This window comes from Pezoporus wallicus, unplaced genomic scaffold (genome assembly GCF_028554395.1).
Source record: "Pezoporus wallicus isolate ANWC-B61680 ecotype Strahan unplaced genomic scaffold, APGP_CSIRO_Pwel_v1 contig_5087, whole genome shotgun sequence".
Lineage (NCBI taxonomy): Eukaryota > Metazoa > Chordata > Aves > Psittaciformes > Psittacidae > Pezoporus > Pezoporus wallicus.
The window spans coordinates 680,187-752,275 of record NW_026642916.1 but is presented as its reverse complement, the minus strand read 5'-3'; positions in this window follow the sequence as shown (position 1 = coordinate 752,275).

The window sequence follows — 72,089 nt, the reverse complement described above, 5'->3', positions numbered from 1 at the left end:
CTGATAATGCTTTCAAGGGAACCAATTGCATATTGTCTGTAATAAGTATTGTGGTGTTACAGGCTCTTTCTGAGACCTTCTGTAGCTTACTTGTAAATATTGATTTAGGAGTTGCTCTTTGGGAGACAGCATTTATAGTTGAGCTGTAGTTATGACAATTACTTCTGCTGATAGAGTCTGTCAGAAGAAATAATTTAAATAAAGCTTCAAGGAAATGTACTCCAAGTAAGATTAGTGCCTGAGAAATTCATCTGGCAGAGTAACCATGATGTGAGACACATCTCTGTAATTATGATCCTTCTGACAAATTAACTGTAGGACAGTTTCTGTAAGAGATCAAATATGTTAAATACGAATTTTACTAAATCATCTGTTGATGACTTTGTGGCACTGGAAGGGTCAAGCTGTATGTGAGTCCGATAACATCCATGGGTGGGTATGTTTGCAGGTGTTTTAGGGGTTACTAAAAAAAGAAAATCTGCTGGTTTGTGGTGAATTTTTATTCTATATCCTTCATCTTGGTATCTGAGCACCTTTCCTCAGTAGTACAAATGACAACAATCTTGTATGCAGGTTTCCTTCCATCCATCCTTCCTTCATCCCTTACCTGCTCTTTTTCCCTCCAGGGACTAAGAATTCCACACTGGTTTGGCTCTGCATTTCAGTTATGTACAATGCATGACTGTGTAGTTCCACAAAAGAAGTGTCAAAAAGTGTTTCTTGATTTTGGAACAGAAAGTGATGAAGCTTGTGGTAGTTCTTAGGTGTTGTATGAGTTTTTCTAGACCAGCCCCAGGGTCACTTTGGAGCTTTACTCTTGTCATGAACAGTTGCATTTTTCTGATATATAGAGTTCTTGATACTAATCCTCAGCTTACTGCTTCACCATTTAAATTATTCTCAGTCTAAATCCTGAAGTCTTTTGAAGATACACTCAGAAATTATACTAAAGAATGTGTGGTTATTTTTCCTGCCTCCATCACAAATTGAAAATGAGGCTTTTCTCCATTCCTTCTGAACAGGGGGAAAAAAAAAAGTGTATGAATAAATAATCCTAGTTTCACTAAACACGTATTCTTAAACTAATAAAATATTCTATAATTGTTTTCCTTTTTTTTTTTCCTTGGGGGGGGGGAGCGGTGTTGGGGTTTTGGGGTTTTTTTTGGTTTGTTTTCCTATTTTCTTGTGTTTTTCCTCTTTTAAGAGGTTGCATGAATTCAGGTTGCAAAAAGAATATCTATAACCTTTCTAAGATGCAGAAATGATAATTGCTATCTTATGGCTTTTAAAAATTCAGTAGAATAGAGATAAGGGTAATACTTCTATTTCTGTGAAACACCTTCACTCATAAGTAGCTGGATTATTTTTCTTGGTTGACTTCAAATGTAGCTGTCTATATAAAGAAACAAATATTGTTTTTTTTTTGCATAGTTTTTTCCCAGCTAATTTTGCTAATGAGATCTGAGGTCATAAATGTCTTCCTTTTTTTTAATATTTAAGCTATTTTTCATTATTTTTCTATTTATTTTGTGCATTATTTTTCAATACCATTTTGTTTTCACAAGTTCCAGATTGTGTAGAAATTCAACTAAAGATGGAATTCTCTAGAGTTTTCTAGGGTAGCAGAGAACTTTGTCATTGTCTTTGAATTGCAAAAGAAATTTATCAGTAGTAAAATGGATAATTGAAAGAATAATGTGCTGCTACTTTCATTTAAAATTATTTATTAACTGTTTTTCATCTAAAAAAGCTGCCCACCAAACAAAACAAACATTGCTACTCTTCTGCTATATAGTATTATGCTGGCAAAGAGCAGAGTAAATGATAACATTTTTTTTACTTAATCTGATATGATGAAAGACATGCTTTAGTTTGAGAATAAGAAAGGTAAATTAGTAACAACAAAACCGAAAGGATCCCTTGGAAATCCTTCCTGTTACTGACAAGAACAAAGTGCTGTAGTTCCAGAGTCAGGTCAGCCTTTCATGTAGGGAGCCAGTGCAACCTGTGAACTGTTGCTTTTTATGCCAGATTTGTATTTCCCCAGCACAGGTAAAATACAAAATGACCAGGCAATAACTAGTTATTATAGTATGTAATAGCATACTTTAGCTGTGTTTTGTCAGGTGCAGATAGCAGCATGGAAAAGTTTATGGTGTTGTTTTAAATTGTATTTCAGTAGAACGTATCTGCCATGTAGAACCCAAAGTCCTTTAGTTTGACTAGGTGAGGATTTCCACCATAACCTATTGTAATGACCCAGTCCAAATGCACTCTGCACAGTCAGAGAAAACATGAGAGGGAAAAAAATCAGAGCACTTTGAAGAATGACTTATGAACTTAAATCAAGCAGACAACTCCTTCTTTGCTGATACCATTCAAACATTGTCCTGGGTTCAGCAGTAGCAGTCATGTTTTTTTCCTTTGTGTTAACTGGTGCAGTGCTGTGTTTTGACTTCTAGTTTGAGAACAGTGTTGGTGAAGCCGATGTTTTCGGTTGTTGCTAAGTGATGTTTACCCTGACCAAGGACTCTGTGAGGCTCATGCTCTGCCAGGGAGGAGGGGAAGCTGTGAGGAAGCAGAGACGGGGCGCCTGACCCGGGCTAGCCGGGGAGGTATTCCATACCACAGCACGTCATGCCCGGGGTGGGGGTAACTGGGAGTTACCCGGAAGGACAGGGGCTTCCGGGTGGAACTCGTTTTCTTGGCCAGTGGTATCGTATTCTCTTCCCTTGTTATTTTCCCTTATCATTGTTTTAGCTGATAGTAGCGGTGGTGATTTGTTGCTGGACTGTTCTTGTCTCAACCCGTAGGAGTTGCACTCTCTCGATCCTCCTCCCCGTTCCTCCGGGAGCGGGGAAGGGGAGAGCCCCGGTGCGGGGGGGGGGGGAGACGGACACGGACCTCGATTGTTGTCAGCTCGGCACCACTCACTGGAAGTGAGCGAACGAGTTACCTGACTGGGTTTAAACCACGACAGTTCTTTTTGGCGCCCAACGTGGGGCACAAGGGGTTGAGATAAGAACAGATCTGACTGGATTGATAGTCACTCGTCACAATGCTGATTTATTGGCTCTCAAGGTTTTTCCTCTTGATCTCACAGTTTCAGTATATCATATCTTACGTAGAGCCGGTATTCGCTGTGTTAGTGTTTATTAAGTGTGGGGCTTGGGCTAAGGTTTTTATCCCATTGTACTTTATGGTAATGACTTGTAATACAATAGAATCATTGATCATGAAACTGATCTGGCTTATGTTCCCAGTGTGGTCACCACCTTTATACTTTGGGAGGTATATGATGGAGGTGCTTAGCAATTACACATCTTTTTTCTCCTTCTCAGGTGCTCAACCTGTGAAGGAGACATCCTTTTACCCTCCTAGTCGTCCCCCCAGACCATTTACATTTGAGAGTTTTGAATTTTTTGAATGGCCTTTTAATGCTGTTGAGACTTGTTTGCTGATGGTGATGGGAATCACCATGCTAACACGCATACAGAGTGTGTTTTGCCCACTACTGATTTCAAGAGTTAAGCAGATTCAGGTTTGGGTCTTGTCTGGGGTCAAACGACGATGTAGGAGGACCGAGAGATTTTCCCAGAGGCTGGACAGCCATGAGTGGCAGGGTGTGTGGGATAGTATGGGCAAGTATCTAGGTCAGTGGGCCCCTCCAGTATTTTGGAATTTCACTACCGAACAACTGCAAAATCCAGAAGAATTAGTAAAACACTTAAATGAGGTGTGTGGTCATTCTGGCCATACCAGAGATGGACAAATCACGGCAACGTGCTGGGGCTTGGCCTATGCTTACAGGGCCTTGTTCAACACTATCCAGCACCTTCAAAAGGAAAAGAATGTCGGCGGATTTGAGGGCAAAGTGACAGTCGCTACTCAAACTTTGGCTGCAATGAACTGCGCAGCTACCCCAGTGGCAAGTACAGCAGCTGCTCAAACTTCAACTGCAACAGACAGCGCGGTTACCCCAGCTCCAAGCACGGTAGCTACACCACCCCCAGCAACAAGTACAGTCGCTACTCAAACCACAGTGATAATCACTGCAGCCAAACCAGAGGACCAATTCGTACCAATATCAGTTGCCCCTGTACGCAAGAGAACAAGCAAAAAGGAGGCAAAAAGGGTGAAGCGAGATGAAGAACCAATGAATTCACCACCCGGTCCAGAATCTGATCAGGAGTCATCATCACATGACGAAGAAGAAGAAGAAGAGGTAACTTCTCGACCTCGGACCTCAACCGAGCTGCGGAATATGCGAAAAGATTTTACCCGTCAACCAGGGGAGCACATCATCACCTGGTTACTCCGATGCTGGGACAATGGGGCCGATGGTCACGAACTAGAAGATACAGAAGCCAAGCAGCTGGGATCACTTGCTAGAGAAGGGGGAATTGACAAAGCAATTGCAAGAGAGAAAAAGTCCCTCAGCCTTTGGAGGAGGCTCTTGGCAGCTGTGAAAGAAAGGTTTCCGTACAAGGACGATGTTACGAGTCGTTCGGCCAAGTGGACTACTATAGACAAAGGCATCCAGTCTCTGAGGGAATCGGCCATTGTAGAGATGATCTATCACATCAAGCCGAATAACGGGGATACACCTATAGATCCAGATGAAGTTGAATGTACACGACCCATGTGGTGAAAACTTACATGGAATGCACCGTCATCATATGCCCATTCATTGGCAACAGTGACCTGGAATGACATAGTACCACTAACAGTGGATGAAATGGTTCATAAACTCCGAGAGTTCAAAGACAATCTCACTCCTTCCATCATCTCAGCTGTGAATCTCACTCCTTCCATCATCTCAGCTGTGAAAAAACTGTCCCAGGACCTTGACAAATTGAGGGACGATGTATCTGATTTATCCAGCTCCTCACGTGTACCAACACACGTCTCAGCTATTAACAAAAGACGTCCTATTGTTCGAGAGAGGAGATACAGCGACCACAACAGTGCACCGGCGGCAATATCGCACCAACCGAGACTCCCTGATTCCCATCCATCAGCTGATCCGTAGACTGGAGAGTCAGGGAGTGATCAGCAGGACCCGCTCACCCTTCAATAGCCCCATATGGCCAGTGCGAAAGTCTAATGGAGAATGGAGACTAACAGTAGACTATCGTGGCCTGAATGAAGTCACACCACCATTGAGTGCTGCCGTACCGGACATGCTAGAACTTCAGTATGAACTAGAGTCAAAGGCAGCCAAGTGGTATGCCACGATTGATATTGCCAATGCATTTTTCTCCATTCCTTTGGCAGCAGAGTGCAGGCCACAGTTTGCTTTTACTTGGAGGGGTGTCCAGTTCACTTGGAACCGACTGCCCCAGGGGTGGAAACACAGCCCTACCATTTGCCATGGACTGATCCAGACTGCACTGGAACAGGGGCAAGCTCCAGAACACCTGCAATACATTGATGACATTATTGTGTGGGGCGATACAGCGGAAGAAGTCTTTGAGAAAGGGAGGAAAATAATCCAAATCCTGCTGCTGAAAGCCGGTTTTGCCATAAAACGGAGTAAGGTCAAGGGACCTGCACAGGAGATTCAATTTTTGGGAATAAAATGGCAAGATGGATGTAGACAGATCCCCACAGATGTGATCAACAAGATAACAGCAATGTCTCCACCAACTAATAAGAAAGAAACGCAAGCTTTCTTGGGTGCAGTGGGGTTCTGGAGAATGCACATCCCAAATTACAGTTCGATTGTAAGCCCTCTCTAGCATGTGACCCGGAAGAAGAATGATTTTAAATGGGGCCCTGAGCAGCAACAAGCCTTTGAGCAAATTAAACGCGAGATAGTTCATGCAGTAGCCCTTGGACCAGTCCGGACCAGGCCAGATGTAAAAAATGTGCTGTACACTGCAGCTGGGGAGAACGGTCCTACCTGGAGCCTCTGGCAGAAAGCTCCAGGGGAGACTCGAGGTCGACCCCTCGGCTTTTGGAGTCAGGGATACAAAGGATCTGAGGCCAGCTATACCCCAACTGAGAAAGAGATACTGGCAGCGTATGAAGGGGTTCGAGCTGCTTCGGAAGTGATTGGCACTGAAGCACAGCTCCTCCTAGCACCCCAGCTGCCCGTGCTGGGCTGGATGTTCAAAGGCAGGGTCTCCTCTACACATCATGCAACTGATGCTACATGGAGTAAATGGGCTGCACTAATTACACAACGAACTCGAATAGGAAATCCCAGTCATCCAGGCATTCTAGAAGTCATCATGGACTGGCCAGAGGGCAAAGATTTCGGAATGTCACCAGAGGAGGAGGTGGTGCGTGCTGAAGAGGCCCCACCATATAATAAACTGTCAGAAAGTGAAAAGCAGTATGCCTTGTTTACTGATGGCTTTTGCCGTATTGTGGGAAAGCATCGGAGATGGAAGGCAGCTGTATGGAGTCCTGGACGACAAGTTGCAGAAACTGCTGAAGGAGAGGGGGTGAATCGAGTCAGTTTGCCGAGGTGAAAGCCATCCAGCTGGCCCTGGACATTGCTGAACGAGAAAAGTGGCCAGTACTTTATCTTTATACTGACTCATGGATGGTGGCAAATGCCCTGTGGGGGTGGTTGAAGCAATGGAAGCAGAGCAACTGGCAACGCAGAGGTAAACCCATCTGGGCTGCTGCACTGTGGAAAGATATTGCTGCCAGGGTGCAGAACCTGGTGGTGAAGGTACGTCATGTAGATGCCCATGTACCCAAGAGTCGGGCCACTGAGGAACACCAGAACAACCAACAAGTGGATAAAGCGGCTAAGATTGAAGTGGCTCAGATGGACTTAGATTGGCAACATAAAGGTGAATTATTTTTGGCCCTGTGGGCCCATGACACTTCAGGCCATCAGGGCAGAGATGCAACATATAGATGGGCCCGTGACCGAGGGGTGGACTTAACAATGGACACTATTGCCCAGGTTATTCATGAGTGTGAAACATGTGCTGCAATTAAACAAGCCAAGCGGTTAAAGCCTCTTTGGTATGGAGGACGATGGTTGAAGTATAAATATGGGGAGGCCTGGCAGATTGACTATATCACACTGCCACCAACCCGCCAAGGCAAGCGCCATGTGCTTACCATGGTGGAAGCAACCACCGGGTGGCTGGAAACATACGCTGTGCCCCATGCCACTGCCCGGAACACCATCCTGGGCCTTGAGAAACAGATTTTGTGGCGACACGGCACCCCAGAGAGAATTGAGTCAGACAATGGGACTCATTTCCGAAATAACCTTATAGATATTTGGGCCAAAGAGCATGGCATTGAGTGGGTATATCACATCCCCTACCATGCACCAGCCTCTGGGAAAATCGAACGGTACAATGGGCTGTTAAAAACTACACTGAGAGCGATGGGTGGGGGAACTTTCAAGCATTGGGATACACATTTACCAAAGGCCACCTGGTTGGTCAACACCAGAGGATCTGCCAACAGGGCTGGCCCAGCCCAGTCAGAACTTTTACATATTGTAGAGGGGGACAAAGTTCCCGTGGTGCATATGAAGAATTTGCTGGGGAAGACAGTCTGGGTTATTCCTGCTTCAGGTAAAGGCAAACCCACTCGTGGGATTGCTTTTGCTCAGGGACCTGGATGTACTTGGTGGGTAATGCGGGAAGATGGGGAAGTCCGATGTATACCTCAAGGGGATTTGATTTTAGGGGAAAACAGCCAGTGAACTCAATTGTATGCCGTTGCCTGCTGTGTAATGCTTTTATAGCCCATCAACTAGATGTCTCCAGGTCACCAGCGACTGGCCCTGACTTCCCTCCAGCCATCATCCCAACAGAGAATGAACTTGGAACATCATGGACCGAATGGACTCGGCAGCATTATAGGGATTGGTCCATGCACTAAGAAAATGATTTTTTCCTCTTGGTCTGTATGTATATGGATGTATATATGTGGGAGAGCGATGGTGTATTGAAAATGTGGGATCTGAGCACGACGTGAATGGTATGGAATAAGGGGTGGATAATGTCCTGGGTTCAGCAGTAGCAGTCATGTTTTTTCCTTTGTGTTAACTGGTGCAGTGCTGTGTTTTGACTTCTAGTTTGAGAACAGTGTTGGTGAAGCCGATGTTTTCGGTTGTTGCTAAGTGATGTTTACCCTGACCAAGAACTCTGTGAGGCTCATGCTCTGCCAGGGAGGAGGGGAAGCTGTGAGGAAGCAGAGACGGGGCGCCTGACCCGGGCTAGCCGGGGAGGTATTCCATACCACAGCACGTCATGCCCGGGGTGGGGGGTGACTGGGAGTTACCCGGAAGGACAGGGGCTTCCGGGTGGAACTCGCTTTCTTGGCCGGTGGTATTGTATTCTCTTCCCTTGTTATTTTCCCTTATCATTGTTTTAGCTGATAGTAGCGGTGGTGATTTGTTGCTGGACTGTTCTTGTCTCAACCCGTAGGAGTTGCACTCTCTCGATCCTCCTCCCCGTTCCTCCGGGAGCGGGGAAGGGGAGAGCCCCGGTGCGGGGGGGGGGAGACAGACACGGACCTCGATTGTTGTCAGCTCGGCACCACTCACTGGAAGTGAGCGAACGAGTTACCTGACTGGGTTTAAACCACGACAAACATGAAGGGAGGTACATTTGCTATTTGAGTGGAAGAGCTCCTGCAGCACAAGGTATGACTGATAAAGTTTAGCACATTCATCATGGAGTTAAGGTCAGTGAATTAGTTGCCGCATGCTTTATGAATGAGTTTGAGAGAATATTTAAAGCGTATGAATTTGGTGAACTGGTTATAAGTTCATTTTTAAATATTAAAAGATGCACATTTCACTAAAACTTGGGAAAGGGAGAAGACTGGCTTTTCTTTTTTTCTTTTTTTTTAATTTATTTTTTTCTTCTCAGGAGAGATTCTGTGAAGTATCATTTCCAGAAAGTCAGTGTCATATAGCATTCAGAGAACAGGACAGAAAGAAAAATTGGTACTTACCTAGCTTTGCTGATAACTTGCCCTTTTATCCAAGTTTTGCACTTCATTTTTCTGTACTTAAATGTACCTGTCTATTAAACTGCCATAATCTCCTTTTTGCAGAAAAGTTGTGAAAAGCAGATTTATAAAAGTGCTTTTACACCTTCTCATGAACTCAATATTTGAGCAAATAATCCTGCTTCTTGCCCATTCATAAAAAATTTACCAGTTAGTTGCAATTCTTTGATAAAGCATTTGAGTAAACAGATATTTCACATGCAGGTCCTTGCAGAAAGGTCGCAATCCATAGCTTTTTCTTCAGTGGATGCATAGGAGTACTTTGTTCCCTATTCAGATAACATGGTCATGCTGTGATGATTTTTTCTTGCTGTTTACAAATTATCTACAAACAACTGGCAATCCTTGAGAAATGTTAGCCTTTCTGGGCAAGAATTCATTTTAGTGAATGTAGATGTCAGTATAAACATCAGCGTCTGGGATGATAATGCTATGTTTTCCTTAGAGTGAAAGGAGAGATACAGGCACTTTAAGGGCACGGCTTATCTGAGACATCTGCTAGAAAAAGATTAATTGGTGGAAGTGTCTTTCTGTTTCTATTGCCTACCAAAGAACCTGGGGTTCAGATCTAGGCATCTGTACTACACATGCCCAAGATTAACTGAAACTAGCCTATCTTGAGCATGTGGTAAGCCAACATAACTGTCATGAGAAAACTTTTAATGTGATTTTTATTGAAAGCATTTATTTGATCCAGTGTTCTGGGAAACCTGTGAGATACCTGGAAATAGAAGTCCTTGCAGGCTTGCAAGTAGTCATACTGTGGATATTAGAGAGCACCATATTTTAATGGCAAAGATACACGTGTTTAAAATGTTCAGTTTTGGTTTTGTGCTATTTATGCAATTTCTTATTACCTAGAAAGTTGGAATACTTATTACAATAGCACCTGAGGGTCTGTGGTCAGGCATTAGGAGCCTGCTGTGTCTGTAACTTTGGAAGTGATAAAATATGAAAACTACCTGTCCCAACAGTCGTTGGCTCTTATTTGTGGATAAAAAGTTGCAGTAAGTGAAAGCAGTCAAGAGAAGAGGTGATTTAAGAGACAAATGACTGACCAAGCACATACTTGGAATAATATTCTTGACTTCTGTACAGTTTATTTATAGTCTTAAGTGCTTGGACTTCAGGAGGTTCTTTCTGGTTTTGTCTTTCATATTTAGCTAATGCTTCCACTTCTTATTTTCAGCCTTAAATTTCTTTTTCTGGGAGATGTGACAGTTTCTTTCCTCCTTTTTAAAATTCCTTTAAGTGTAATATAGTTTGCTGTTCTTATTAAGCCCTTTGGGGGGGCATGTTTTTTGCTATTTACTATCACTCTCTAGTCTTCATGTTACAGGGACAGTAACAGAAAGAAAAATAACAAGCCACATGCACAAAAGAATTAGATAGGAAAGTAAAAAGTGAGCTTTAGTTTAAATCCATTTGGAACTATTAGCACATATAATTTCTTTGTTGCAGAAGTGGGTAGGCAAAATAAAATTGAGTAGAAACATGAGCTGTAAAAGTTACGGTGTTCGGGTGTCCTTTCCTGCACCCCATTCCCCACCCCAGAAAAGAGAAGACACCAAAGATAAGGAAGAAAACCAATTCCACTCAATTAAGGGTAGCAGTATTGCACGAAGGCTTAATCTTGAAAATGTCTTCTCCGTTAATTAATGAACTAGTGCTATTTGTGTGTGTATATATATATATATATTTATATATATATATCTGTCTCAAAGGCATAGACAAACCCAGTTTTAACCTGTAGACAGGAGAAAATCTTAGGATCCATGCTTGAAATCAAAGCTTGCTAATGAAAAGAAAAATTATTTTCAGTGGACTTAAAATTCATTATGATCAGGTGTCCCCACTTCCACTGAAAAACACTGAGAATTTCATAGAAGATTGAAAATTTTGCTTCTAGAAGAATTTATCTGGAGCAAAGCCCAAGTCAGCCACTAAGTGAGCTGTCATGACCCTTACACTGAGGCAACGTGTGACAGTTGGTTTGCTTGACAGAACCAGGATGAGTACTTGCAGAAAAGAAATGTAGACCCTATTTAAGAACAGGAACTGTCCTATAATATGTTTTGAGACCTCAAGTACTGTGGTGATCAAACGTCTTTATCTTTTATTTAGAAAAATAACCACCTGAGGATTTTTTTTGTTGTTTTAATGATCTCATAAAAAACATTTTAAATGAATGAAGTGATTACCTTGCTGTCACTGCTGAAAACATCATTAGCTTTCTTTTCAATAGCAACTCTGCATTAACAAATCAAAAGTATTCTACAGTGTAGCCATCAAAACTCCCTTGCAGTAGCTCCTAGACAGATGTAGTTGAGAGTAAATTTGAAACCTCTCCTTCAATAAAGTATGTAATTTATCCCTTTAAATCACAGGTGGAATAATTTAGAGGACAAGCAGAGGATTTTTTTTTTTTTTTTTTTTTTTGTAAATGATATGTGTAAACCTCTTTTGACTTTGTAATTTTTCTGCACAAAATGTGATGAGATTAAAAGACCACAAACAGGTTTCTGGTCATCCACTTCTGATTCCAAAATACTGTTTGGTATTGGCAGTAAGCAGTGTGAGCTTGCTGTGAATGAAAGCATGTTCCCATCGTAGTACTTTACTGCCATTTCCTGTATGCTGAACAGTGGAGAGGGTACTTTGAATACACCAGACTTGGACCTTAGTGGTCTGTATGTCTGAATTTTCATTGTCTGTTGACTGAAAGAAGACCACCTTCACACTAATATTATTTATCCATTAAGGTTCCATTTGCTTTTCTAATTATTTTATATTGTCTCAGTCAGGAAATGATCCCTCCTTATAGTTACTCCTTTTCAAACTGTTGAGATCTTTCTTTCCTAATTGTGTTATATGATAGACTGTATACAGTAGCTTATACTGAAGCAGAAGGCTGATCAGTTGATGCAGGTTTATAAAGAGCTCTGTATTATTTTATCTTCCACAAAAAGAGGTTGCTTACTGTCACTCCATAAATAGTCGTTAACGATAACATAACCACGGGGTATCTACAGTGTGCATTCTTTAGATAAAGTCCTCATTAGGTTAATGTAAGATCGTTGGCTTTAGCCTGCATTTTATTTTATATAATGAGTTCTTTTTTGTACAATAAAGAAGAAATTGTCGGCTCATAGGGAAGAGATGGATGAATATAATAAAGCTTCTGTTGGAGGGATTTATGATGTATATTTAGCATTGCAGACAACATAGTAAATCACTGCCACAGCCAACGTGAAAGATACATTAGTTGCCATTTGTTTTTTACCAGCCTAAGTCCTTTTCAGATGTCATTCTAGAGATTTATAAATCTGTCTCATTTCATATTATTAAAAAGTTTATTATGCATTATAATGCAGCTCTAAAACATGGCAAATTATTTCACTTTCATTGTTGTTGTTACCATTAATATCTCCTACGTATACTATGATATTTAACCTAGATAGAGGTACTGGTGCCAATATTATGAAAACAAAACAGTAAATAGAAAGGCAGATAAAATGTTTGTGAGAAATGTAGTAGTCAGAAGTTTTCTGCAATTTCCTGGGTTGTCCGTGTAAGGTGATGGTCAGTAAGATGTAAGGTTCTTTGGTCAGATGCTTAAAACATCTTAAAACACTGAAAAGAAAGAGTTCATTTGGAAATAGCTTAAAAGAGCAGATTCAGTATTGTGTTGCGTGAACTGTTGTCCATAATGTTAACTAAGGCAATATCCATACCAGAGGAATGCACACAGTTGGATTTTTCCATTGAAACTTCATAGGAGCATCTGTGGGCCACACACTGAAATCAGTGTTTGCTCACAGGTAGACATGTCACAGAACCCTGAATACTGTTTTTTACACTGTCCAGCACAATGAGATTCAATGAAATCATTCAGGTGTTTAAACGGTGAAAACTAATGGAAGAAAGTTAAAAACTCAAAAGAAGGGAAAAGATGATATTTAAGTAAGTATTCATTACTTACGTTTTTCAGCTTCTATGGCTTCTAGTAAATAAACATGGTACTTCAAAATGGTCCTTTGATCAAGAGTAAATGTAAATGTACCCATTGGAGGCAGATTTTGTATCTTGTAAAAAAAGATTTGAAAATTAATTAGAATTGGTTTTTGTTTTTTGTTTTTGTTTTTTTTTTTATGTAACGTATAGCAATATCTTCCATATACCTCAGAGGGCTGTGACATTAGCAGTGGTCTCTGTCAAGAGGGTAGACAGGTTGTATGGGAAGAGGGTGTGCACTGATCTTGAATTGTGAAAAAACATTAAATGAAAGTTTCTTTTGTAGCTCTCAGAGGAAAAAGTGGAGAGCACCATCACTACCAGGTTTGTGTTTTCCTCAGTAATAATTTGCTTGATCTCTACCAGTTCAAGTGGGATCCAGTTTACTCAGGCACATGGATATAAAGATGGCTGGTTAATAATGGAAGGTTTCTATTATTTGTGCGTACCACCTTAAATTCTTTTCCAGCATGATTGAACAAGTTATACCTTATTTTCTTTATAATATTACTCTTTGGAATTACTTTTTTCTACATTTACCCCATCTCTATATCAGAACGTTCAACTTGATTATTTTACCCTCTGACTGGTTTATTGTCTGTTTTTCAAGATTATTCCTTTGGATCATTTTAATCCCACCTTGTCTAACTACCTTGTGTGATGTCTATATATATATATATACACACAGATATATATATGGGTTTTTCTGTGATAACTTTTTGTAGTCCTGAAATATTTTGAAGTATTACAGTTTAGGGGGGAAAGTGTTCTGTTTACTTGCTGTTTATTTTACACATTATCTTAGTTTTTAACCTAAGGGTATTTAAAAAATGAAAATACATGGCTGTATTATTGTGTAGATAACCCCAGTGAGCCTGAATGTGAAGCAATTTGTATATTTTGTTGCATTATATGAATATGTTTATAAATAATTAACTAAATAGAAGGTGTTCATTCTTTTATCTTCCTTTTGAAAAAATCTCTGTTTTATAAAACTGGAGGAACTAAAGTATAGACCATGTATTTACACTTTTATACTCAATATGATCTATCAATGATCAATATGATCTGTCACACATATATGTGAATATGTGTATGTACATTCACCAAGCTGTGGCTTCCTTATGAAACTCTTAAATTCTGCACAGCAACTGTGAGTACAAAGCATGCTCAAACATTCCTTGATTTGCTTTTTAATACCACTCTTATTTCTATAGTGTACCTTTGTGGGAAAAAAAGTAATCTTTATGAAATTTCAGTAGCTGCCATTTTAAACTACTATAGCATCCTGTCTTCAGTTTCACAGGCTACGAATTTCAGAGATTTCATATGTGGAAACTTATAATTGAGATCAGGTAATGTGGGTTTAAAAAGTCTTTCTACCTGTGATCTGGAAAAATGGCGTCACTGGGACAGAAGCCATTGGAACCCTGATAATTCTGCTTATTCCTTTGGGAAAGATCGCAAGAGGTAGAAAAGCTGCCTAGTGTGAAACATGCAGTTTGTTGTTTTTATCCCTCCTATTCACTCAAACCTGTGAAACTACTGGAAGAGTTCAAGGAATAATACATTTTTGTTCATGTTAGGGGTAGTTGCTACCAGTGCTTCCTTCACATCTATTGCCTACCTAACCCAGTTTCAGTGCCCCGAAATACAAGTACTACCTCAGATTTCCTAAGTGAGGAGTATGTTGTTCTAGGTCTTTCTGTAGGTGGACATGCTTCTTTAGGAGTTACTGGCACTTCTATTCCAGAGATTGAATTTATTGGTCAGTTTTTATCCACACCCAAGTGGTTGTCAGATCTTTGTTATTCATGGTATTTTTCCCATTTTAAATTTAGCATAGAAAAAATTGAAGCTCTGTTAATTGCCAAGGAGAAATATTTGAAATGGCTGGCAAAGTGCTATATTGCACAATACTTGTCACTGTGGTGAAAAAATTTGAGGGCAACAGCAATTGTAAGAACAGATTTATTTGTCTGTTTTACTGTCACCTAGCCAAAAAAAATTGCACTTCTTAAATGTGAATTGTTCCACAGTTGCTGTTGCTATTCTCTGGCAGTCACAATCTGTACAACAGCATCTCTGTGGGCTTAAACATGTAGATTAGTGTGAAGCTTAGCGTAAATGCATAACAGAGTTACTACTCTTCTGACTGCTAGCAGGAGAAAATGGCAAGCATCTTTTTATCTGAGCTCTTCTTTGAATACTGAGTTTGTTCAGCGCTCAGAATGCAACAGGTCTGTTTGCCATCTGTAGTGAAAGTCTCCCCAGGAAGGGTTTGATAAGTGTGTTTCTGTTTGTAGTCCATTGGGCTCTTTGTGCTGATATGGAATACTGACAATATACCCAAGCACAATGAAAAAAGTGAAGGAGAAAAACTAGTAGTCAGTCTTCAAATCTTGAAAACATGGGGTTTCTTGCATTTACTTTTAAGTTTCAAAAAATAGGCACAGACATTATGGTGATAGGCACTTTGTGCATGCTTTTGCAATAGCATCATCACCATTGGTAGCTTCCTTTTTACAGGAACAGTGCCATCTGAGTACCAAAATACCTCTTTATCTTGATTGCCTGAGGACAGAAACCTCCAGGATAAGCAAGATAATAGCAACTAAAATAGCTGCAAGTCCCATTAACGCTAGCCGTCATAAAGCACAAGTAATGCACACTCAAACCAATCATTATTTATAATGAATTCTGAAAATATGACATAAAGACTGAAGCCAAACTCAGATTAAAATCAATATGATGCCACATCAGTACTGCTGTATCTTTTGGAGTCGGCATGTGAAACAGAAAATTATTGTAAAAGAATATATTATTCATAATATATGAATTTTTATTTTTTAAAAAATACTGATTAGCAATTGTGTTACTCAAAGAACATCTATGTTTATGATCTGGTGATAAACCCTTTGAGCTTTTCTATGATTTACAATGTGTCCAGGACACGTTGGAAAAATAAAAATAAAAATCCTTGCATCTCATTACTCCTTTTAAATCTGCATTAGTATTTTTTTAATAACTTTTTGACTATATTAATATAAGTTCATTGTTCATAACATTGGTTGAGGTAAATACTTATTTTGCTTAGGAAGGTGACAAACACTGCCATGTCATTGTTGAGGGACAAAGCAATGGTGCTGATAGGATGTTCAGCTTAATCAGCACTGAAAGAGGAAGAATCATCTTCCCTTCAGTCCCTTCTCCTTGTGTCACAAGGCTTCCTTTCTAGGAGTGTACAAATGCTGTCATTGTCCTCTGTTTGAATGGAAAGTAGTCAGATGAAATAATTCCTGGTCACAAACATGTTGTATGTCAAAATACAATCTAAATATCAGAATCCAGATCAGTATCTCCAAATTTTTTTTCTTCACATCTACTTCTCTATGGCTATTACTTCAATTGATTTGTTTATTTCTATTAAGCACCATTTATTTTTAGTCCCTGTAGTAATTTGAAGGACTACTTATCTATATTTTGTATTTAAATTTATTAGAGCATGTAGATTCCCCAAGGAAGCGGTCACAGCACCAACCCTGTCAGAGTCCAGAGCGTCTCTGGATGACGTTCTTAGTCATATGGTTTAGTTTTAGGCAGTCCTGTGAGGAGAACGGAGTTGGATTCGATGATCCTTATGGGTTCCTTACAACTTGAGATATTTTATGATTCTGTGTTGATAACCTATATTAGGTTTTCTTTCTTCTAATGAAATAAGAAATCTTGCCCATCCATGGTTCCTGCAGTAGCAAAAGAAAAACAAAAGAAAATTTGTGTGTCTTTTTCAGTGACAGTGCTCAGAAAGCCCAGAGAAGTGACAGTTTTCTGTCCAAATCCTAGAATTATCTAATCTTCCCCACTTACCATGCACATCGTCTTCAAGGGGATAAAATAAGACTCGGAGATGAAGTGTAGCTGTTTAGGTTGGGGTGTTGCTACTGGAGTAATATTGTGCATCTAAGCTTTTTTTTCTTTACTAGCTGCTGCATGTATGCATGAAAATTAAAGCAGTTGGTACTTCCAAAGAATAAGCTGTTATGACAGCCATTACTGAAGAATGGCATTGTCAAATATGCATAAAAAGTATGACCTCATTAGAAAACTATTTGTCTCTATAGATTTTGATTAAAATACCGTGAAGTTGTGAGTTTAGAACATTATTACTTTTACAGTTTTATATGTAGATATGCAGAATACTTGTGGCGCTGTAGCCTTATGTATAAACAAGACAGATCTAGAGAGAGAAACATTTATAAGCAGAAAGAGAGGAGGGTGTGCAAACCAGAGAGATCATCAGCAATGTGCTGACTCTGAAAATTTTCTAGATGACTTTTCAGGTCAGTATAAGTCTATCATGTGCATAAAGCAAAAAATTACTACATGTATTAATATGATACATGTGTATCCATGCAATATTCTGTTTGATCTAGATATAACAGAATAAAAGAAAATGCAGAAAAAATCCATTATGGGTGGCAGAAGGCTTGTTACTGACCTCATCTGAGCTATAAACGTTACTTTTTTTTTTTCCTTTCCTGTTTTGTGCTAGCTGCATCAATTGAAAACAGTCTATTAAAGCTGCTTATTGCCATCCATTGTGAATATTTCAATTACTTTAAATTGTGTGTTATACTGCCCCAGTCGTTCCCTTTCTAGGCTAACCTGTACTTGGCATGCATCCTTTTTTCTGGCCTACAGCTCTTCAGACATACATAAATAACAAAGAAAACCAACACTAACCATGATAAGTATTGTACTGGTAGTAAAAATGTGGATTTTTCTTGTTGGGGGGGGCTGAAAAAATAATTTGGCTTCTCTGTAATCAGCTTATGCTTGGAATAAATAAGGGTTATTTATAATGAAACATAATTCCATTTATCAGTTCTTGACAAATAATCATTCTGAAACAAATTACACATAGAAAATTTGGTTTATGTCTAGTATAGACTCTGAAAATACAGTTTGAGTATTTTAGTATATGCTTGGTGTATGTAGTTTAAAAATATATGGATTGTTACTCACAATTTGTTTCCCTCTGACTGGCAGCTGCTGGTTCTGTCAGGTTACCAGTGATATTTTATATTCCAGCTGTTAAGATTCCATTAAATGATATTTGAGCATTTTGCTTGCAAGATGGTGTCTGTAGGATCCTGTTTCCATAGCATGGTATCAATCAAATAATAATTTCTCTATGAAAAGTATACTGCATATACTCAGGGCTGAAACATAATGCATAGCAGTAACATATCTGTTACTTGGAAAGCAGGAGGAATGGAAAGCAGGAGGAATGTAGCAGTATTTTAATTTGTTGCATTTATTTGTCATAGTTGCCTCTTAAATTTATTTGGTAAATTTTGTTGCATTTTCCTTTTAATTTAGAGTTTAACTGCATTGGAGTGCAGTTAGGAATACCTTTTTCAAGAATGCTGATTTTATAGTTTTGATCTCAAGGTCAGAGGTTGCATAAGGGGCAATTTAAAGGAAAAATGTTTTAGACCCGTGCATAAAGAAATCTTTGTTCTTTACCGATCATTCTGGAAAATAGGCAGTAGTAATTTCACATCAAATAGGCTATCTTGATATTTCAGAAACACACACAAAAAAAAAAAGGCAGGAGAAAAAAAAGTCATGCCTTATGCCTAAGCCTAGTTTATAGGAGCAGCAGAGTTGTTTACTTTGGGGTCAGGGATCTTCTGAATTGCCATTTAATTTCAGCTACAGTTTTTTAATGAGCATAGGAAAAGCTGTATTGATTGTAAAGTTCATATATGGACCTAATAAAGCTCTTATGCTAATACCTGACATGAATCTCTGAGCAGATTGTCAAAATGCAAAAAAATGGTTTTGTGTCAACATCTGAATTTTGTGTCTCTTGTATGCGAGTGGAGGCTTCCCTCCACAGTGTTTTGTGAAGGCACACAGTGGTGTTTGCTGTGGAAATACTGAAAAATGGAGAATGCAGGAGAAAGTTGATAAAAATTTCACTGTTCACAAATGTGGATATTTATTCCTGTATAGCAAATTGTTATTTTAAAAGTGTTAACTTATTGGTTTTGCTTTATTTGTGGAATGTTTTTTTAGTTGCTTGTGTATAGGTGTGTGTCAGGCATACGTAATGAATGCCTCTGATCAAGACGACAGTTTTAGCATTTGCATGGGTTTTACAAATGAATGTCAATTTCTGAAGTCCCTATTGATGAAGGATCCTGTTTGCTTTTAGTTCTGGAAAGAGAATGCTTTTTTTTTCTCTCCCTGCTCTCTATGTATACGCAAACAGGGTAAGAAAAGTTCAAGAGTATTTCTAGGGCTGTGTGGAAAGTGTCACACTGAATGCAGCAAGGAATTGGGGGGTGATTTTTATTTTATTTTATTTTATTTTATTTTATTTTATTTTATTTTATTTTATTTATTTTGTTTTGTTTTGTTTTGTTTTGTTTCCTGTTTTGATTTATTTTGGTATGCACAGTGGGTTTTGATTAAAAGACTAGTGTCTGCATTCCCGTTTGGAATAAAGAAGTCTGGTCACTCACTTCTTAGCGGTTGGTCAAAAAGCTGTAGTTGAAGAGAGGATTAATTGGTTCTTTTCAGATTTCATTGGGACCTAAAGGTGACTTCCTCCTGCTATTTAGAAACAGAGAAAGCTGATTTTCCATTCTTAAATAATAGAAGTCCATTGCTGGCACTTGAGGGATTTTCTAGCTTGTGAAAATCTGAACTTTATTTTTCTTTCTGTTGTTTCTGATGCATCCCATGGTGGGAACAACCTGGCCTAAGAAAATGAGTGCTGAGAGTGTTGCTCTTTCTTCTTCTTCTCCAGCTTCCATCATCTAGAAGATACAGTTTGTAACAATATCTTCTAGAAGTGGTGCTGTGTGAGTTCATAGTCACAGGTCTTCAGGCATAGTACAGGGCTCCAGCTGCTTGCTCAACACTCCACCAAATTATGCACTAGAGCAATTTCTGGCAGGGTTGAGATTGTTTTCTAGAAGTACACACATCAGACAAGATATCATAGTTGGGGTTTAGCCAACATGCTCCTCTCAGGTCTCTTTGTCCCGTGCCAGCAGTGTATTGTGTCCCTTCTGTGCACAGGTGAATTTTAATAGCATAATTGCTTTTCTTATTGCAACATAAAAAATTGTGTTTAATACACCAAGACATGTGTGAATCATAAAGAGGATGATCTCATTCCTGTGAACCGGTTTGTTTTACAAAAGTGAAAACTTGAAAACGTGATTTTGCATTCCCTCTTTTGCTTTTTTGTTAGTGTTTTATCATCTGTTTCAACAGATCTGTTACATCTGTTTTATTATCTGTAATGTTTTAACATCATTTTTGTTTCTCTTTGGTGTTCAATTCTTTAAAAAGACCCATTTCCTGACAAGGAGTCAATTTTTCAATTTTTAGTTCAGAAAGGGAGCCTACTATTGTAGGAATTTGAACTGAAAAAAAAAATGACTTAGATATGAAGAAAAGTGATTTGGATTTTCGCGTGTATTAAATGGGGTCTGAGAAAACAAATGTTTAAAACGTGTGCTGTAATTGTTGTTTGAATAAAGAATTTTCTTGGCCTGTTAGCTGTAACAGGCAGTGACTGTACACAGTTGGGCTAGCTGAGCACTGCAGGTCACTTCCAACTGAATTATTCTACTCTATTCTACTCCCTGGACTGCTGTTTGTGTGCTGACTTATGGCAAACTGACTATGTGAAACACTTTATTCATGCAAATGCCCTTAGCCAGAAGGTCAAGGAGAAAGGTGGTCTTGCGGTTAATGCAGTAAACTGGGGTTCAGGACTACTAGATTCTAATTGAATGTAGGACTTATTTGTTGATAACTTGCTATCATACCTGCAGGTCTATTTAGGAATGGGTATCAGAACATGGGATTTATGTGCTGTTACATATGTACATGTCTTTTTAATGAGGACACAACACTCAACAAGCCAATGAAGCTGAGTAACTTGTAAGGAAATACCAGATCATTAGCTTTTAAAACCACAAAATTTGTATTTTCAGATAAAACAAAAATGAAATATATTATATGGATTTAGGATATTTTAAGAAATTTGGAAATAGCAGATGGTTGCTTGGCCTGTTGTCAGTAGAATCCCAGGTAAATATTTATGTTCATTTGCTGTATAAGTGTTTAATAGGCCTGAAGACACTATTTTTTTTTTCATTGCTTTACAGAGGTGTGGTAACGTAGCAGATGCAAAAAAGTCTGCAGGGTAAACCATGCAGGGGCATGTGTTCAAATAACCTTAGAAAGTTACCTTTGGCAGTGGGAGTATGTGTGATTCCTTCACAGGAGAGAGGAGACAACTTCACATGTGTGTAGAAAATACTACTAATTTAAGTGTTCTCAAAATGTCTATTTCTAAAATGTGAATACCTCAGAAAATTTTGTATGATACACTGATTCACGTCCGTGTGACTTACCGGTAGAAACATACTTTGAAATGTGCTATGGTAGTTTTGAGTACATGATACTTACATGTCAGGGTTCTATTTGCTAAGCTTAGACTTTTTTATTTGAGGATGAGTACATCCTTTTTTATTTTATTTTCCCTTCATTGAAAAAGATTATAAAAGGCTGTGTGGGGGTGAAATGACTTGTTTGAAGAACTAGAGCTTTCTCAATGTTGTCCAAATGAACACCAATATATTTTCTCAAATTTAAATTTCTGTTCTCATCGTTGCTGGAAACTACTTTTCTGCAAATGTTCCTGCTTTAATTTTGGATAATTTCTAGTTCACCATTCAGCCAGGCAGCACAGCTTTAGAAATAATGGAAGTTCTGATGTCACCCTGCTCGTCCATTTGTTTTTAGTTATATTATGTACAATCTGTGCTCTGTATGAGCCTATCATGTTTTATCTTGTCTACAGCAGTTTTTCCATCACTGATTAAATCATAAGTTTTATTTCAAATATAAATCCCCACAATTAGAAGGGGGAAACCCCCCCAGCATTGTCTTATAAAGAATTAGAAATGGATACTAAGATGAATGGGTTAGCAACTGAAAAGTTCCTTTTAAAATTTACACTGATGGGCAGTAAACACAGGAGTACGTTAGTCCTGTCCTCTTCTTTAATTATAAATCTGTATGTCCAAAACCATAAGGATTTCATGTTCACCTTTGGAAATGTACCAAGATGTACGTGAGTGCTGTCTACTATTGATGATGTTGGTGAATGATGTTAAGATGCAAAGATGCGCCTGCTTCTGTTTTTTTTTTCCCTCCCACCTAGTCATTCCCATTATTGTCTTACATTCCCACTAAAGAATCCCTCTCATCATAGAAGACATTTCTGAGGACTTCATTATTTGGAGGAGTATCCATTTTGCCCTTCTTCAGATCTATGACTAAGTCTAGTATCTGTAATCACCTAACACAAAAAAGTTTCTCCTAAGTTAGGCTTATGCTATGAATTGCTTCCTGGAGGAGTGTGTTCTATATTCTTAAGTCAAGATACACACAAGGATGTAATATAAATGATGCATAAAATTAGTATGTGTTGAGGCTTTGCAATATGTTGCATTTCCTATTAAAATTATCTGTTGCAGATGACCACTTAATTTGTGGCTTACTATTGAGTATGACTTTAGACAATGAAAGTTGGTGAAGGTTGTTGTACGTAGCTTGGCATCCTAAAAAATCATTATAAGAAGCCAATACTGAAACTACAGTGTATGTTACAAAATTATTACTAGAAAGATACACTAGAAAAAGTTTGCACATTTTCCTTAAAAAACATTCAGTCTGACAGAAGTGCAGGGGATGGATTAAAAAGAAAAAAAAGTGTGTGTGGGGGTGAGAATAGGAGAAAGAAGAGAATCACAGAGCAGTCAAATACGATTCTTCATCTATGAACATTCAGTGCACTTTGCTTCAACACAATTGAAAATGATTCTGTGGGTGAAGCTGTTAAGAATGGAGTGGGTGTTTCCAAGTGCCAGTCAACAGAAAAATGATGAAATGTTGCAGAACTGAATGCTAGTGTGAAGAACTAGAAAGTGAAATGGCAGCGTACTTTGTATCCACCTCAGATGTCTCCTGAAGTATTTTAAGTACTTATATATTTTTAAGAAGTTCAGTGGGGACAAAATGTTGAAGTCCAGAAGAGATCAATATTTTATTCTATCTAACTACATAACTCCAAGAAAATTGTGAATTGTCTTTTATACAGTCATCACTGCAAGCATCTTCCTGTGTATCTGGTATGGTAGCAGTATCATCTGCTCCTCTGTCAAAGGAATTTTTATAAACTTACATATTTCTAAAGTCTCAGTTCTTATTTGAATTAATAAACCTGAATGTCATGTAAAAAACTTAAAGCATATTGTTGTCATTAGGGAAAATAATTTGAAGATCAAGTGAATATTATTGCACCTATTTCATTAAAGGATATTAAATGATTGCAATAAATTAATATCTTTTAATTTTGGAAAAGAGATGGTTTTTGACTTTCTGCAGAATTAGTGAGTGGTAGTTTCATGACTTACGAAGTTTCTTCTGCCCACCCTGCTCCAGCTCTCCCTTGAAGGACTGCTTCTACATTGCTGCATATCAGAAATGGCTAACACAATCTGGTTAACAACCCCTTGAGTCCAGCATTGGGGAAGGAGAATATAATTTCATAAAAATTCAGTTAGTTTTGTTTATCCTTCGTGTTATTTCTTTTCCTTCGGGGTTAGCCATGGTAGCACTTCTCTCCCTTCTGTTAGCAGTAATATTTGGAAATCAGTAAAAATTGCTCAGTTGGCGTCAGTTTCTGCTGCTAGATAGAGTTGAGATTCCTTATGCCTTAAAAAGCTCTTACAGCCACCTGGAAGGCATCAGAAATGAGACATCAAAGGACTAGTAAGTTCTCTCAAGCTAGACCTCAAGAGACCTGTGATTAGTTTGCGTCTTTACAGATCCGAGGTGCAATTACACAGCTAAAAAAGGGGAGGTGAAGAGAGGGTTATGTGGATAAAATGTTTAAGAGTTTTAAAACTCACTTCAAATAAATTGTTTTGATTAGGCTGAGATACACACTTATATTTGGGATGCTCCATAAGTTTAAGTACATGCATAAATAACAAATCATGTGAGAGAGCATAGAGGATTCTGATGCAAGTGAGGTAAAATGAAAAACTAAGAAAAGAATTTTATCCTGGTTGACAAAAAAAAAATAAAATTGTAAGCTTGTAGAATCCCATTAACAATATGCTGCTTTCTTAAGAGTCATTTCAAAGGCAGAGTTTCTTTAAAGGCTTCCCAGTAAATCTTGATCTAGGTAGGGCTAATTTATAGTGGTATAATAATTATTTAAGGAAACTTTCTAGCTTACCTATCACTACCAGGCAATCTTGAATAATAGAAGATACTAGTTTTAGTATCTTTTTCCTTGTTGGGAGCAACTCTTTGAATGTCAGCATTATTATCAGAATTCTTGACACCAGATGAAGTCTGGTATTATTTTGCAGGAGGGGAAAAATAATGCTTTCTTATGCTAAAAATACTTTCTGTTGTCTTGTGTTAATTTTGAATGAGTGAAAAAGTACTGCAGTAACATGTGGGTGCACAGGTAGTTAAAACTGTATTTGGGAATGTAGACATGAAATTTTAATAAATTTGAGTACCCATCCTGTTTAAAACAGGTGTATTCAGTGGCTTAACAGTGGGAAATTCAATTCAATAGCGAACAGGAATATAAATTCAAAATATTTTAAAAGTTTTTAACTACTGGGTGTACTGGTGAGTTTTTGAATGCACATTTCTTCATTTTTTCAGTCTGCTTTGCATGGCTTTTGGAGCATTTTTTGTCTGGAAATAAGCAGAAGAAAAATCTTTGTTATGTGGTTTTGATGTGAAAGCTCTCCAAAGCTCCTGTGGTTTTCTTATATAGCATTATTCTCTGCCTTTCTTTACAGACAGAAAGCTATTGCTTTCTCCTTTTAGGTTTTATACTGTTTTCCCTATGTTTCCATCAATGTCTTTCATGCATACTTGCAACACAGACAGATAATGGCTCTCTTCATCCTCTCCAGATCTCTAATCTTTTGTTCCCTTGTTGTCCTGTTCCCATGTGGCTCTCATTAGCTTTTGCTCCTGCCTTCTTCATTTGATATCCAGATAACTATACTCCCTACACCTCTGTCTTCTGAACTGGATTTCCCTCTTCTAGGTCAAAGACAGGCCCACAAAAATGTGTGTATTTTAACTTCTGCTCACAAGTGTGCTCAGCCCATAATCACAGCCTGTACTCCACGCTGTGCACTCATGAGCTACAGTTGGCTTTATGTTATTAAGGAAGAGATCTTGACAGACATAGGAGTTGTTAAGATGCATAGTGAAAGAAAGAGAAGGGCTGAAAATTTGAGTTCTACATAAAATAATTCTGTAGGAAGCACTCGGGCATAAAGAAGAAGGAAAACTCCACACGATCATGAGGGGATGGTAAAAATTGCAGTAGTGTGGAGTTATACTCTTGGGCATTACTGTTTGTTATAGTGAGAACTGTTTATGTGAACAGTTGTCAGTTGTGGTAATTGTACAGGAGCAGATAGTCCCAAACAGTCACCGTTGTTCCAACAGTATGAAACAGTCAGCAGTTAAACATGAGTGATATTCAGGTAAAGATGTCTCAGTCACTTTAATTGCATGGCCACAACCACTTCTAACTAGTTTTTCTGCAGGGGAAAAAAAAGATAATTAAAGCATTTGAAAGACAAAATATTAAATTTTTTATATTTACTGTGCTTCTGGTTCCTTTTTGTGTAGAGAACCTAGAAGAATTTATTATTATTTTTTTCCTTTTTTTAAGGAATATAAGTCTGCTTGGCAGTTAAAGAGATATTTGAGGACAGGACATAACAAAGATTTTTCTTCTGCTTATTTCCAGACAAAAAATGCTCCAAAAGCCATGCAAAGCAGACTGAAAAAATGAAGAAATGTGCATTCAAAAACTCACCAGTACACCCAGTAGTTAAAAACTTTTAAAATATTTGAGGAAAGGTGACATTTTAATAGAGACAAATCTAGAAATGCTCCTGCTGTTGTAAGTTTAATCCTATTTCTTTGAATGCAAGCACTTTTAAAAGCAGCTCCTCTGGTAGCTTTGGGTGAGAAACTTCATTTCTTTAAAAAGGTGGCTTCTGCACACAGTCCATTTTAGGATTTTGAGGGCATTCAGCTTATCAATTCAGGGAGTTTGGGGATGTGAAGACAGCTTTTTCTTATGTTGAGATTAAAAAAAGAAGAGAAGGAAACAACAGGGAATAAAGTAGAAAGAGAGAAGAATGTGCAGAAGACAGAGATGACAGCAGAAAACCAGGGTTCATAGATACTGTTCAAGTGTTAGCTCAAATTGGCAGGTAGACCCTCTGTACAGTTCAGAATTGTCAGGATATAATTTAAGTTCACAGAAATGAACGGTCAGTAATTATCCCTATGGGCATCAGGCCCAGAGATGAAGTGGTGAGGCAGGCAGTCATAATTCTACAATTTTGCTCTCATGATATAGCTTTCGGATTATTCCATCTTCTTTGTGGATAGATTATAAAAAAGGAGGCAATGGCTGCAACAGCAGAGATTCTTGATACCTTCTACGTTAAATTGCCACATCTTATATATGTAACTTTGATTTGCGGCATTAATTTCAAGTCCCATGCGCTTTTCACTGTTATTCTGGATTTTTGATCTTGATGTAATCTTTCTCTTCTTAACTGTTGTAGACCATTAAAAATAAAAAACTGCAGTATAAAGTGTCCTAGAATAGGTGACTTAGCATTCTTAGTGTTGTGGAATAGCTTAAAATGTATGCTACTGTGTCATAATACTTCACAGCTTGAAGTATAGTTTCCTAATAGCTATAGTTTTCATATTACACTACAAGTGTTTTAACCACCAGCCAAAAATATACCTAGTAGGCATAACTCAGGAGGTAAACAATATTCTGTTAATAGTTTGGTCCTTTGTCTCCGTATGACTTCATGCTTCACACGGTCTTCTGTATGTTCAGTTTTAAGAATATTTTGCTTTAGAATTACATTACAAAATGGTCACTTTCGGCTTGATAAAGTCAGTCTAATACAAATATAATATTTAAAATTACAAAGAAATGTGTAGGTATTAAATATTCATCAAAACACATCTGATTATGACATTTATGTTATTTGTGTTGTGTATATGGACACTCAATTAGAAAACAAAAGTGAATGCCCACAGTCACCCAGAAATTGGGCCACATAGCATTAGAACTCAAGACCTCTTCCTCTGCCATCTACACAATTCAGTTTGTTTTATTTTGTGAACTATAATTAACAGGAAAATAGTCCTTTCCGCCTCCAACTACCTGTAGAATATTTTAATCCATGTATACATTCAGGATATTTGCTGTCAGAGTGCTGATTTCTGCAGATTTTTCATTTCTTTTCACATTCTATAAGTCTTTTACTGTTATCTGTTTCTCTCGCTCTTTCTTTTTTTTTAGTTCCCCCCCCCACTCTTTAATCACCTAGGAAACAGAACGTTGATATGTTCCCTCCATTACAACATATCCCTCTCCTGTCTTTGTTCAAGAGATAAAAAGGCATTGCTCCCTCTAAGCAAGTCATGCCCCTTCTGATATGCAGGTTTCCAGGTCCCCTTCTAAATCTAAACACAAACTGAAAACAGAATTTTCTTTCCTTCATTCTTTTCTTCCTTCGTTCCTCCCTTCCTTCATTCCTCCCTGACCACCCACCCACCCAGAACAACTTAATAATTGATTTTCTAGCGGAATTAAAACTTTCATTAGCAGTAGTGAAGGGAATGGCAGTAGTGAAGGGATTGGCAGAACACTAGTGCCTGTTTCAGTTTATCAGCTAGCCTTTAGGATTTTTATGAAGTCTTGCTGTATGCAGAGTTCAGCTCTTTTGTTATCAGAGGTGCAGCCCATGGCAGCAGACAAGACACCACACACGCTGAACAATTTTGTTCTGCCTGTTTATGCTGAAAGAGTATGGTTCCTCTCCTTATGTGAAAAGATGCGAGCTATTGTGTGAATGCTCATCAATGAAACTAGACTTGCTACTGTGTTGACTGTTCTGTTTTACTTTAGAGACAAGTTTATCTTAGTACTCAAACATACCTCCATGAAGTCCCTCTTAGCACCTAGCTATTGGGTTCATGTTTCTGTAGCAATGTGAATATTTTTTTTTGCCTTTTTTCATCATTTTGAAACTCCTTCTACTTCATCTTCCTTATGTGGCTTGGACCCACTGCAGCTGATAATGTGAACCATTTTCTTAGCAGTTGCATGAAGTCTTCAGGAGAATCTGAATGGAGTGATACTGCTTTCATTTAGCATCATCACTTTTGCAAGAGTGTATGCAAATGTTGACCATCTAAAGACAAGAGTAACAAGCAAGACACATTATTTTTCTCCACATTTTTACAGGGCAAAGTAAATTTCATAGTGAGTGCAAGTTGTGTGTGGTTTCAAAAAACAAAACAGAAACTCATGCAGCGTTTTTGCTATAATGGAGGAATCTAAAATAACTTCAGATTTTATTTGCACCATAGAATTTTCCTATAAATACTATTCTTTCAAGTTTTAACACAATACAAATGGGGAAAATAATATTCAAAGGCACACTCATGAAACCATGAACTACTTCTACACGAGTTTTATCTTGTGTTTTCCAGGCTTAGTCAATGCCAGTGGCAGGTAAACAATGTAGGTACTAAACCAGAGTTTCAGTCTAAGACTGATTCTCAATCCTGCTATGCAACCCCTTCACAATAATAGTCAAGATTCTGGGCATGCTGTGAAATGCCTCTCTATCAGAAATACGTAAGAATTCCAGTGGAAGAGTCCTGGAGCTGCATTCAGTCGTGAACTCTCCAAGAGCCCATCTAAATGTTACTTTCAGATCCTTGTTCTATAGCTCATGGGAGCTTTTTTGCAAATAAGTACTGCATAGTTCAGAGCCTTTCAGGTATGTATATTTTCCAGTTGATGCAGCCTGCAAGAAATAAAAGTACGAAAATGCTGGGTAAACAGATGAGAGAAGCATGTGGAGTGGGGAGGGAGTGGAGCTTGCAATTGTCTTGCCTTAGACACTGCCCCTCACCCTGAATGAGAATGCGCCCTCAATGCTAGTCAAGCAGATCTACTACTGTTTCTGAGCTGTGTTTACATAATGATATGCCATAGAAAGAATTCTCACCAGGAGGAGTTATCAGGTGCAGTGCACTGTATGACTGTCATTGAGAGCTTCCATCAGCCTCCCCCGGCTAGCTGTGAGGGAGAGAGGATGTGCCATAAGTGAGAGATTTGCCTAGGACTGCAAATGCCAATCTGCAGGAAAAATGAATATTTCACTCACAGGGTAGCTGGTGTGTACATGTGTATACCAAAGATCTAGCCTGCAGCATTTACTGCCAGTGGGGGAAAAATAACTGGCCTACTGAAAGAGACTATCTCTTTGATGTTATATTTTGGATTGAATTCCAGATGGATTTGAAATCCCTAAATACAATTTTTTGCTAATTTATGGAGGCACACTGAATAAACTTGTGTCTCCAGCTCATTTAACCTTCTACAGGCTTTTGTAAATGAGTTTATCAAATATGACATGGTGTCTAAATGCTTTTAAAACATTTTTAAAAGTTATGGCAGTAGCAAATATGTTTTAAAAAGTGAGATTGGGAAATCAAGTTCTCCAGAGTTAGGAAATGACAGAATTTAAATTTGGTGCAACCTGAATTTTAACACTTTAAACTGTATGCATGTTTAATGTCTCAGACTCTCAGATTTAGTCCTGCAGTCCTTGTATCACTGATTCCTAGCAGTCTATGTTCTTCTCTGTTTATGTCTGGAGGCGGTGATGGAGCCTTTCAGGTGACCTCCAGCAACAATTTTCAGTGTACTTTACGTATATTTTCTTTCATTGTACTATTGCAGACATTTTTAAAAAAGAACACCTGCTCCATCTCATGAGGTAGCTATTTATTAAATTCTTTTCATCTTACACAGTCATGACTGGGGCACAAAAATAGCAGGCTATTGTTCATCTAAAATTATAAATTACAGCGTAAAACTCACACACATGAGGATCAAACACTGGCAACATCAGTTCTCTCCAATTTTGAGTGTTTGATTTCCAACAAAATAATATAGACAGTTTTTTAAGAAATCTGATATCCTTGTGGAGATTTTAGATGTAAAATGTCACTAGTGTGTATGTATTACCTTTTGTTGTAAAATAAGACATGGATTCTGTTTCTAACCTTGGCAAGCACTGTGCAAGCACTTGGTCAGATCAATAAAGCTGTCTCTGATTTTTAGAATCATAGAATAGTTAGGGTTGGAAAGGACCTTAAGATCATCAAGTTCCAACCCCCCTGACATGGGCAGGGACACCTCACACTAAACCATCTCACCCAAGGCCTCGTCCAACCTGGTCTTGAACACTGCCAGGAATGGAGCATTCACAGCCTCCCTGGCCAACCTATTCCAGTGCCTCACCACCCTCACAGGAAAGAATTTCCTCCTTACATCCAATCTAAACTTCCCCTGTTTAAGTTTTAACCTGTTACCCCTTGTCCTGTCACTACAGTCTCTAATAAACAGTCCATCCCCAGCATCCCTATAGGCCCCCTTCAGATACTGGAAGGCTGCTATGAGGTTTTCATGCAGCCTTCTCTTCTCCAGGCTGAACAGCCCCAACTTCCTCAGCCTATCTTCATATGGGAGGTGCTCCAGTCCCCTGATCATCCTCGTGGCCCTTCTCTGGACTTGTTCCAACAGTTCCATGTCCTTTTCATGTTGAGGACACCAGAACTATACACAATACTCCAAGTGAGGTCTCATGAGAGCAGAGTAGAGGGGCAGGATGACCTCCTTCGACCTGCTGGTCACGCTCCTTTTGATGCAGCCCGGGATACGGTTGCCTTTCTGGGCTGCAAGCGCACACTGAAGCTGGCTTATGTTCATTTTCTCATCAACCAACACCCCCAAGTCTTTCTCCGCAGGGCTGCTCTGAATCTCTTCTTTGCCCAGCCTGTAGCTGTGCCTGGGATTGCTCCAACCCAGGTGTAGGACCTTGCACTTCTCATGGTTAAACTTCATAAGGTTGGCATCAGCCCACAACACAAGCGTGTTGAGGTCCCTCTGGGTGACATTCCTTCCCTCCAGGGTATCAAGTGAATCACACAGCTTGGTGTCATAGGCAAACTTGCTGGGGGTGCACTCAATCCCACTGTCCATGTCAGCAACAAAGATGTTAAACAAGACTGGTCCCAACATCGATCCCTGAGGGACACCACTCGTTACCGGTCTCCAGCCAGACACTGAGTCATTGACCACAGCTCTTTGTGTGTGGCCATCCAGCCAGTTCTTTATCCACCAAGTGGTCCATCCATCAAATTGATGTTGCTCCAATTTAGAGACAAGGATGCTGTGGGGGGCAGAGTCGAACGCTTTGCACAAGTCCAGGTAGATGACATCAAATGCTCTACCCCTGTTCCATCAGTTCTGTAGCCCCATCATAAAAGGCCACCAAATTGGTCAGGCAGGATTTCCCCTTAGTGAAGCCATGCTGGCTGTCACCAAGCACCTTGTTGTTTTTCATGGGCCTTAGCATGCCATCCAGGAGAATCTGCTCCCAGATTTTGCCAGGCACAGAGGTGAGACTGACTGGTGTGTAATTCCCTGGGTCATCCATTTTCCCCTTCTTGAAAATGGGGGTTATATTTCCCTTTTTCCAGTCATCGGGAACTTCACCTGACTGCCATGATTTCTCAAATATGATGGCCAGTGGCTTAGCAACTTCATTGGCCAGCTCCTTCAGGACCTGCGGATGGATTTCATCAGGACCCATGGACTTGTGCATGTTCAGATTTTTAAGATGGTCTCAAACCAGATCCTCTCCTACGGTGGGCACAAGGTCTTCATTCTCACAGTCCCTGTATCTGCCTTCCAAGACTTGGGTGGTTTGGTCAGAGCCTTTGCCAGTGAAGACCGAGGCAAAGAATTCATTCAGAACCTCAGCCTTCTCAAAATCCTGTGTAGCCAGTTCTCCTGAGAGCTTCCTGAAGGGGCCTATATTCTCCCTAGTCTGTTTTTCATTTGCTATGTACTTGTAGAATCCCTTCCTGTTATCTTTAATACCTCTAGCTAAGTTTAATTCTAACTGGCCTAAAAAAAGTAATACTGCTCTCTGACCATCCTTTTTAAGTACTCCAGAACTTTAAAAATATCTCTTGATGGAAATATGAGCTCTTAATATTTGAATTGAGATATGATCTGCTTAATGGGAATAAACTGAGGAATCCAGTAGGATAACATTATCTTTTTCAAATTCCCTGGTAGGTTTATTTTGGTTAATTCTTCTTTCTAGTGATTGTGTTCTGTGAGGGCATTGTTTAGATAATGTGGTTTCCTTTCAGAGAGGAGAAAAATCACCAAGTGAGATTAAATTAATGGCTTCATCCTTTTGCACAAAAGTTGATCGATGTTTTGCCGTTTTCATGTGTTGTTTCATTCCTTGTCATGTGAATGAATTATCAGCATTTTAATGTCTTCAGTAATCTGTAAATTATAGCATAGGTACTCCCACCTTGTTTATATGCAGAATTTTGATGGATTTATCCATATTATCTTTCTTTAATTTGTAACTTTAGTAACTACTTTAGAAGTGAAATATATGACTAACCAAACTTCAACATATTTAAAACAAAGCAATGACTTAATCTGTAGTGTTTTATAGGTGGCATGAAGTACTATATGACAGTCCTGTTTTGACATTGTGAAGATTTATATGAATGTATTTATCTGCTAGGTTTTTTTTGGTTGTTTGTTTGTTTGTGTTTTTTTTTTTCACTAGACCATTTTAAATGAGTGCCTTCTCACTGAGGTGAGACTGTCTTTCCAATGTGTACTGTTCTGCTTCTCTGTCCACGGGATAAAGTAGATCAAAATGAGAAGTGAGAGTACGAAGAAGAGCAACCATGCCCATGACCTGATCGAAGGGTTACTGGGGCAAAAAGGGAGGTGGTGCAAGCTGACAGTGTCAGTGATGTGGAGCTGGATTGCTGGTCTGTGTGTAGGAGAGGGAGGAGGAACAAAGGAAAAATAAGGGAGGAAGAGAAGTGAGAGAATGTGAGTGGATGGAAGAGATTTTCCCTTTATTGAGACTACTCCTGCTAAAATGCTTTTCTCTTATTATAAGGCAGTTTTACTCCTCTGCTTCCCTTCTGCCTTTGGAGGTGGCATAAAAAGAAAAGAAAAGGGAAAAAAAAAAAAAAAAGCACTGGGGAGAAAGCAGTAAAATGTAATTTTCTTCATTGGCTCCAGGGCTGCATAGGTTGCTTCCCCTTTTTCACACGGTGTGGAGTGTTTAGTGATGTTGAGGAATTGCCCACCTGTCTGCATTTTTGAGCTTGTCTGTAGCTGTGATGAGATAAAACTGGAAAGACATGCATGACTGGTTTGAATTCTGTCTGTAAGTCATCATGTTTCTTGTATGTGCAGATATATTTTGTGTAAATCAAAATTATCAGGGGAAGAAGTTGGCAGGCAGGAATCAATGTGTACAGAAACTGGTTTGATCATTAAAGCAGTTCAGGGTTAGAAATTGTTCATGTATGCCAAGAATGAAACGTTTCTGAATGCGTGGCCTGGCTTTCTTTTATCAGAACATTATTACTTTTTTTTTTTATTCATAAGCATTCTCATTCACTTTTCAGTACATCTTGTGCAAGGTTTTTGTTTTTTTCCTTTTTCTTTTTTGTTAATTTTTTTTATTATCAGTGCAGAGCAAGTTGAAAAGTTGTTGAATCTAAATAGCAGTATATTAGGCTTAGCTGAAGCAGACAGCTACAAAAGGCATTACGGGATGGAGACTCAAACCTGAAATATTAAATAAGCATGCCTCTTAAAGGTGAATTTTTTAAGGTGAAGATAATCTTTGAAACATAGGACAGTAGCAAATACACGATTTAGTTTAATAATCTCACAGCTGCAGGTTAGGTGGAGAAGGACTTGGGGGTTTTGGTCAATGAGAAAATGAATATGAGCCAGGTTCAGTGTGCACTCGCAGCCCAGAAAGCCAACTGTATCCTGGGCTGCACCAAAGGGATCATGACCAGCAGGTCGAAGGTGATCCTGCCCCTCTACTCTGCTCTCATGAGACCTCACTTGGAGTATTGTGTACAGTTCTGGTGTCCTCAACATAAAAAGGACATGGAGCTGTTGGAACAAGTCCAGAGGAGGGGCACAAATATGATCAGGGGACTGGAGCACCTCCCGTGTGAAGATAGGCTGAGAAAGTTGGGGCTGTTCTGCCTGGAGAAGAGAAGGCTGCGTGGAGACTTCATAGCAGCCTTCCAGTATCTGAAGGGGGCCTATAGGGATGCTGGGGAGGGACTCTTCATCAGGGACTGTAGAGACAGGACAAGGAGTAACGGGTTAAAACTTAAACAGGGGAAGTTTAGGTTAGATATGAGGAAGAACTTTCCTGTGAGGGTGGTGAGGCACTGGAATGTGTTGCCCAAAGAAGTAGTAAATGCTCCATCCCTGGCAGTGTTCAAGGTGATGGGAGGTGTCACTGCTCATCGCAGGGGGGTTGGAACTAGATGATCTTAAGGTCCTTTCCAGCCCAAACCATTCTACAATTATTAAGAAAATCAAGTTCACCTAAAAGTTGCAGGTTTTTTAGAAATGAATCAACAAAATAAACAAGTTGGAATTATTTTTCATTATTTCCCTATTTCTGTCATTTTCACTCTGTGTATCTGTGTAGGCTCTCACTGTGGCTCTGCCCTACTTCAGGAGTCAGGTGGTTGATTTTTTTTCTTCTGCATCTTTGATTACACCGCCATAAAAATGAAAAGAGCTTCATCAGATTTTGGTTTTGGTCTGGGGACTTTTCCTAGCTCTAAAGCCTGAATGAATATTTAAGCAACTCATAATGCAACAATTGTTATTCTGAGGGAAAAATAGAAAGAGAGACTCTACTGAGCATCACACTGGCCTGATGAAAAGATAATGGCACCTCTGCAGAACAGAATAAAATCAAATCCTAATTGTTTTGGTCAATTTGACTTGCCAGCAAGTCGTGCTTTAAACTCTGCATAAATTAGAAGCGTTTTCTCTGTTCAAATTCCTGTGGGGTTGCTGTCTTTGGCTTCTGTCTACTTAATTCAGCTCAGATAGCAAATACTTTTGGATAATGTCATGATATTTCCATTAAAGAATTCAAAGTTGGTGAGAAGAAAGGTGTTGAACTGCTATTATTCAGTTGAGATGAGTTTCAGAGATAACCCTGCTGTTTGGCAGACTCCTCACTGTAAAGGATGTTAGGCAATATATTGGGGTGCAGCATTGAAGGGCAAGGCTCTTTGCCCAGTGTACCTGTGGTAATGGTAAACTGTAATTCACATTACAGCAAATGAATCTTCCAGTGCTGGTGGCTGATGAAGAAGGGTATGCCAGCAATTGCACTGGCTTTTGGGAAGGATTTGGGCACTGAAGGAAAAGGAGGATTAACATTGATTATTTCTTTCTGAAAGTCAGTTAAGTCATGGGATTAGTGCCAATTCATGAAGTTGTGGTCTTAGTCTCTCTTGATAAGCATGTCCTGCTCCTCCCTTTTTTCTACTCCCAAATACAGGGTATAAAAGCATTCCCTATAGTAAGGCTGTTAAATATTGTGTCTGGCACCCAGTTTACTGGGAGCATGATTCTGTCAATGGAGCACTACTGTTTTGGTTTACTTTTTATGGAATGAAAGATACATTAGGGTTAAGAAGATAATTCTATTGCTAAAAAAGGGTTGATAATTGCCATAATTTCTGAACAATGGAATGTCATGAAAATAAAAAAGATGAAATCCTTCAAATACTTTTAGAGTTGTGTAGTTGAAACAGTTAGTTTCAAGTACAGACCAGAAGAAGTAATGTCCAACAGTCTTATGTGCAGATTGTTAATTGGTTTGTTCAGTCTAAAGGTTGCAAAGATTGTAGTTAATAAAAAGAGCTTTATATAAAGTGTTTCTTGCCACGTTTTGTAAAAATCCCACTGAATATATTTAGGAACCCTAAAATTCACATCGTACTATTTATCAATACATTTGTATGGCCTTGAGATGCTCTCATCCTGACTCCAATCAAGAAGAGAGCAGGGATATTCAGGGTGGATTTGGGACAAGAGGGGGAAGGGGAGAAGCTGGAGGGGGTGCAGTGGAAAACGCATAAGAAGAATAAAAAAAAAAAAAAATGTTCTTTTCTTGGAAGCTTGAGTTATAAGATTAGATTATACCTAGCAGAATCAAGGGCACATAGGCATGGCACATGATGATTATGATTTATGGGAGCATTAAAAAGGAAGAAAATCAATATATGTTCTAGAAGTTCTGTTTTGCTCAGATTAATCTAAACCTCTTTCTTGGGTTTGTGATGATAGGGAAGTCTGTAGTGATGAGAACTTTTTTTTCCCCTAACAGTAGTTTCCATAACTGTTAATGTACAAATCCAACTTTAGAAAATGAACATTTTGTATCCTTTCATTTTAAAAAATAAAAGCCAGTAGGTACAGTTTGCAATAAATTTGAGGTCAAATGTGACACTAGATAGGGATCTGTTACTAATTAACAAAGTCATAATACAGTACATGAAGGTTCCATTAGGAGGATGCAAAACCCGAAAGATTATTCTCCCCACAAAAAATACTGCCACTTCAACTCTTTCTGCCAGTTATTTTCTTTGTTTTGGTGCCTGTAGCAAAGTAGTATCTTCATCTGACTATCTATGCTGGTTTTACTTTTATAATATTCTGCATCTTAGATCTAATCAGAAGTTTGTAGCCTGTTAAGTGATGTATTATACTTTTTTGTCTAATGATTGCTATGTGTTAATTTGATGCAGTTTTCTTATGGGAAAATATTTCTTGGGAAACTTAGCTTTTTTAAAAATATATATACACAAATACTTTTTTTCCTAATTGTATTAAATCTAATATTTCTAGGTATTATAGAAAAGAAAAAAGAAGTAATAAGATAAATGCAGCCACATAGCCAAATACCTGCCTCCATCTTCCCAATCATTTAAATGTCATACGAAGCAGCAGTCAATATCCAGGACTAGGGCAGGTAAAGACACAATTAAGACTTATGTCACATACTGACTGTAATGCTTTTTGACTAGAAATGGTAAATGCATCATATACTTTCACTTAAGTGTCTGTGTAGTCCTTGCTGGTACTCTGATAATTTAAAATACTGCCTTTGAGGTGGTTTTCTTTAAACAGCCCCCTTTAAAAACACTGCAGAATATTAACAAAAATATGAACTACAAAATATCATTACTAGCTTTTCTTTGCCATTTCTCTATATTTGTATTTATTACTAGTATTTAAAATGCAAATATTTTAAGATTTCTATTTAAAGATACCTATAAGTGGCACTAAAAAAGTGTCACTAAAACTTGTGTTAGAAGAGTAGTAATGAGGGTAAAGTCTCATGAGCTGAGACGCTGGATAAGATACTAAGATACTGGGAAACTGCCATTGGAAAGAAATGCTTAGTAGGTATCAGTCAGTGAAGCTTCACAGTATATATGTAGAATAGATACTGGCTACTTAGTATAAGGTTTGTCTGATGGAGGCAGTTACAATATATGGAACAGAAATACAAGGTCCATAGAAGCATAGAATAGTTAGGAAAGGACCTTAAGATCATCTAGTTCCAACCCCCTGGCCATGGGCAGGGACACCTTATGCTAAATCATATCACCCAAGGCCTCGTCCAACCTGGTCTTGAACACCGCCAGGGATGGAGCATTCACAACCTCCCTGGCCAACCTATTCCAGTGCCTCACCACCCTCACAGGAAAGAATTTCCTTCTTGTATCCAACCTAAACCTCCCTTGTTTAAGTTTTAACCAGTTACTCCTTGTCCTGTCACTACAGTCCCTAATGAAGAGTCCCTCCCCAGCATCCCTATAGGCCCCCTTCAGATACTGGAAGGCTGCTATGAGGTTTTCATGCAGCCTTCTTTTCTCCAGGCTGAACAGCCCCAACTTCCTCAGCCTATCTTCATATGGGAGGTGCTCCAGTCCCCTGATCATCCTCGTGGCCCTTCTCTGGACTTGTTCCAACAGTTCCATGTCCTTTTTATGTTGAGGACACCAGAACTGAACACAATACTCCAGGTGAGGTCTCATGAGAGCAGAGTAGAGGGGCAGGATCACCTCCTTTGACCTGCTGGTCACGCTCCTTTTGATACAGCCCAGGATACAGTTGGCTTTCTGGGATGCGAGTGGACGCTGAACATGGCTCATGTTCATTTTCTCATCAACCAACACCCCCAAGTCCTTCTCCACAGGGCTGCTCAAAATATTGGTGAGCGAAAATGTGTGTGAAAGGTGAGTGAAAAAGGTGAGTGAAAAGGTCCAGTCTTCAAACAACACTGTTTACATAATGACAGTTTGATTCTGTTCATTAAAGTTATTTAGATCCTAACTTGTAAAATTAAATCTCACTTCTCTCTTTATACAATCATTTCTGAAGAGTTCATGTATATCTTTGCAATTAAACTAGACTTCATGGACAGGGTACGTTAAGGTTGAAAATTGTATGTTGAACAATAATATAGTTAAGGTGAAAACAAAGGACAGTTTATGTTATAATGCCTCTCCAGACAAACAATGTAGTTATTAAAAGATGTCTGGAAGCAAAAATATAGAAGACTCTCATATTTCACAATAAATGTGTAGCGGACTTCACAGCGTGCTGGAATCCATGGAAAAATAGGCAAAGGGTAGAGGCTGAACACAAGAGTGTGCCTTTCTCTAAGTTCCTTCGCAACAAAATAATACAGCTCCTGTGTAAGAGAGCCTAGAAGATAAGTCATGACCCCAGTGTATAACCAGTATTTGGAACCTTGTACAACTCATGAACAGGTGGATGAGTGCTTGCTTGAGATCACTGAATGGGAGGCAATTCAAATAAATTGTGTTATTACAAGTGTGTACCATGTATGATCCTGCTCAAAAAAGTTATTGTATTTATCCTCAAAACACAGAGGAATACTGTACCTAGATATAAGTAGTGAACTATGAAACTAGGTAAATATTTTGAACACTAATTAAGTGGGCTCTTTTCCAAAGGTAAGTCTCTTTTTAATGTTCAGTCCTGATGATGGCAGTACTTCTGTCAGGCACCAAAGCAGAATCCTAAAAATAGGTAAGGTGTAAGTGATGGACAGTGTTTTTTTTTTCCTAATGGATGCGTCAGAGACTCCTTGTTTCCCTCAGTAAGCATTTTTGTCTTATATAAAATTTCCTCTTATAAAACTCTCATTTTATTTGTCATAAGTATCTGTTTATTTTTAAGTCATACTTAGGAACTATAATATGATTCTATATCTTTTCATTTTTTAGAAGTGAATGTAAGTGATTCTTTTAAGTTTTGGGTCAAAGCTCAGTCTTAATGAATGTAATAGCAAAATCTTGTAAATTGTCCAAGAATGATTATTCAACAGCTGTGTGGGAATTATTGGGGCAGACTGGTTATAATTAATTCCACAAACTTTGAGAAATGAAGAGACTAGGATTACAAGGAAGATCATGAAATAATTTTGCTATGTGCAATATGCACACTCTTCAACATTCCTGGTATACATATTTCTGTTACAGTTATTCTCATTCTGTTTAGCTTTTGTCAAGTTTAAAATTTTTATTAAAGATTACAGTTTCCTAAGGAATGACACTTTTAAGAGCATCAGAATCAAGACAGTTTTCTTTGCTGAAATTAATAACTGATGTTAGGTATTTGAAAGCTAATGTATAACAATGAATAATAACTTCTTCTATATTACCAGCTTATCTGTTCTTAATTTTGGTAGAATTTATACATATGAGCAACTAGTTATCATCATTAATTCTTTCACATAAATTAGTGTTTAATGTTTATTATGTTTACAAGTTTTGATGCAAATAAAGTTTAAGACTAAGAATAAATGAAACTCTTAGACTGTGGAAGAAATACAGGTTTGTTCTGGGTTCATCAGTAGCAGTCATTTTTCTGCTTCTTAGTAGCTGGTGCAGTGCTGTGTTTTTGACTTTCAGCCTGGGAACAACGCTGATAACACCGATGTTTTTAGTTGTTGCTCAGTAATGTTTACTCTGACCAAGGACTTTCTGCTCCCATGCTCTGCCAGGGAGGAGGGGGAGTCAGGAGGAAGCAGAGACAGGACACCTGACCCAAACTAGCCAAAGAGGTATTCCATACCACAGCACATCATGCCCAGTATATAAATTGGGGGCAGTTACCTGAAAGGGTGAAATCACTGCTCGTTTCAGGCTGGATATTGGTTGGCGGGTGGTGAGTGGTTGTATTCTCTTCCCTTATTTCCTTTATCATTATTATTATTAGTGGTAGCAGTAGTGTTTTGTGTTATACCTTAGTTACTGGACTGTTCCTATCTCAACCTGTGGGAGCTACATTCTTTCGATTCTCCTTCCCATCCCTCCAGGAGTGGGGGGAAGAAGGGTGGGGGTGGGGGGTGTGTGAGCGAGTGGCTGCATGGTTCTGGGTTGCCAGCTGGGCTTAAACCACGACAAGATTATTTTCAGTCACTGAATATATTTGCATCTACTCATTTTATCATTAACGCAATCACTATTAAAGAGAAAGCACAGGAAAACCCCATACTACATTCTTCAGCATTTCTGTCTATTTGAGACTGACAAATTGAAAAACCTCTTGCAATTTTGAACACTTGTCAGATAAGGGAGAATAACTGCAACTGTCTCTTACAGAACCTTCAAGATCAAATAGTGACGTATTCAGAGTGTATTTTGTTTTCTCACACCATAGGATGACCTCAGTGATAACATTAAAGAAAACATCCATTCTGATTTTCTCTTAATTTTTTGGCACAAAATGTTGCTTCCTCTGAGTTCTACTGTCATCAGCTGGAAATAACCAGGTATTTCCAAGTTTTAAGTCATTCAATTAATATTTTACATAATTCAGATCACTTGCCTCAGATTTAGTAATGCAAATTTTATATTTTCAATATTTCTAAATCTGTTTCATTGATAAATTGAAAATAATCCACTAAACAATTAATTACTCCATTTTGAACTCTGAAATAACAAGAAACTATTCCAAATGCTTGAATGTTTTCACTTGTTAAGGAATATGTGGCCAGATAAAATTATGACCAATACCAGTCCTGCTATAATAACACTAAATGGTGATTTCATGAAAGTCGAGCAGCCAAGTATTACCATAGATATTCCTTTCTTACTGTTCTCCAAGCACAGTTGAAAACACAGAGGAAGAAATTGAGAATTTATCACAGAAAATGTGTTACTGAAATACTAATTATTGAGTAAAAAGCTTTGGCACCAGAATGCTAAGCAGACTTACGTGTAAGCATGCATGTGGTCCTACGATTCTATGTAAATGATTACTTAAGTGTAAGATTAAATTTCTAGGTCTTCCAGGCCTCTCATTTCTAAGAGTTTTACTTGGACTATGAATGAAACTAAGTAGGTTTACTACAAAGTGTAATGCTCAATTACAAGTTGAGCCTGGTCTGTTTTGGGGAGAAGGGGACCGTCTGCTTGGTTTGTTTTTTTTTTTTTTTTTTTCTTTTTTTTTTGTTTTGTTGGACTTTATTTTGTTTGGGTTTTTCTTACTATCTTGAAACTAGTATTGCTCAAGACAGCAAATAATATAATGCAGAATTCAGAACTGCTTCAATGCGCTTGTCACATTTATCACTGTACATTGATAGGTACCTTCTAAGAAAAATATGGAAAATGTGAATAAAGATTTGCTTTAGAAACAAGCTACCAACTCTGGTGAAACAAAGACTTTAATAAACCTGTGGCTTTGTACACTATGAAAAGTCATGACTCTTCTAATATTTATATTACACGTGTTTTGTTTGTACTTTGTACATGATACTGTGTTATATTTCTCTTTTTTTCAATTCTCTCTTCTGTAAACTGAGGTAGCCTGAAAGAAAACACTTTAGTCTTGTCTAATTAATTTTTCAGTGCCAGTTTGCATAAACTGTGTGCTAAATATTTCATTTGCTGCAATAATAAGAACAGGCAATGACATGACAAAAACCCTCTTACATAAGTTATACTTCTTGAATATCACAGAAGTTGACCTACATTTTGAATGCTGGTAATGCTTGTGAGAGCTGCAGGGTTAACATGCTTGGATACCACTACAGCTTTTTGCCAGAGAATGACAGTGGTTAATCACAAGAAGACAGCATCAGGAGAAGCAGAGGGGGCCTTCCAGTTTCACTGAACACTGCTTTAATTATGTTTTAGGGTAAGAGAGTCTATGTGCAAGATCAATCTTTTGTCTGATGTGTTTGTATCGGTTACTAGAATGCTTTTGATTTTCAAGGCCTCAGATTAATTCAAATAGGACAGATACTACATATTCATTTCAAAGGCATTTGGGCTAGAGGGAGAAAGAAACATTGGCTTATTCTGTCTTTCAGGGAACACAGACTTTCCTGTGATGGGTTTTAGCCCCCACCAAGCTGGACCAAAAAATGAACTAGTGACAGAAATTCTTTCAGTTCTACATTTTGTTACCAGTCTCTTCTTTGAATTACGTAAGTGCTGAGCTTTTTTATTTAAATGGCAGAGGAAAAGAATGAAGATTGCTGCCAGATTGAAACAGAAAACTAAAAGTTTCAGAATACTTAAAACTAATATATTAGTTTTAGGAAAGTTACTGTCTCCTCACACATTTAAAGGAAAAAAAAAATATTCCCCCCCCCCCAAAAAAAAAACAAACAACAAAAACTCACACCAAAACTCCAAACAAACAAAAACCCCAGAATCAGTGAAAAGTGTCAAGAATGTTGACAGTGTTTTCCTACCACTTTAATGTATACTGCTGTGTCAGCTTCTGGATTCCCAGTAAGTGCAAAACAAAGGAGATGAAGAATAGATCAAAAAAACTCCAGAAAATTAATCGTAATCTGTTTCTTCACTGAAGCTAAGGTAGGATGCCAACAGTGATGATTTCGTTTACTGTACTTCATCGAAGACATACCAGTATTGCTGATGTGGCATGGATCTCAATGCAGTGACCATGCTGATGTCAGCTCTCATTTTTTTGTTCCTGCTTTGTATTTACGTAAAGGCAGCATAAACATTAAAGGTGAGGCTGGACACGGCTCTGGGCAATCTAACCTAGTGGATGATGTCCCTACACATTGCAGGGGAGTTGGACTAGATGGCCTTTAAAAGCTGCTTTTAACCCAAACTGTTTTATGAGTCTATAATAACTTCCCACATGGAAACAGAACAAAACAGAAGCAGAGGCTTGAGTCACTGGCATAATCACACTGTCACCTTGCACTGGTTTATCGAGATGTTTTACATTACTGGGGAAGATCTCCTTGAGAAGAAAAGTTGGAGAGTTAGCAGATCAGTTAAAAATCATATTACACTTTCCAAATAAGCAAGTGATACTTCCGGGGTTCTGGCCAACATTAGCTTTACAAATACAGCAAGTAGTGACAGATTGTGTGCAAGCCATTGCGAAGGATGCTGTATTACAACAGTTGCTTTTACGACCCTAATTATTGTACTGCAGGCACAAAAGGTATACATGAATATGCAGAGAACAATACTTTATGTTGTCAGCATACACTTCTGATGATGGTAAACTCGATAAAACTTATTTTCCCTTCCCATGGCAGGGGGCTGGAACTAGATGATCTTAAGGTCCTTTCCAACCCTCACTATTCTATGATTCTATGATTCTGTTTTCTTACTATTTTCTTTTATGCTGTGTGTGGAGCTAAGTAGGGTCCTGTGTTCTGCTATTCTGATATCTTCTAAATACAGTGGACCACTAAGAAAATGCTAACTCATGCAAAACGTAATGGTTAGGCAGAACAGGCACAGCCTATTGTGCTGTGATTTGACACCTATATAATGGCTAATTCCTGCATAGGCTTAACCCAGTAAGGCACTGTCGTGGTTTAAACCCAGCCAGACAGCTTGTTCACTCGCTCCCCCCCTTTTCTCCCTCTTTCTTTCCTTCCCCCTACCCCTGGAGGGACAGAGAGGAGAATCAAAAAGAATGCAACTCCCACGGGTTGAGGTAAGAACAGTTTAGTAACTAAGGTATAACACAAATCACTGCTGCTACCACCAATAATAATGATAAAGGGAATAACAAGGGAAGAGAATACAACACCTCAGCACCAGCCGACCGATAACTCGCCCCACCAGCCCGACCAAGCATCGACCCATACCTCCTCCAACCCTACAGTCCTCTAGCCCTTTTGGGTCACTCTCAGTTACATCCTGGGCATGACATGCTGTGGTATGGAATGCCTCTTTGGTCAGTTTGGGCTTGTGTCCTGTCTCTGCTTCCTCCTGGCTTCCCCTCCTCCCTGGCAGAGCATGAGGCTCACAAAGTCCTTGGCCAGACCAAAACATTGGTGTTATCAGCTCTGTTCCCAGGCCGAAAATCAAAACAAAGCTCTGCACCAGCTACCAAGGAGAAAAATGACTGCTACTGCAGGACAGGCACCAAAACTTGTGAAAAGTGTTAAATATCTCCAATGTTTAGTAGCTCACTAAAAGTTTAAGATAATCCTCAATTTGGGTGTTAGCCTCTTAATGCATTGAGAAGAAACAGGCATGCTACCTTTAGTTAAAAATAACTATACAGAAAGTTCATTATGATTCAAATAGCTCTCCTGATAAAAAAGAAAAAACATATTTCTTATAGGCTGTAATTGTTTTGATACTTGTTTTCTTACTTTGCTTTTCTTTTCCCAGTCCCTTTTGTTGTCTCCATCAGATCCTTCCTCATTGCAAGATACATAGCGGCAGATGAATCCAGGCAAAAAAATAATTCCAGTTTTTCTGTGCCAATATCTGTGAAACTTCCTGGGTGTTTTTTTGTTGTTTGTTTGTGTGTGTGTGCATTTTGTTTGTTTGCTTGTTTTTGTTTTGTTAGTTGTTGGATTTGGGGTTTTGGGGGGAAGTTTGTTTTTTGTTTTTTTTTTTTCAAGGTAATTTGGCAGAAATAGTATTAATTTACAAAGTAAAAAGAAATAATTAGGCTGTATAGCTAAGGGGATTACATAACTTAGCAGTGAATCCCTTAGAAAATTTTCATGGACCAAGCACAGTGTGATGTAGTTTTAAAATGTTATGTCATGCTCTGATAAGCCTTCCAGGTTTGTTTTGATGGGTGTACAGGACCTACAATTTTAAAACACGCTCAGATGAATCTGATTTCATCGTGATCAATACATCTGTTAAAACAGGTCAAGCTTCAGCTCCTTTGTTATTTTGAGTGCTCACTGTAAGATATGCACAGTGGATCTGAAAGGAGGGCCGAGCTCCATCTCTGCAGTGATGCCACTCTGCTTTTACAGATACAAGTTCTTCCTTTTAAGGCTGTTACATTCATGTAAGTAAAACGGAGTGCCCAACAGAAAAAGTTTTAAATAATGAAGGGAATAAAATATACTGTTCTGTACTATTAGAAGATAATTGGATGAGATAGCTTATTCATACTGAAGTCTGTCTGCATTGAGTGGAAAAAACCATTTTTTTCCAAAAGTTAGACTTCAGTCACACATGAAAATCTCAGCCAATCAAGGCAATACATGTTACAGTGTAGTCTCAATTCCCATGTAGGTTGTATTTTGGTACTAGAAGTCAAGAAGCTCTGTGGACATTTTGTGAATATGAACAAGACTCAAATAAGCAATTTGTAGTTGCAGACAAAACTGTATGTAAAGTGAACTTAGTTTACTGAATTTCATAATTAAATTCAGCAATCTGCTTAGATCTAGGTGTAAAATCATGTCTGTGGATTTATTCCTGGACCCTGAATTTTTCAGTTTCAAATGTTGTATTTGACTTATAATTGCATTCTACTCATCATAAAAGCAGTATATCTCATAAATAGTGCAGGTATTAAATACAACTATATAAAAGGCTTTTTGGTCTGCTGCTACAAAATGCCTGAGAGAAATACAACTTAGCAGATACCTCCAGTTGTTTGATGCACTTTAGTAAGCTAACCCATGGGTCAGAAGAAGCAAAGGCATGTCTTAGGTCACTAGTCTGAGTTAATAAATATTATCTGTTCTTGGCTTCATTAGCATAAGTGAGCATTGCAGGGATGAAATTCTAAGTAATGCTGTTGTCATCAGATTTGGACCAGGAAGGCAGATAGAGGTGAGCAGCATCCAGTTCTAGTTAGGAAGAATAAGGAACTTCAGGATTTTAGGAAACTGTGGTATTGATCAATCCCAGGCAGCTGGAACTGCTGGTTGATAACCATTTAGATGAATATAGTGTAATAGTGCCCAATAATTTTTAATTACATGGAACAAAGTATTGAACAAAATTCGATAGAGCAGCTTGACAAGGTTGATTTGGGTTACCTGAGTACGTGGCAAGTTGTATTTCAAATGCCATGAATGTGTTAGCATCTCTTCAGAGATGAAATTGATAACTCTATTAGTAATTTGTAGGGATTTATTGTTGTATTTAGTAAAATTTATTACTTTTATTTATATATCTGGATTATACATATCTGTTCTTTTTCTCCAGATTAGGTCTGATGATCTAAATACCAAACATTAGCTTCTGGGCAGCCTGCAAAAGTTATAGTTGGATACTCATATTAATGTGTAGGCACACAGGTAGAGCTTTTGCATGTCTGCAGACCCTTTAGGAATCAGGCATTTTTGATAGACAGCTTGAAATTGTATTTTTTTTCAGGGCATTTAAGGCAGATCTTATAATCACATTAAAAACTTTTTGAATGTTTGATCCTTTGGCATTTGTTGTCTAATAGTAAACAAATGGTCAAATATAATTTCTTGTTCAGGCTCTAATCCTTTTTTCTATCTATATATCTTTTTTTTTCCCAAGTGTTTCATTACAGGTATGCTTTTCAGGGGTATTTTTATCATGTCATTGGCGCATTTCAATGATCAGCCCTAGGTTCATTTCATTTCATTCTTCATGACAACCAGTTTCTTGGCAAATGAGTGATTCCTAACATGTCTATGTATGCAAATGTTGCTAGTCCTCTCTTTACCTCAGATGATGCTCTCATACTCCCTAGTACACTTTTCTCTGGAATACACGATACGCTTGCATATAATCACTTTTTTTTTTTTTTCAATTTTAGAAAGTTTCCAATCTTGTGCCCAGTATCAAATGCACTGTAGTAGTAGTCAGTGTTTGTAACGACAAGGTATGTGTTAGACTTCAGAAGGTTTGCGACTGCGTGCTACTCAAGTGAAATACTGAGGACTTCATGAGACCAAAAATATAGGATCAGATGGCCCATTTCTGATTGTTTCTATTTACTGAAAGAACCCAGTATAAAAATATTAATTTTATTTCCAATTCTTATGACATCCAAATTTTCTATATTTGAGAAAATTCAGAGGATAAATTATTAAAACAATGTTCTTTGTTAAGAAATCAAACAAAAATATGCTTAATGTTGGCTTTTTATTAAACCATGTATCTTGATTATACCTCAATAATGTTACCATTTCCACCTGGCACAGTTTAAGAATGTTAATTGAACTTTATTAGTTTCCTAAGATAATACTGAACATAAAACTAATCCTGATGATTGACTATTTTGGCGAGTTGTATTGAAAACTGGAGACTTTTTTTACTTAACATGACAAACATTAGGCCGTTCATGTTTATGGACTGCTGAACTTTTAAAGACAAATTATTTCTTGTCTTTTAAATTCCAAAACACAAAGTAAAGCCTAAAGCAAATCCAGTACCTTATCTCTGAAGATTTCACAGTATGCATACATGGAAAATTATCTTCTGTTCAAGCTGCAAAATTTCAACAAATTCCCTTAGGAAAAGTTGAAGCTGAATGGGACTTTATTATAAATTCTAAGTATATTTATACATGTTAACGTGCTGGCAATTTATCTGTGTGACTTTTGTTTTGTTTTAGTCTTAGGGCATCTTTCAATCTATCATAATTAAATTATCAAGCATATACACAAGGCTTAATGCATTATCATAATTTGGGGGTTTCTTAATTTTTAGAGCTTGGTAATTTTGCTTAAAATTTATTTTACAATTTAACAAATAATGGTTCCAGAAATATTCTTCTATTGCTGTGGGCTTGCTATCTTTTTTTCTATGTGCAGAAGATCCCTTCCACATCTAAAGTAGCCTTTTTTTCAGACCGTGCATAGGTGAAGTTTCTCTGTTCATACTGGTCATAGAAGCATAGAATCATAGAATAGTTAGGGTTGGAAAGGACCTTGAGATCATCTAGTTCCAACTCCCCTGCCATGGGCAGGGACACCTCACACTAAACCACGTCACACAAGGCTCTGTCCAATCTGGCCTTGAACACTGCCAGGAATGGAGCATTCACAACTTCCTCGGGCAACCCATTCCAGTGCCTCAACACCCTTACAGTAAAGAACGTCTTCCTTATATCCAATCTAAACTTCCCCTGTTTAAGTTTTAACCCGTTACTCCTTGTCCTATCACTACAGCCCCTGATGAAGAGTCCCTCTCCTGTATCCTTATAAGCCCCCTTCAGAAACTGGAGGACTGCTATGAGGTCTCCACACAGCCTTCTCTTCTCCTGCCTGAACAGCCCCAACTTTCTCAACCTATCTTCATACGGGAGGTGCTCCAGTCCCCTGATCATCCTTGTGGCCCTTCTCTGAACTTGTTCCAATGTCCTATGTTGAGGACACCAGAGCTGTACACAATACTCCAAGTGAGGTCTTCGACCTGCTGGTCACACTCCTTTTGATGCAGCCCAGGACACGGGTGACTTTCTGGGCTGCGAGCCAAACTGAGGCCGGCTCATGTTCAGTTTTTCATCAACCAACACTCCCAAGTCCTTCTCCGCAGGGCTGCTCTGAACCTGTTCTCTGCCCAGCCTGGGATTGCTCTGACCCAGGTGTAGGACCTTGGTCAGACTCCTGAGTTGTTCTTAGCTTAAAGGAGAAACAAATTTAGCTATCTCCTATGGTTTTCTGAAATACTGTGTGGTGTCTTAACCAACTAATCTTGGTAAGACAGTCTATCCAGAGCAATACAAAGACATTAAATTGTCTCAGTGTTACATGGAAAAATACAGGATAAAATGGAATGTTTCTCTGTTGGTCATATACTTATTTTTACTTTTTCTCTGTTACAACCAATATAGTCGTGGATAAAATAAAATCACATCTTTTTTGTGTTCTTGGTACTCTGGTACTGGTTAAAATGTGATTAATATACTTTTGGAAGCAAATTTAATGGACCAATGTCCATACACGGTCATCCATGGTCTTGTAGCAAACGATGGTATCAACTGGGGCCAATGCACGAGGAAGGCTTAGCATAGAATCATGGTGACAAAGTCTGGGGTATGAATCAAGATCCTTTTTTAATTTAAATAATAATAGTTGAATATTCTCTACATTACTTTTTCTTAAAATACTGCTATGTATTAATGAAATGCAGGTTTTATTAAATTGAAGAACATCAAGTTATTGCAATACTTTTACATTTCATATTTTTCTTATAGTGAGAGCTCAGAACAAATACAAATTCTTCTGCTTCTGGTCAAAATTTCACAACATTTCTATAAGGGAAAAATAGAATGTTTACAAGAGTGTGCTACATAATACTTGTGAATGCTTTGGATTTAGGTGTTACATAGACCACATTCCCCTTTGACCTCTCACTGAAGTGTAAATATATGTGTGCCTTACTGGACATACAGTTGTCGTGGTTTAAACCCTAGCCAGACAGCTTGTTCACATTCTAAATGTGCTAAAACACCTGTATTTTATGGAATACAGAATGACTGAGGTGTTTCAATGTATGAGGTTTAAATAGCTGTTTCCATATGGCATATGATAACAAGCTGTTGTAGCCATACTTGATAAACTTACTGCTTTTATCCCAGATGGTCCAATGTGTGCATCGGCATTAATATTAAAAATTTAAGTGTTTTCTTTGAAAATCAGCTGAACAGCATCCTGGGACAATGTCTCTTCTGGGCTGATTTTCCTACTGCAGTTCTCCTTCTGTCCCAATGTCTTCTTTTTTTTTTTTTTTTTTTTTTTTTTTTATTTTTACATGCGTCCTCATAGTGTTTAAGTTGGGGAACTGTTGTGAAGAGATATTGGAACAAGAAATTTGCATACAGTTTACATACAGATTTTGAGTAAAGTTGCATTTTAGATAAGTTTAACCTACTTTATTTCTAGCCAAAAGGAAACATAAAAGCTGAATAAATATTTAAGTGAATTCAGCCTGAGTATATAGAAAACAGATGTAAATTGCTAAGACAAATTGCCTTTGTATTAAATTTTTCTTGCACAAAAATCTTTTTGAGTAGCTCATCAAAAATACCTTGTGGGTAAATTTTCTTATAAAACAATAATCTACAGAGAAGCTAAAGTAGTAAGTATTTGAAGTTTCTTTTTTTTTCTTGTCAAGCAAAACCTTCATTCTCAGAATAAGAGCTTGTATCTCTCTAGTTGGATAAATTTTTATATTTACTTAGTATGCTAGGAATAAAATGCAGTTGATTGAGATGCTGTGAATTCTTTAGAACCACCTGAAGTTATTGTCTGGCTCTTTCTAAAGCCTATAAAAGTGTAGGATGTTTATCTCTAAGCAAAACCAGTATGCAAAACAGATACTGAAGTAATACCCATAATAAAGGGAAAATATCTGGATTATTTTTAATTTTTAGTAAGAGTTGATGGCAGCAGGCTGTTCATATGACCATCCTGGTTCATCTCGTCTACAGAAGAAATATGTTACTGTTATTGTTATGCACGACTTAAAGCAGGAAACATATAAAGTCATCTTCCCCTATGTGTTTTTCTGAATATCCCACTGTTTTGCCCTGCAGCATTTTCTGAAATAACACTTGTCCCATTTGTGCTTCCAACTGCAATTAGTACTAGACACAATTTGAATAACTGTATGTAATTGTTCTTTTTCATGCATTGCCTTGAAAAAAATGCCTAACATACTTGAAATTATTGTCAGAGAGGTTATGATATTCATTTTTGGAAGTTAAGCTCATTAACTAACAAGCTTTTCTTCCACCATCTACTCATTTTCCTTGTACTCTTCTTCACACAGGTAATTGGAGGCTAGAGGAGATTATAGCCAACTGGGAATCTTCCATCAAAATGGCTCTGCATCAGAAAAGGTAAATTTGCCTATATTAAACATTTTTGCAGCAATAAACACCTTTTTGAAGGGGTAGTTTCTTACGCTTGGGGTGTATTTGTTGATGAGGAGCTTTAACCTATAGAGCAAAGTCTGTAAAATCTGCACATACTCAGGGGTTTTTATCTTTATATCTCGGTGCTTGTTTGTGAAATCTTAACCTATATGAAATGTCTCTGGAGAAGCTTGCAGCTTCTTTGAGAAAAGCAGCTATAGTTCCTGACACTTGCAAACTCCCTTTGCACAACCAGCAGTGTATGTGTTCTGTGAGAAAGACAGAGCTGTGCTCCTTGAACTTTTGGGTTCTGACAGTATAGATTCCAGCACAGCTGGTGCAGCCCATATAACCTTTGCAAGAACAATATGGTGTTGTGTGCTTGCAGTTTGACACTGCTGTTTGTATGACATTACTTAAGAACAGCATTTCTGGATGTGTGAAGAAAATTATAACCTTTATTTTGGAGCATTTGTGTAAGTTATAACTGATAACAGAAGATCCTGCAGGGGGAAAAGACTTACTTCTTACCATTCGTAGACCTACATAAAATTCATATGCTCAAAGATGGTGAAAAGGCTAAATCCTGTTCACTGTGAACTAAGTCATTGAGGCTTCTTACAGAAAAGAGGCCAGCCTTATCTATGCCACAGTAAAATGTATGCAAATAAGAATGGAAGGTCAAAATGGTGCAAAAATATCAAACCAGAAGGTTCTAGAAAAGCAATCTTGGAAAAAAGTGACATCATATTTCTAATATCTTCCCATTTCAACGGAAAAGTCAACCACACACACACACACTCCACCGAAGAAAGCTAGGAAAAGGGATTTTTCTGGTGCTTTGAATGCAGTTAATTCTGTTCTACTTTCTTATTGGAAACTTAAAACTTGAGGGTTATTCCCTATTTAATGCAAAATTAAAATTTCTGTCTAGGTAAACAAGGGCAATCTGCTTGCATTATTACGAGATTTGCATAGTTCACTAAGTACCAACTACATTCCCCAAAGCTGTCAACATTAACCCTGAATATGTGTTAGAAGAGGTACAGATAAAGTGCAGACAAATAAGGAGAGCAACTCTCTAATACTCTTGCCAAGTAGAAGGGTAGGCTGGATAATCTCTTGAATGCATTAACATATACTTGTGATGTGAATGCACAAGGCTAGCAGTCTAAAGCATGTAAAACGGAGACTTCTGTTAAAATAGTGTAGGTGGAGTAGTAGGTGAAAAATTGTCCCTTGTGGTGACATATTAAGATACAGTGAGGTGATTATTATAATAAAATGCCAATGTAAACCTAAAAGACTTCTGATTTAAATTTCTAGTGTTTCAATTTTCTAACTCCCTTGAGAAGAGAAACAGCAAAGCCTGTGTTTATTTGATTGTGCAGCATAATAAAAAAGACATTATATTTAGAGGAGTGGTATTTGCAAACTCCATGCCTGATATTGATCAAAAAGCTTTAGAAACAATGAGTCTGACAGTTTTATTTCTTTTCTGAGTGTATCATGCATCCCTCTAAATGGATTGTAATATGATTGGAAAGCACTGACCCATAATGCACAAAAATAGCCTAAATGACACATTCCAGTTTAGTGAATCTTGTCTGGAGACAAGCTATAGTGATAATATATGAATGGTCTTACTCTATGCTCTCCATTACCCTGTCAGTAGATGTGGCAAGACACTGCAGATCTTCACAGTTCCAAAGCACTACCTACAATATTATGGTTATAGATGTCTGGCTTCTTAAGTGTTTCAACTTCTTAGCTCATTCACAAAACTGGTGTTCATCATATTTTATTTTTTTTAATTTAAATAATCACAGAGCATAAACCTGACAGACTAGTGTGAAACAGCATTTGTAAAGCTACAGACATTTTCTGATGATCTGTCTTCATCTGTCTGTTACTTGTTCCATTCAATGAAAAGTTGTCTTGTTAATGAAAGCCATTAGAATAGAATAACTCCATACAGAGCAGGGTGAGAAGCATACTTTCTGACATTCATTTAGTTTTCTCCTTGCTTCTCATTTTACTGCAGTTCAGATTTCAGGATGACTTCTGCAAGGCTAATGTTTTCCTATAAACGTATGAAAGTGACAGTGTAATGACAAATATAACAAAAATCAAACAGGTATAATAAGCCCATTGTTAACTTCACTGGCACTGTATCATGAAAATATTATTTCAGAACAAGACAGCACTGCAAAGTACTATTGTTCTTCCATGCCACACTGCAAAGTACTATTGTTCTTCCATGCCAGAAATACTGTATTTCAGATGTCTTGCCTCCACCCCCCACCCCACCATGTGCACTGCACTGTGCAAGGTACAACATTACTTTTATTATACTTCTACACAAAATATGTTTGCCCTAGAAAAAAGTTATCATTCCTGGGTGAGATAACTAATTATTTTAAAAAGTTAAGATACTCTCTCAAAGCTCTGAAGTGGTAAAAAAAAAAAAAAAAAAGACTTTTCTTCACTTCTAACCAAAAACTTCATAAAACTTTCAAAGATATACAGAACAGTAATTAATTATGGTGCCTCTGGGTTTTAAAAATACTGTAATTTTCTAATTACAGAGCTTCCAAAGTCATATATTCTGATTTGCTCTCAGATACATGCATATAACTTCACTAAGGTTAAGAGAGGTAATACGGAACTTCAGGAGAGGGAAAATATACCCTAAAAGACTTTCATGTTGTACACATAACAGATCATAATGTATAATCAAAAATATATTCATTTTTGTAAGATATTGGAATGAAAGCCCTGTCTAGGCTTTGGGAAAAGCTCTAGTGAATATATCTAAGGAAGGAAAAAGGAAGAGAAAAGGAGGGTTAGAATATGATCATCTATCTTAAATATAATTAAAACAGTTTCAGTTCCCTGAAGCTGTATTGCTGTAATTGCTGAAATAAGGACACCTTCTTGGGCAAGTCATTCTGTTTTCCCTCACAGTTGTTACAGGTACCACGTTCATGATTGTCATGGTTTAAACCCAGTCAGGTAACTTGTTCACTCACTCCCCCCCTTCTTTCCCTCCCACTACTACCGGAGGGACGGAGAGGAGAATCAAAAAGAATGCAACTCCCACGGGTTGAGATAAGAACAGTTTAGTAACTAAGGTATGACACAAATCACTACTGCTACTACCAATAATTACAATGATAAAGGAAATAACAAGGGAAGAGAATACATCCCCTCACCACCAGCCAACCGATAACTCCCCCCCCCCCCCCAACCCAACCAAGCACCGACCCATACCTCCTCCAACCCTGCAGTCTCCCAGCCCTTCCGGCTAACTCCCAGTTACCTCCTGGGCATGACGTGCTGCGGTATGGAATACCTCTTTGGTCAGTTTGGGTCAGGTGTCCTGTCTCTGCTTCCTCCTGGCTTCCCCTCCTCCCTGGCAGAGCATGAGGCTCACAAAGTCCTTGGGCCAAATCAAAACATCATTGTTATCAGCTCTGTTCCCGAGCTGAAAGTCATAACACTGCACTGCCCCAGCTACCAAGAAGGAGAAAAATGACTGCTACTGCTGAACCCAGGACATTATCCACGCCTTATTCCATACCATTCACGTCATGCTCAGATCCCACATTTTCAATATACCATCACTCTTATCTTAGTGCATGGACCAGTCCCTATAAAGCTGCTGAATCCATCTGGTCCATGATGTCAGGCTCCATCTCTTGTAACAGTCTTGCAGAGCAGGAGAGGCTGTATGCAGTGTTCACACTCGTGAATAACCTGGGCAATAGTGTCAATTGCTAAGTCCACCCCTCGATCATGAGTCCATCTCTGTGTTGCATCTCTGCTCTGATGGCCTGAAGTGCCATGGGCCCACCAGGCTCAAAATAATTCACTGTCCCCTTCAGCAGTTTCTGCAGCTTGCTGCTGGGGACTCCACACAGCTGCCTTCCATCTCCGATGCTTCCAAAGCACTGGAGGGGCCCAGTGGACTAGATACTTGCCCATACTGTCCCACACACCCTGCCACTCATGACTCTCCAGCTTTGGGGAAAATCTCCTGGTCCCCCTATATCATCGTCTAACCCCAGACAAGACCCAAACCTGACTCTGCTTAACTGTTGAGATCAGACAAAATGGTTGTGGGTAGAACACAGTCTGTGTGTGTGCCAACATGCTGATCCCCATCACAATCAGCAGGCAGGTCCCAAGGATACCCAAAGGCCATTCAAAACCTTCAGAACTCTCAGACGATGCTGCTGTACTTGTCACTGGGGCTGGTGTAGCTGCTGTGCTTGCCGGCTCTCCCACCGCCAGCTTCTCTTTTCCCGAGTCCAGCTCTTCCTCCTCTGCCTTGCTGGGAAATGCTGCGTGGTCTCCTGCATCCTCCTGGGGCTCGGCGGGCGGCTTCCGGGGAATGCTCTCGGCCATCGCGGGGCTGGGCTCGGCCGCGGGGCTCAGCTCCTCCGCGGGGCTCGGCTCCTCCGCCGCCTTCTCCCGCTGCTCAGCAGCCGCCTCCTTCCTCTCCTCGACCGCCCCGACCTCCTCCACCGGCAGCCGTCCCCTCGCGGCCTCCGGGTCAAAACACTGCACTGCACCAGCTACCAAGAAGGAGAAAAATGACTGCTGCTGCTGAACCCAGGACAATGATTAATTGCTCTGGGCAGTTTTGTGGGGAGGGGACTGAAGGCCAAAAAAGTCTCACCATTATTCAGAGTTTATGTTTTGAAAGCCGCTGTATTTGATATTTTTTCTTCTGTTGTGGCAAGAAGGATTATGAATTGTGACTCTGAAAAATGCAGTGGTGCGAGTAGTCTGTATAAGAGATTTTGTAGCTTTAAGTGATATCTGATGGATTCTTTTGGTTAAAAAAAAAAAGAAAAGAAAAAAGAAGTATATTTAATGTCCTTCCAATCTGTGATACTGATGTAGTAAGATAGAATTAATGCAAAAAAAAAAAAAAGGCTTTTTTTTTAATAACAGTGTCCTAATATTTTTTTTAGGTATTTTGTCTGTAGTGTTGTTAACTAATCTTACATTTGCACCTCAGAACTACTCAAAATTATTCCCAGATTTCAATTTATTTTAGTGATTGTATAAGGATCTACTCACAGACCCACTTATGCAGTATCTTGTTTGTGTCCTGACTTTGACAATATCTATATGAGTTACTGAAATACAAAATAAAAATAATTAAAAATGATGGTTCTGATCTTAAAGGTTAAGATTGCTATTAAAAAGGATGAGTTTTAGCTTATAATATCAAATTATGTTCATTGCAGAAATTCATAAACTCTAGGACTATTGATTAAACATATTAGACTGTACTGAGTAGAGGGTTATCTATTTATGTAGTGTACAATGCTTCTTTTGTTAGAAAAGGTTAGTTGGAAGAAGGAACTGTTTTTTCCCCTCTTTCTGAGACCCCAGATAACAGTTCAGACCAGTTGACGTGATCTAAGAAGGTTAGATCATCTCTAAGAGAGTTGATCTAACATGTTCCTTTAGACTAAAACATGTACCTTTTCAGTTTCCCATCAATAATAAATACTAGAGAATATGTCAGATACTGAGGTTCTTTTCTCAAGGCATGAGTAACACGCATCACAGAATGGGATCCAAAAGTAGCCACTAGGGAAGTTATGATCTGTCAAAAATCTCTAAAAGAGCTTTAAATTGGTAGACAATGCCTCCTGCAGAAGAGGAGGGGACCCTTCTATGTGTGAGGTCTTGGTGTAGCTAGACCTTAGGCTATACTAATATCTACCATCTGAGTAGTCATGAGCAAGACTAAGTATGTAGGTAGGGAGATGATAGCTCAAACCCCTTTTTAGATGATATGCTAACTTCTTCTGTGGAGTCATGGAGATGTGCTATGAAAGTGTATTTGATCAAGTTCCTTCCGTTTACAGGGAGAACAGCTAAACTGTGGCAGAAGAGAAGGCTGTGTGGAGACCTCATAGCAGCCTTCCTGTGTCTGAAGGGGGCCTATAAGGAGGCAGGGGAGGGACTCTTCATCAGGGACTGTAGTTATAGGACAAGGAGTAACGGGTTAAAACTTAGGGGAAGTTTAGATTGGATTTAAGGAAGAAGTTCTTTACTGTAAGGGTAGTGAAGCACTGGAATGGGTTGCCCAGGGAAGTTGTGAATGCTCCATTCCTGGCAGTGTTCAAGGTGAGGTTTCACAGAGCCTTGGGTGAGATGGTTTAGTGTGAGGTGTCCCTGCCCATGGCAGGGGCGTTGGAACTAGATGATCTTCAGGTCCTTTTCGACCCTAATTATTCTATGATTCTATAAGATTAGTTACATGCACAAAACCAATGCTGTAGGCATCCTACTTTAGAATGTAGCATTTAAAACATCAGTGCTAAATCATGATCTTCTCCATGTGATAGTTTGGTTCTCCAATGACTCCTGCTGTTTTGAAGCTTCCTCAAGAATCCGTCAAGAGAAGTCTAAGAAACCTGACTACAATACTTACTTAAAAGGTGTTTTCTGAATTTGGTGTTTTGTTAAATGTTTATGAACTTCTCACATTTCATCAGGATCACAGTCTGTGGTAAATACTTGCAGGACTAGTTGCATTTTTAAAGTTTATAAATGGATGACACCTCTGTGATACTCATACCACTAATTACCCACTGGAGAATGGATGTTTCTGACTTCACTATAAATGGATGACACTGCTTTGCTGGTATTCAAATGTCTATGATCTGTTTCTTAAATTTAGAAGACACTTATGCAGGCATGCTTGATTTCATTCACTGATGAGTTTCACATGAGGAATTGCAGTGTATGAAGTTCTATAAACTGAAAAAGTAAGCAAGAGCCAATAAGGAAATCAGATGTATTCAATGAAAAATGCTCATTTATTGCTCAGTAACAGAGGTAAAACTCATTGCTAGATGAGCTGGTCAAACTTGTAATGAAGCTGTCTGTCATATATCTGTCTGATTCTCTTAGAAGCTGATTTTTGTTAGTGTGTTGTCTCAATACATTAGTGGAGGTGAAATGCCACAAGGTAGTGATAATATCCAATTACTTGTTTGGCTGAAAATAATTTCTGTTCAAGTTGGAACAAAAAGCATAAGAAGTGCCACATCATCTTTAATAAATCTTACAATATTACAAAGAACATTGGGATGCTGTGAACCAGCTTTTAATGTGTGCTTCTCCATTAAGGCAGAAAATTGCACTGGGGAAAAAAATACCCAACTTGTTTCTGCTCCATTGCAACAGTTTCACAGATGATGCTTTGCTTTGAATTTGCATTGGAAAAAATTTAACATTGCTAACACTTTGACTGTATATGAATTCTGGTATAGTATGCTAATTAAAACTCAGTTGGGTTCCATATGTATATATGTTCAAGAGGAGTCTGATGTCTTTGTAAATTACTATTCTCAGACATTTCTGCTTCTTACCAGCATCAGTGATTTCTTTGCATATCAGTCAGGGAGCATAAGTGTAATCTTTAGAATACAAGAATAGGGGAAAATTACTTTTTCCCCCTCTCCTTTCTCTATTACAATCACCATCATAACATTTTCCTGGTTTACCAATCCTGTTCTTGTTACAGTCTCTGTCACAGAAATAAGAATGGAATTTTAATGACAATGCAGTCTGTGAAATGGTAAATGGCTGCGTGACTGAGTTACTGGAATGTGATGTATTAGGTCCAGAATGCACTTACAGTTCTCCAATGTAGAACAAAAAAGAAGAATGGCAATCAAACGAGCAACACTGAATAGGGCAGAATGATAGGTTTAACAGTTGGTAGTGGGGAGCTGAGAAATTCATCTTTTGGTTGGGAAGGTTTCCTTGATCTCTTCCTCTTCTGTCTTCCCTGTTGATCACATTATGCAAGCTAATACATTTACCAACAGGTCTCCTTAAGAACGGTAGCTATAACCTTGCTACTGGTATTCAAGCAACAACAGCTAAAACCAAAAATAAATTCATACCCGATGCAATTCTTTTTCAGTTATAGTAATGAATAGATTTTCTGATGAAAGGAATTAAGCTAGTGCATTCATATCATTCCCTAATCTCTTCTCAGTATCATTAGAATAATTTTATTTTATATTTTAACTCTTGCTGTGTGTTGAGAGATATATTCAATTAGATAGCATTGCTAATCAAGCACTTGTAGTTAGTTACTGCTCAATTATATGTATGTAATTACAGTAACTGGGATTACTTGGGTTATAAGGGTTACTTCAGTTTTACAGAATCATAATTCAGATACAAATTTGACTGTTTAGTGGAATCCTGTTTGTACTCAGTTGATAACACCCAATAATTTTTATGACGGTATTATTTTGTTCTAGGTGCCATAAGCAATTGCTTAATCTAATGTAATGTGTTTAAATGGATGAAATAGTTCTGGAAGTGTTCCTTGCCTTATACTTGTCTGTTCTACATTTTATTTAATGCTGTTCCTCCAGGTTATATCATGACATGGTCTCAGAGTGTTTCATATAATATTGCCTTGTCTTGGACATTCTGAATGATCTTACACTGTCAGCAGTTGCTCTTCCTCATATTTTCTGTCTTGCCTTCGTGAAGTATACTTTATTAACTGTCCATTTTGAAGCACGTCAAAAGAACAGCCTACTATAATCTTAATCTTTAGGAACAAATTTCACTTTGTCCTGGCCTAGTTCTCCATAATTTGGGTGTTTAAAAGAATTAGCTGCCAAAGCACTATTGATATTATGTACAGGGTATTATCAGCTTTGGTCATGTAACTGTCACAAGGGCAATGGTTGCAGCAAACGTACTATTCTTCAGCACTTGTAAAAGAAAGGAAAAAGCATGCACTTAGAAGAGTCCCGTGAGATGAGTTATCTGTAGATGAACCCTCTGTGATTTCCCCATTCTAATCTCAGATGAAGACTAAAAAAAATGAATGACACTTTTGCTGTGCAATTCAGTACTTCAGTGAAGGTGATCTGACAGCTTTCTCTATGAAAGAGCAGATGGTGGAAAAATACTCTGAGGTGTGGGTTCTTTTCTTTCTTTCCAGTAGATTCTTTCATTCCAGTGAATAATTGATGCAGAAGGGAAATTCATAGCATAAACGGCTCACTAGAAACATCAAAATTGTTTGAGTGGAAAACAAAGCTTTATTTTTTTCAGAGGGAGCTGAAAACTATTTAAAAAGTGTTTATTATAAGCCATCTTAAAGAACATAGGGGCAAAAGAATAAAAGCCACTGATATTTATGATTGTGGGCTCTTTAACGTTCGCAAAAGGTGACAACCCATACATATGTGTGTGTGTATATATATATGGAACTCAGAGTTTATTGTTTGTCCAGGTAATATGTTAAAAATTAATAGCAGTCCAGAGGAGGCAATGGTCATGTGCCTGTTATCACAGCTAAACCTGCCTGGGGCCATGGCAAGTCCGACCTGGTCCTGGGACCTGGTATGGTTGGGTCAGGTCATCACAAAGCCTGTGGCCATCTGCTAGGATTGGCAAAATTTGTATTTACAGGGCTATGCCTCACATGAGTCTGTGCCTAACTGACCAGTTCTGTGGTCTGGAGGAGCTGTGCCCACACAGAGAAAAGAATTAGATTCCGGCACTGAGGACACTAATCAGGTAACTGTGTTTATGTCTTTTTAATTTTTACTTAACCATTTGGTTTTGTGCTATCTAAAAAGAGATGATGTACTCAAATGTGGAAATCTACGCAGCTGTTTAATTCCTCTTTTATGTCTCCTTCTCCTACCTCATTCTTGAATGATGCTTTGAAATAGAAAATTGAGACTTAGGGGTTGTTTAAATCTGAGGAGTCAACAGCAGTGTTAGGAAAGCAGTAGGCAAGTGGGTGAGCCAGGGTTACCCCCTCTAATGAGCAGGCATTAGAGTGGGGGATAAGGGAAATACTCGATCATCGCCAGGAGAATATACGGTGCTAGATTCTGCAGTAATCAAGAGACACCTAGTTTGTGAGACCCAATCACAGCAGCTCAAGGATGTGTCGAAACAAGGATGTCCCTATCAGACGCTCAAATAGACTGCTTTTACACAGCTGGGTTTTATGCTCTGAATTCATATAACATTCACAACTGAATATTTTAATGCTAACATACACCTCTGTAATTACTCAGCCAAATTTGGCCACTCTGAATTTTAAAACGCATTGCATTCTTTTATCTAAAACTTCGGTAGTAATCCTTCTTCAAACTGTGTAGCTTTATATCACTAAGGATAGATCATTTTACAAAAGAAACAATTAATTTTAGGAAAAAAAAGCCACAAACTGTAAAACTTTAGCAAGTTATATTAATTAGTTAGAACATGAAAGAATGATCAAATTATTCTTCTCTAAAATTAAAATATATGGAAATGAAATTTAATGATGAGTTAAAACAGCAACTATACAAAATCTACTGCTCCAAATTAAATGAATTTGATGAAACAGAATCACTAAATGCCTAGACCATTTTGAGAATGGAAAAAAGAAAGATATTTTCTGGATCACTTAAATGAATGAGTGAAAAACATTCTGTGTCTGAACAAGGGGAAAAAGATACTTTTTGCAATGAAGCAGCAAATCAGATAAACATTCAGTTGTCTTGAATGTTGATGTATGGTTTCCCATGGTACCAAAAAGATATATTTGATGATTGTTATCAGATATAAGATATAGTTTTTGTTCAATGTACAAATATATGACACTTTTAAGGCTAATATATAAAAAGAAGTAACCTGTCGGATGAATATGTGAAACTTTATTTCAGGAAAAAAGGAAATCACTGAGTATAATAATAGCAAAAGTATTCTCACTGTCTTTCATGTGTCTGAATTGGGATCAGAGTTTTATAGCTGGAGAAAAGAACATCTTTCAGCTCTTTTGGTTTTGGGCTTTTGGGGGGATTTTTTTGGCATCCAGCTTGAAAGAATTTTTATTTTTATTATTTTTTTCCCCTTTTCCACAGTGAATTGCCAGTGAATTTTCTGCCTTGTTACACAAAGTGTTTTTTAAAATGCTGAAAATGGGATGGCTTTTCAGAGTGTACACCCTGCTGCTTTCTGAGGAGGAGGGTAAAGTTCCATTCTTAATGCCTCTGAAATTCAGCTGGAGCCAGTGCTTTTTGCAATGTTCCTGCAGGCATGGGGCACTGCTGTGTAACTATTAATTCTGAACAGCTGCAGGTTACTACCAATCAGAACTATACTACTATTTTGTTAATGCCAAGCTGATGTTTTTTTTCACTCAATGTCTGTATCATTCTAGCCTTTAGGCTGCAGTTAGATCTCAGTTTAGACCAAATGTCATGACCTGTGATGCCACAGTGTGGTTAAGATACGCAAATATTGACTTTTTAAATGAGGTCACTTTATTGACATAAAAATATTTATGTGTTTGATTATTCATTTATCCTCCTGGAGTAGGTCTTGTTTAGACAAAGCTGTACAGATTTAATTATTGCAAGTTTGCTTGATAAATCAGTCACTCCAAACCAGTAATTAATTTAGATGGCGTTCTCTGAACTCTGAACTCCTTGCAATATATCATCTTTTTGCTGCTGCACTGCGCAGGAAAGTTGAGTTTTGGCAATGCCACATGAACAAAACCCATTAATTATCCCTGTGTGAAGCCTGTGTATATGCATCCAAATCTAACAGTAGCTTTGCTGCATCCAATATCATAGAGTAAATGTTAGAAACAAAAGGGTTAAACTCAACTGAAATCTAAAGTATTTTGTCTAAAAATAATTAGTCATGTTTTCTAAAAAAATTACCCTTAAAAATGTGAGGCTCTGCTTACTTATGGGAGTTTTATCTGAAAAGGGTAGTGGTCTGAAGAATAGAGAGTTTCCAAAGGGTTCATTAAAAATGTGCCCTGATTCAGGCTAAACTGTGATTTTGGCTCCTGCACATTCTAGTGTATCTGTCTGTATGAAAGAAAGAGACTGAGAATCCCAGCAACAGGAAAAAAACCCAAAGCTTTCATTCACTTAACATCTGACTAAAGAAGTCCATCAGCCCTTCTGGCTGGGTAAACATCACCTAGCAACAACTGAAAACATCGGTATCACCAGCACTGTTCCCAGGCTGGAAGTCAAAATGCAGCACTGCACCAGCTACCACGAAGGAGAAAAATGACTGCTACTGCTGAAACCAGGACAACCTTTAAAAGTCCTACAAGAACAGAAATTTCACCATTCCCTCATGTGCTTCACTGTTTCTCAAATGTCAAAAACTTTAACACAGACACCATGATTTCTATTGCTCATAGAGGTTCTCTGATAAGCATTTTGGTAATTTTATCTTCCTGTCAGTCACTCTTCAAATACAAGGAATACAGTATTTCTTTTTCTTCCCCACTATGAACCTCTGATGTTCTTTCTGGCTTTTTTGTGTGAACAAAAGCTAGCAGAACACGACAGATAAAAGGAGCCTGGAAGAAACTTTTCCTTCTGTAATAGCTATCTCCAAGAAAATAAAGAAGCAATTTTACAGTTGCAGGTGGATGCTAGATTCTGTGACCTGAAAAGGGGTGAAATGGAAGCAAGGGTTATCAGTTCCCTCTTCACAAGTCTGTCTTCTAAGTCTGATGAGGAAATTAATTGGAAATGCAAGGAGACGGAGCTTGTAGTTTCCTGCATGGCATCATGTATCCTGTGATGTACCAGTAAAAACATTCGCTCTCAGATTTTTGTGGTCTGCTAGAAAACTACAACATTTTGTGCAAAGGGTTCTTCTAAAAACATTGGTTTCTTGATGTATTTTAGTTTACATTACAATACCACTGAAAACTTAGTTTTGTATTGTATTTTTTAGAGTATATATTGTATATATTGTTTTTATACGTTGTTTTTATACATACATTTTATATTTATATTTATATTTTATATTTATGGCTGCCGAATGTGCAGCCAAAGCTTATATTTTTATTGTGAACATTTGACTCAGGGCAGAACTTGCAATCTCTTGCTCCACAACAGACATACAGGAAGTACTGTTGCCATTTTGTACACAGTGAACTGAAGATACTAAACAAAAGATACCTAGCCATCAAAGCAAAAATGAGAAGACTTAAACATTTATTTTTTTTTAACAGTGCAGTGAAGTCCTTGTAGCACAAGACCACTCTTTTTGCATTTATGTCATCTGTCTAAAGATGCAGAGAAATGCATTATCACTTTATGTTTACCATTTCCATCCACGTATGAGTCTTATTACAAGCTAGATGAGAAATAAAGCTACTGTTTTGCAATCAGTTTACCTGGCACTTTTATTGACACTGTGCCAATAATACTTTGAATATATTTTCCAGCTGTTTCATACTTTTATCTCTTTACACTCGAGGAGTGAGAAATCCCACTGTTCTTGGTGTTATCTTGACTGGTTATAATGCTCAGTAGAGGATATTGTTCTTTCATGAATTATGAAACTCTAATGCAGCTTGCTGTATTGTGAGACTTTTTATAAAACCTGCCAGGTGGCTGTTCTGTTCTTGTCTTAAAGAGTTTTGGTTATCTTTCCAAGAACTTGTAAGTGTCTAAAGATATCTAGACTTCAGTAAATAAAATCACAGCGCCTTATCACTGGGATAATCTGTACAACGCTGCATGATCTCTTGTGACCCATAAACATTCATACTGTAAAATAACGCTTTACTGTTTGTTCTCAGTGCGGGTTTCCCTGCATTTGTATTTTGGAAGTGAGGTTTCATTTCATATGTATGTGAGTGTCAGCCTGCACAGATGAATGTGTATGAATAGCAAAGCCATAGAATGAATGAAATAATATTTATCATGTACTTTCAATTGATTTGCTTCCAATTTGCACTTTAATACATTTAGAGAAGTACCTCTGAGACACTTTTTAAAACTATGTATTAACATGCAGATTTTCTTATGGATGTAAGGCATCCTGTAACTGCATATACATTCAGATGTGTGACTGAGGACAAGAAAGAAATGGTAGTGAATCAGGCTGTGCCTTGATTTTCCAGTGAGATGTTGTCGGACTTTGAGAATGCACTTGTGCATTTTGGGCAGTAAAAGAGAAATAAACTGTATGAACTTTTCTGGGATCAGTATTGGTTTGAATATTAAAACATTTGACATGGGGACCCAAACCCACAACAACCGCAAAACCTGAGGCATGTTGGAGGAGCTTGAACAGCAATTGCCTTGAAAAGCATGCTAAAAATGGCTTAATTATATTGCCCTCTGCTGGGATTACAAAAGATTGCAGACTGATGCCTGAAACGTAGAGGAAAAATGTCGATCTGCAGGAAGACCTGTGACCTAGAATTAAGTTGTTGCACAATGCTCAGCACAATGTTTCTGGGTTTGGAATCTAAAGGAAGGCTTGTGGTTTCTTCTGCCACACAAAGGGGGTCTTTATTTCCTTAGTGAAAAATCTGTATAGACAGGGGCCAGTTAAAATTGCAATTAATACGGACTTTACAGTGTATTCTTGAACTTACGGGAGCAGAAAAAAGATCGCTCGCAGAGTTACGCAGGCAGATGGGTTTATGGCTGAGGAGAGAACTGTTGTGTGAAATTGTGAGGAAGACATCTGTTGGGATCCTGTGCCATAGATTTTTTGTTTGTTTCAAAATGAATACATACATTAAAAAAGTTTTCTCTCCACTGAAATATATTGTGATTTTTCTTCCAGTATTGTCCAGGATTTCACTCAGATCATTTTGGCCTTTAAAGTTTCAGGCCACTATTCCATGCACACTTCAGGCTACTCAAATTAATGGAAGAAATGAATCCTGGTTTTATATATTCATATCTTAAAATGAGGCAGGAATTTAAACTTTTGGCTGATCTTGTATCCACGTAAAATCTTCAGAATTTCTCCAGTCAAATTTAAGTGCCTAAATTCTGCCGCTGTTATGTTGGCTAGATGAATCTGAAGGCACAGATAACAACTGATAGGGTACCGAAGGCACAAGAAAATTATGTGGAAGGAGGGTTGTCTGACCCCAAGTGGGACATTGTGTACCAAATGGCACTTCCTTTCTCTTTCTACCATCATCTGTTTTGCATTCCTAGAAAGAACTCAGGCTCAGAGCAAGACCAAATGCACTCTTATCAGCTCTTTGGCAGTGTAATTGCCTACCTACTGTCTTCTATCTGTTCCTCAATTCTCTGGCTTCAAAGTATCGCAGCATAATAATATAAGTCTGAGTAGTGAATGGGGCTATTGTGTACCACAACACTGACAGCAGCTTCTCACAGTAGTTCTGTATGTATATGCGATTCATACACTGTGGGTGAAATTCTGATCCTGCTAGTGCATATGGAAATTTAACAGTGTCTTCTATAGCTTCCTTAGAGCTGGATAGAACAGCAGAAAAATTCAGCAGGAAGGTAGCTAGCAACTCAGTAGCCAGTGGATAATGCAATCATATATTTAAAAAAAAAACAACAAACCCAAACCAACAAACAAAAAACCCACAAACAACTATAATAATAGTTGTTTATTATATATATATATATAGTATATTATTAATATAATAATAAATTGGGTATTTATTTGTCTTTTTAGAACCTGTGTTAGAACAACAGGTGATGCTGCAGCCAAGCTAGAGCTTTGATGGTTTTCTTATGTATCAGTTTTAGCAGAAGAAACAGTTTAATGATCTTAGCATAAGCAATGTGAATGTAACAGGCTGTGTGTGGGCATGGCAAGTTTGATTGCACCAAGCAACTAAGAAAAATGACACAGACTTGAGAAAAGGTGGACAGGAAGAGAGCACTCAGAGCAAAACAAATGGACCTTGTCATATGTTCAGTACCAGGCAAAACTCAGTGATACAGTGCAGCAAAAGTGCATAGTGAAAGTGATCAGCAAACTAACAGATAGTTTCCATGACCCTGAGGCTAGGTACTCCTGTTGTTACAGCTTTGGTTGAATGAGTTTTATTTTTAACCTAAAATATCAGTCAGGAAATAACAGTCAGAAATGTACTAAGATGCTAATTTTGTTGATGTAGTTCTGGCGTGGACAAATTGACCTAATGTGTTGATTAAGGAATGTTTTGAGTGCAGTTTTGAAAGGAATTGATTACTGTATGATTGAGTTCACAGATTTTTTCATGCTGGCATAGTTCCTAGGAGGAAACTTTCTTTCTGTAAAAAGAATTGGAGTATGTATGAATTATTCAAGGTAGCAAGTTAAAGATCAGGTTCATTTTGTGTACAAGATTAAAGATAGGTCAGGAATTCTTGGTGCTGTAAGATGCACTGGCATTAGTTTTATTCCAGTGACTTCATTCGTAGTTTTCATGTTCTCCTTTAAAAAGGTCATTCACACTTTGAAAATCACAAGGAAAAAATTGAAGTAGTGGTTCTCACGAACTAAGCTGATACCCCAAGTTAGTTACTTTATTTACTGAATATTTACAAGTGAAAAAAATTTAACTTTCTTCCTAAAAGTATTTAGTTGTCCTATGCTTTCATTCATAGTGGCTTTGTTTTCATAAACTTAACGTAACTATTGAAAGTCAGAGAGGTTTTTGAGTAAATAAATCTGCTTGGTTATTATTCAGTAGCTTTCAATTCTAGGACCATTCCTGAGAAGGAAGGAAAAGATAACTAAAAAACACCCAGGGGTTTTCATGATCCTGAATTTAGAAGGAGCTATGCTTCTGGCGAACATGCAGGGAGTTTGCAAATTGAGAAGCTGAAGCCCACTGTTCTGATTGTACCTATTTTCCTCCCTTCTCACTGTGGAGTGCTATGGCTTCAGTTTGCCTTCTGGATTATGAGGACCTCTCTTTGGTAGCTGCTCTGCCATTTCTCACCAGTGAGGGTTCATTTTGGTTAAAGCATTGAACTCTGCCTTTTATGATTTTGAATGAATGAGGTAGGAGATTAGGAGGAATCACCTGTGTTTTTAAAGGAAACTGTACTGATACTGTTTTTATCTTAACATTTCATACAGCATATTTTGATTGCTGTGATACCACTGTCGATAAAATGTGTTAATATACAATACATATTTGTGTAATGTGTCAGAACCGCAAATGTATTTTTAAAGTTCTTCAAATACTTCTGCCATTACAGCAATGTGAAAAGACACATTACAAAATTTACTAAAGTGAGCTGTTCATAAAAACACCAAAGATTCCTCCAAGACTGTGATTTGAAGCAAAAGTACATAGCTAGTTAGATATCCCTAATTATATAGTTAGAGGTTTTCATAGTCATCTTGTCTTCTAAACTGGGGGCAATGGAGAAATAAAAGGATATATTCTTTCTCTGCTATGAGAAACTGATGTGGAAAAGACCAATGACTTCAACTGACTAACAGGTAAAGTTACTTAAATTTTGTGTTCTTATGTAAAGAAAGAAAAAATATTAGCAAGCAAAATATGTATTTGATGTGATATGTTAACAAAATCCTATTCTTCTTTCCTATTCATTTCTGAAGCAAGTTAAGTAAGTTTGCTGCAAAAGTATTTTGTATATTTCATAAAAATGTTAAACTTTGTTTGTAATTCAGTTTATTTTTTGGAAAATGATGCATAGTCCTGTTCATAAGTCTTTCACTTCAGTAGCTTTACAATGATATAAAGGTTTTCTATGGATAACTATATTCATATGTGCCTTAAAAAAAACCCACAACAAAACAAAACAACAACACCCCCCCCCGAAACCAAACCAAACCAAACCAACAAAAAAAAACCCACAGAAAACAAAACAAAAACCAAGCAAACAAACAAACCCCAAAACCAACAAAAAACCCACAACCATACATTTAGTATGCATTGAGTAGAGGACTGCATAATATATCTATGCAGAGCTGGAGAAATCTGCAGTGAATTCCAGCATCAAAGGTCACTTTTTCTTCTGATAGCCTAGTAACCTTTACATTAATTTTCTATTTTATGGATTTTCATAAATTACTTAGAAAGCAAAGTTGATATAAAATAGGAGGTTTTGTAAAATAAGTCTTTGTTGGTAGGAACTAACAAAGGTGGTTTTGAAATGTCTACTACTTATGTTCCCAGAAAATAAAATTTGGCATCTTTTAATTTGTTGCATACAAGTACAGAGCATACACCCAGTTATATTTTAAATACTGTTTAATTATTAATAAACAGCAAAATATATTATTATAAACAGGAATAAACCCAAAGTAGTTGCTCTTCACTATTGTTCTGATTTTTTTTTTTTTCTCAGCAGTTTTAGGTGCCTCTTTTAGAAGTGATGAGCTAAATTTGCAATAATTTGAACAGTCTAACAGAGCTTGTGTAGGCACAGCTGAGGAAAATTTGGTGGGTTTTTCATATGCTTGAGAATAATCTGTGCTTCATCTGATGCCATATGTACTGTGATCCATAGTTTGTTCATGATGCCATTGATGTTATTCATTGATGATTCACAATCATCATCTTGTATCTGAACTTGATTCCAAATTCGTAGAAGTCAGCAATAGCCTTTCCATGCAGTTGAAAAACATTTTCTTATAATCTGTTTCTAGGATATAATTCTTATTCATTTATTAGTATGGGAAAAAAGTTACATTGTTATTGTCTATAATATATATGAGAGGGAGGTGATTATTTTATGAGAAAAGTAATTAGAGGTATTTGTAACCTTTTTTTTTTTTTTTTGCCACAAGTGTGGTAATTCTTGGTTTTCAACAACATAAGTAAGTGGGAAATAAGATGCAACAATTCTTTCTATCATAAATGTTATGGCTGTAGGTTATACATATCTTCAGAGATATACTGAAAGACAGCTGAATGATCTTCAATGTAGAGGCAGCAAACTTCAGACTACAGCTGGTTAGATATATTTCACCACAAAAAAATTGCAGATGAAAAATGTTTTACCAAAATAATTTGCTTCTTTTTTATTCTTCTTTGTTGTCAATTTGTAAAAATATATGTCTTGAAACAGCTTTCACCAGAAAGAATTCTTAATCCAAGGTAATAATTTCTCATCTAAATGATAGCGAGGAGCCACCCAAAATCAATCAGTCTCAGACAGGCACTTGAGGCTCTGGCACTTGCATCCAAGATGAGGAATATAGCCTGGCTAATCTGAAGTAACAGGCTAAGGAAATTTTTGAAGCGTTAGCCCCATCTCGTCTACGCCACCCCCACCCCTGGTGGTGATGGAACCACACGACTCTTCTAAGGAGATTCTGAGAACAGGATAGAAAAAAGAAAACTCAAAACACTAATAGAACTGCTTCCCCTAATTCACCTCTAAAATGGGTTTTCAGTGATAAAACAAGCTTTCATTAAAAGAAATACTTAGAAAAGGCTCCTCCTCCCCCTGTCTTCCACCCCACCACACACACTCTAGCAACAGGACATTTCCTGAAGGCAACAGTGGGAACTGCACCCAGGACCATTTTTTTTGATAGAAATCAAAAAGGCTGCATGCTAATGAGTTCTTTTATCTGAAAATGAGCTCATTACTCTTAATTTTCCTCTCTTTTAATCTGTTCTTTAAGTATGTGTCGTCTTTAAAATTTTGAAAAGGCATTTCATGAATCTGTAACAAAAGCAAAGTTAAAAATAATAGACTTGCTCTAATGAAAACATAGTTGTGCTTCAGTCATGAAGGCAGAGATTTAATTATTGAAGAAGGGAAAGCAGGGATGGGCCGTGGATCAGAGAAGTGAACTGGGGAAACAAGTTTGAAATTATATAAAGTGAGAGAAAAAGGAAAATCAAGAAGCCACAGATAGTAAATCTGTGAAATGAAATGTACAACAAACTGCAATCTGGTATAAATTACGAAAATGTGTATTTTCTCGACATAGTGCATTCTGACTGGGCTGAGATTATTCCTGTTATGTTATAATTTATAGATAAATAATGTAATTCAGGAGAATTGAAGGATAATTTCTAAAGAAATCTGAACTTTAAATATTTCAGATTTTTTGGTCTGACTGCGTCTCTGCTGTCCACCAGGTTTTATATTGATGGAAATACATTTTATTTATTTGTGTACAGATAAATAGGATTTGACGGAATTCAGTTTGCTCATCAAATAATGTTAAGTTTTAAATTATTCTATATATAACACAGTACAAACTTTATTCTCTTTTTTGTTTTGAATATTTCTTAGTTTTTACATATTTTCTTAACATTTGGTTTTTACTTTCTGTCAAGCAGTGCACGTTAAGATGTGAATTCTGAACTTTCTGCTTTCTTACATGAATTAAGATTTTCTTTTGCAGCAGTGTATAAGACTTCAGAAATAAACATTTCTGCTAGTATTCCCTTTTTTGATGTGCAACATTCCTTTGTATTATTACAGATGACTCAGCATGAGTCATTCCTATGACACTGAAAGCACCGTTTGTAACTGAAAAATGGTCCCTGAATCTGTGCAGTTAGCAAAAATGATGGCCTTAAAAAGGTATCAGAGCCCTTTAAAAGTGTTAAAATCGGTGCTCTCCGATAAGGCTTTTTGACTGCATTGTACCTTAGCATATAAAATTAGTATAATGGAAACAGTTCAGTAGGTATTTAGATGTATTCTTATGTAAGAACAACTTCACAAGTCTCTGCTAGAAACAATTTCTTTCCTGTTGTTTTATTTACATAGCATGTTTTTTATATTGTTTTCAATACACTTTAAAGGGAATTTCATTTATCGGATGGTCATAAATAGTGACTAGTATGCTTTTGGTATTCATGGAAATGGATTACTGCTAACCCATCTAATAAGAAGTGCTGTGTGAGCTATATGTAGTAGCTAGGTAGGTAAATATCCTTACAATAAAAGGTAAGGGCCATAGTACCTGGGGGTCAGGAATTTCATGCACAAGTGTGTGAATTAATTTTGCATCTGTGATGTCTGCCAAAAATCTGAGCTTACTGGTGATTCTCAAGGGT